The sequence below is a fragment of the Cyprinus carpio genome, chromosome B8 (assembly GCF_018340385.1).
Source record: "Cyprinus carpio isolate SPL01 chromosome B8, ASM1834038v1, whole genome shotgun sequence".
Taxonomy (NCBI): Eukaryota; Metazoa; Chordata; class Actinopteri; order Cypriniformes; family Cyprinidae; genus Cyprinus; species Cyprinus carpio.
In genome coordinates this window covers 24,383,276-24,444,223 of record NC_056604.1, presented here as the reverse complement: position 1 = coordinate 24,444,223, position 60,948 = coordinate 24,383,276, and the positions used below count along the sequence as shown (strand labels likewise).

Sequence of the window (60,948 nt, the reverse complement as noted above, 5' to 3'; positions counted from 1 at the left end):
AGTTGTATCTCGGTCAAACATTGTCCTATCCTAACAAACCCAAACTATAATATAATATAATATAATATAATATAATATAATATAATATAATATAATATAATAAATATAATATAATATAATATAATATAATAATGTTGTAGCTTTATTTAAAATGTAGAATGCCCCTTTTTTTTTAGGATTTTTAAGTGGGGCTCAGTGTGACAGAAACTACAATCCCAGGATGCACTGGGTGATCTGTTTGGTAGTCCTGAGGTGTTTTGTGATGGAGGGGGAGTCAGGTCTTTCTTCATCCATGAGTGCGGAATCTCGCTGTATCCTCTGAAGTCCTGGGGGAGGCCGACGACGCGGACTACCTTCAAACCAGTGAAAAGATACAAATGTAAACTTAGTTTCCGGAGGCTATAACAATTTACACAGAGGTCTGCGAGTCGCATTTGAACGTTTTGGTTAGTTTTGACTTTGAGAGGACTGCCGACCGAAGTAGAGATTGCGGTAAAAGTTTTTTCCCCCCCTCCAACATACCTTCTTTTCGCACGAGTGCAAACAAAAACCGCACGGGTGGGATTTTCAGAAGAAAAACAGACGAACTCGGTCGGAAATCGTTTTGTTGGCTCTGTGAGTGAGTCTTAAACGTTATGTTACTTAACGAAATCATCTGGACGCGATCTTGAGGACGAGCACGCGTCTCTGCAGAGTATTTTCACTCATTTCAAAGAGAAACTGAGTAACAGCCGAGTGATTCAGTGAAAACCCGAAAAGCTACGACAGAGGAAGAAATGTGGAGTTGCGTCCAGTGACTATTCGGGAGCCTGTATTTGGTAAACTTCTGAATCTGAACTGGATTGACTCTTTTCAGAGAGGATTTGTTCCAGAAAGAACAAGGTGAGTAACGCCTGTGAACGGACTGGCCGTCTGTAATAAAATACAAGTGCTTTGCTTTGTTATTTTAATAAAAGGCTACTACTAGTGTTTTTATAAAAACGCTTGTACACTATAAAAAATGCTTTTTGGGAAGAGTTAGATGACAGTTGAATTAAGTTTCCAGGAACTCGTATAGCCAAGCCTACCGTTTTATTTCATTTTTATTTATTTTGCACCGTGCCTTGAATAATTTTGATTTGTTAAATTTGTATCTTTTAGCCTACAAAGAGCAATTTGTCTCTGGTAATACATTAATAAATAGCCTACATTTATTGGAATCAATTTGAAATGTATGTAAAGTCATTTTGACTGGGCAGTTTGTTTTAAATGTTACATTTGGCTGACTAGATTTTTCTCTACGTTTTTCGTATGAGGACGCTGTGGGATCTCATTAGCTTTCATCATCAGATGGCTCCATATCTTATCTGTTATGAGAACAAGTTGATGCGCGTGCCTGTACTGTCATGCTCGCTCTCGAATAACATCTCATATTTGAAGCCATCCAGTTGGCTACTGCACAACAAAAAAATAATTTCTCAGCAACTTGAGCAAGAGTAGCATAAGACATTAAATCTCTCCTGTAGATACAGGTAAATAAAACCTTTCATGTTTCACTTAGTGGCTTCAGCTTGTGGAACAGCTTTGAGCTAATACATTTCTTTCTTTTTTTTTAGTAGTCTGAATTGGGACCTGACAGGTTCCTGTGATTTTGAGTAGAAATTGCCCCTGCACTATATATATATATATATTTAATTATTGTTATTGTGTACATGAAATATTGGCCCTCCATCTTGAGGTTTTGCAGATTCCCTTTGCCAAAAGAAATGCCTGAAGTTATCTTGATGTGAAAGGCAGGTTTGTTCTTGCAGTTGTTTATCTTCCCACAGTAAAGGACAAACAACACAACTATACCAAAGCATGAGTTTGGATGGCACTGTGGCAGAAGGGTTATTCATAAAAATCTTAAAAAGACGTGAGACACATTAAATCCTGGAAGCGTTTCAGTATTTTCAATGACAGAAAAAGACTCTTCAGCTGAAAGACACATTTATGTCCTTATTTGGGCAGCTTAAGAAATGTACCTTTCACAGAGATTAATAGATATTTATTATATTGTAGTGTGTGTGTGTGTGTGTGTGTGTGTGTGTGTGTATATATATATATATATATATATATATATATATATATATATATATATATATATATATATATATATATATATATTAGGGCTGTCAGTCATTACAATTTTTAATCAAATTGATTACAGGGTGCTGCAATTAATCTTATTGATCACAAATTAAATATGGTTGAGAAAATACACCCAAAAGATCATTTAAAGCTAGTATTGTTTTAAATGTTTAGGCTCCACTGGCTTAACATAAAGTAAATACTGATAAAGTGGGGTTATATATGCTTTTATCAGTCTTTAAAAAAAGCTTTTACTGTTATAAAAACGCAGATTTCTGAGCATTATTGGAATTGAATTGTTAGAATAAACACGCAACACACGTCGTTCTTGTCATCACAGAATCTGACCAATGAGAATAAAGTGTGTTGTCATCAAGGCTTTCGCAGCCAATTTTGAGCAACTGCAGCACCTGACCTAGGTGGCTGGTCTAACCAACAAATGTTCTAACCAGAATGCATTGCTTTTTGGTCAGGTGGCAGTCGATCTTTGCAGCGACGCATGAAGTCTATTTGTTCACACGGTTCGTTAAAACCGCGGATTCTTTCAGAAACTAAACACTGATGTGTTGCTCGGGGACACACAACAGTACTGCTGTGGCTTTATAGGTAATATTTTCGTTGGCAAAATTGAACAAAACACACAATATTCTGTTTAAATTTTGCACAATATTAACTTATTTACTGAACTGTTGTATGAAATCACATTTGCACTGGTGTTCTTCGTGACAGAAACAGCACTCCTGTGTTTTTTATTGTTGTTGCTGGTGTTGTATATCTTTTATTATGTTATATATATGTGAGAAAAAATCTTATGGGGACATTTTTTGCCCCAATATCTTGATTTTTAGGGTATAAATGCATTTATGGAGTTGTTGTCCTGCATCATATCTGTCAACAGTCAACTATATGAAACTATACGAACGTTTGCTGAAAATGTTTCCTAATGTAGAGACCCATATTGTAGCTTGAGGAGAGTTTCCCATTTGTTAAGATGTATTTCTGTAATTTCATTCGAATCTTAAAACTAATTTTCACAGGACATAAAGCTCATGGTAGATAATGATGTTTTCGAATCATATCTGGTTTCTTTATTCATAAAGTCTTTTTTGTGTTTTCCTTTGAAAGTTTTTTGCTAGTTCTAGTCAGCCACGGAAGTACTAAAGGACTGTAACTGACCTTGTGAAAATGTAGTTGTTAAAGTCCATAATTACATCAATTACTTAAATTAGAGGGGAAATCATTATGGCTGCTCGTCCCTTAGGATCTGACCAGTGATTTTACTGTTAGCCGCTCCAGAGAGGTCATCTGTTCGTCTGGTTTGCAGTGAAGTTAGAGTCTATTGCAAAGTATCAGTGGTATTTCCATATGAAATGCTCTGTTGTTTGAAAATGAAAGGAAGCAGATGGATGAAGGAGAAAAGACGTGCTGTGCCGTGGGTGTTCTTCCGGTGGAAGTTTGTGTTGAGAGTTTGGACAGAAGAGGAATTCTCTGCCCTCTAATTTACTGGGCTGGCAGGGCTGGGTTGGCACAGTAAACTATCGCCCAGCACTTTTAAAAAGAAAGTTACTATTACACAACTGTCTGAGAGCTTTAGCATGAAACTAGGTGGAGTCTCTCAAAGTGGAGAAAATCTGTTTACATCAAAACATCTGCAACTAAACAAAATGGCCTTAGCTGTCTGAAATCAGATTTTTGGGCTATGAAAGGTTAGGGTACAAGATGACACTAGATTAGGGCTGCCCTCAACTAAGGATTTTTCTGGTCGACTAGTAGTCATTCATTTTAAGCATTAGTCGACTAATCGCATGCTTATTAATAAACCATTTAAATCATAGTAATGAGCCTTTAATTGCCTACATAGCCTAATAAGCGCTCAAGTACATGCATAAAGCTTGCCACAGCGCACTGCAGAAGTAGCCTAATGATTATGAATGTGTAGGGAAAAACAATAAGGAGGCTGCATTAAAATCTTAATAATTTGATAAGCTTGTGCTTTCTTTGTTTTTGGTCGGTGACACTGACTTGTCTTCTCCGCAGTAGTGGATGTGCCTCTGTGCATGTTTCATACAGATTACATAATCTGAGAATATTTGTTTTCCATTTGAATTGGTTTATTAGAAAGTAGGGCTGTGCAAAAAATCGAATGTGATTTTCATGCTTATCTCGTCAGTAAAGGCGCTCCTGTGATTAGTAGTAAATCTCCAGCACTTGCATTCAGATAGAGCGGCATTTACTACACAGAGCCGTAGTTCACTGACAAGCTACACAAAATCGCGTTCATAAACGGCAATGAATCGCCTGCGATTTTGAACACGACAAATTCACACAAAAATTATGTCAAAAACCCCGTCTTGGTAAGTATCCTATAGCAGACATAGACGGCTGAATGTACTGTATCAGTTCATTCTTTTAAACTGACAGTCTTAATATTAATCGAACAGCAACAACAAATAAATCACTCACTGCTCTTGATGAATAGCTTTTGTTACTTTAATAAAGATTAATCTTTAATCTATACAGTCAAATATGCAATTCTGTATAACATTTGATTACTTTATTCAATTTCTGTACCTAAAAACTAATGCTAGACCTACCTAAAAACCCCTGAAAAATCACTGGTTATTTTATTTGTATCTTTACACTCTTGTATTTATTTGTGCTGTGGCTTGTAGTTAGATAGAATATTCTTTTTTTTTTTTTCTTTTTTTTTTATTGGAAAGTATAGTTTTTCCATAAACATAGCACATACTGAACATACCGAAACCGTGACTATAAAACCATTATACAAACTGTGAAAAAGTTGAACCGTTCCACTCCTAATACTTACATATTTCAGATGATAAGCCATATTTGTGGTGGATGAATGATAGGCGATGTTTGGATGTCCTGCCCGCTGTACTGTATTACAGTATTACCATAGCCAGCCGTTAACAATCTGTCCGTCACGGACTGCGTGACTTCGCCTGTGGATTTTTTTCTTTTATTTATTTCGGCGACTAATAAAATTGTGGTCGACCAAGCCTCTTCTGGTCAACTAACGATTAGTCGACTATTAGGGGGCAGCCCTACTCTAGATTCAGTTTTGGCTAGGGGTTCACCGGGATCTTGGTTTTTCAAGAGCACCCAGCCAGAGGCTGTGGGTGCGTTTCATTCAGCTCCCTTGTTCAGTAGTCAGGGCACTGGTCAGGGAGTCGGCCATTTTAAGAGTTGTGCACTGGAACATTCGCTCCATAAAAAATCCCATAATGCGGCACAAATCTAGGCAGCATCAGCGCTCACTATGCTCCCTTACCAGAAATAACGTCACATTTCTTAAGTGTGAAACATAAACCACACAAGTCAACTCTGACGCACAATAGAAGATTTGAGAAGACAGACCATTTTTAGTATATTTCAACATAAACACACATCGCTAGACAAGTAATGAACACATCTAATTATCATTTATAATTAATATTCGGTTGAAATGTTGTTAGAACAAGTAACAGAACAATGTGTTTAAAGAGAATAAAAAAATATAAAAATTAGGTTGATCCTGCCTACAATGTTGTCCGTTGACATAATCATGTCACTGGAATTTGAGAGATCACTGTCCCAATGTTTAGTGAGTCAGGGAACTTACCAGTGCCCGAATTTGTGTACACCATCTACTGATTCACGAGCTCGGGAGCTAGGGAGCTGATTGAGACGCACCCTGTGAGTTTAGAGTAGAATTAGAGATTTGGCAGAAAACAGATAAAGAAGCAGGAAAGAGTTTACCAGCCTGGCCCTAATAGCCTCCCCATGGAGTGGCAGTCTCTTGGTTTAGTGGGCCGGCTATTGCTCTGGCTCCCACCGGCGCTGGAATGAGTGAGGTCAGGCGTCCCGTCTTCGACACAAACCAATGCTGTTTTCTGGAATGTTCCGCTCCAGTAGTAGGCAGCGGTAATGAGCTGGGCCTGCTGTACGCTCTCCCCATGTTCCCCTCCAATGATCAGAGGGAGAGAAAAACACGCTGGGGTTCATTAATTAGGGTACTAGCTTCTCTTTCCACTTGACTTGGTCTATTTCTTTTTATTCCGTGCACACTCTCTGTCGTTTGTCTGCACCTCCTTTCCTTTTTCCCTCTCAAAGTGAACACTGCGGAAAGAATTTAAATATAATCAGCTGAATGTTCTGCTGTTTGTTTTACTTAGAAATAGTTCATGTAAACATGTTTTTTTTGTTTTAAAAAATGTTTAAACATTTGCATCCGTGTAATCTTAGCCAAGTAATTTGATCATAAACTAATTCTTCTGCCTTGTGTTTTTTCTCTTTCCAGATTAATTAAGTGGGTTAAGAGCTAAAACTAGTTTATGGTACATTTGTCTTTCAAGCCAAGTTACTGTAACTTGACCTGTTGAATCATTATAAAGGCTAGACTAAAGAAACCAGATATTAAAGAGATTAAATGAGCACAGATTTTCCAAAACGTATGCTTTTTATATTAGATGGGATAAAAAAAATGTGATGAAGACAAAGAATGAAATATCACAGATTCAAACATGTTTCTTGCATGAACAACTCATCTTTATATATTCGAGCATGTGCACTAGCTGTTCAACAGCTCCAAAAAAAAATTACCATGCTTCTTTTTTTTCTTTTTTTTTTTAAGTAATCAGCAAACTGAGATTTTGCTAACATGATTTAATGATAATTTTTGCAACTGTGTTTAGTTCCTCTTAGCTCACCTGCCCTGCGGGGAGTTTCCCAGACTGTGTTTGAATTTCTTAATACTTCATAAATTAATTTTGGATAAACTAGAGAAATTAAATGGATTTGAAATATATTAAATTTCCCTTTATTGTAATATAAACTATGAGTTTTGTTTGCAAGATGGTGCCTAAATCTCCTATTTACACCATGTTGCCTGGTTTATTATAATGTGTGTGTTCTGATTTTGTCATATGTATGGTTATTGTTACACTTCAGTACATTACTGGCATACAAAGCAGATTCATATTTAGGGCTTGGTGTTGTTTGAATTTTATCAATTCCTATTCCAATTCTGCTTTTCGATTCCCAGTATTAATTCCAATGTGATTAAAAGTCACATTTAGATATCAAACATATCTATTCTGTCTCTTTTTGCAAACCATTTAATTGAAGCTGAATACCTTGAACAAAAACTGGACTCGCTTAAGAGCTGTTTGTGTGCAAAATAGAGCTGCATGATTCTGGATAAATGTTTTTTTTTTAATAATGAAGATTGTGGTTTTATCACAATTCTTGAAGAAAAAACATTAGACAACTAAAAATCACATGTAGTTTATGAATGAATGATTAAATAACTCTTTGTCACTCAAGATTGACTTTTCATTTCTAGATGAATCAGCGTTTTTGAAGTAATTAATCTCTTGAATGATTCAAAGACAGATACATTTTAACAGCCCCTTTTTGCCACCTACTGGCATAACAATGTAATCGATAAATCTTTATTTGAAGTGTCAAAAGGTGATTTACTCTATTTGAATAGCTAGCGTACAGATTTAGTTTATATGCTAAATATAAACTATTGTCCAAGTACTTCTGTGATTATTTGAATGATTGTAACAGAAATAATGATACTGTGTGGTTGAAAAGAAGCTGTTCCATTCATATACATGACTGATGCACTCTTTAAGTCAGCGGCAGCACGAACGCAGATTTGATTGATCGTACGCTGCTGGGACGAACCAAAAGTGTTCACAGTGTTGTGATCGCACATGTCAAAGGTTGAGGAATGTTCAATCAGAAAACTATGATCACTTTTGGTTCGTCCCAGCAGCGTACAATCATGGTGAAACCTCTCTTGCAACATATTTAGCTTATCACAAGTATTAGCTTTTTTTTGGCTTCTGATCACAAGTGTAGCAAAACTTTGGAGTGCTTAGATTAGCGAGCAAGGTTTTTTGGTGTATGTTTTTAGCTTGGGGATGATTATTGGCATGCCGTAGATGTCTTTTGCAGTGTCTGGCAGGGGATTGGAGTTGGCACAAGCTTAGAGTATGTCACCCCTGTTTGACCGTTCGCTTGTCTCTCCATTCGTCTGTTCTGCTGGTTTGTACATGCTGCAGACATTGCAGACATTAGCTTTTTTCCTGTGTTAATGTTAAATAGGTGCACACAGTCAATTTTGTTTTCATTTAGTTAAGTTATTAAGTCTAGCTTCATATTAGCTTTAACCACATGAAGATTTATTTCAAGTTATTTACATTTTGGGCGGACGAGATCTCAATTACAAGCAAAGATGCTCAAATTACTACAGCTGAACATTCTGAAAGAAAAACATCTGGCGAATTGTGAAGGGCTGCTCTTTTTTTGACCGATCTGCTTGTAATGGAGTGTGTGATGAAATGTGTAAATGATGAGTTCCGATAGCTAACAGGACAAATGGCGTGTCGGGGTCATGCTGGGGTCTAAACCAGCACAGGGTTGACAGATATCTGTGAAGGGTTGGAGGAGTTTGGTTGTGTTACTGCGTGTGTTTGTAAGAGCAAACAGATGGAGTGACCCTGCACAGAACAGCACTATGAAAAACTTCTTTCCACTATAAAAGTGTGTACGTCAAGGTTTATGCAATCTGCATTCTTCAGTAGCTTTGCCTTGAAGAAGAACTACTTTGATATACTAATTATGAAAAAAGTGCCATGTTTACTTGTTGTTCAAAGACTCAGAATGTTCTCTCCTGTTGTAGTGAAAAGTCTGAGGTGAAAATCCTTGAGTTCTTAAAGAACGTGCTGTTCCACTATTGACCTTATACAGCAAAGTTATTTTTTTGTCGGCCTCATGGCTACATCTAAAATGGATGGATAGTTTTATCAGGCTATATATATATATTCATATTATATATATATATATATTATATAAAACATATAAACATTGATCTATGCAGCTTTTGCATTAGATGAGTGTTACGGGAATTTTTTTGTCAGGGATGCTTTTCTATTCTCAACTTTTGTCTACAATAAAAACATCAACTGTAAGATTTATATAGTTAGTAAATGTCCTTAGTGTGAATTTGCACAATTCCTCAGTGCAAGTTACTCTAAAGAGATAATTAGCAAATTTGTCAGTATGATTTATTATTCTGAGCAGAATGCTTGCATAGTAATGGTCGTGTGAGTGGAGGAAAATGTTAACCAGTAACATCACTGCCTTTGTTTAACAATCCAGTCAAATCCAGATGGTTGCATTCAAGTCTCGTCCAATGTTATTTCCAGCTGAATATACTGTTTCACTGAAATGTCACATTATGAAAGATTAATGTTGTCTTTAATCATTAGTTGTAAATATTCTTAATTGTTTTGCTTTCTGCTTTTCTCTCTCCATCTTACACCCAGTGCTGATGTCCTAGCTGTTTTTATGGAGAGCTGGGCTGGATGCAGAGTTCAGATGTAGAGAATCCTTGATGATAATGACGATGATGAAGACCATTTTGCTGCTGATCGCAGTACTTCTAACTCAGGCTCTTCAGTCCCAGGGCAGACCGGCCACCCAAGATGAGAGTAAGTCTTTTTTGTAGTACTGTTGTTGTATTGTGTCTCAGTTGAAGATGAATTAATAATAAACCATGTCTCAGACACTTTGCAATTAAGCAACCTGAAATAGTTCTTAAATTGGTCATATCCTACATTTCCATGGCAGTTTTTTTTTCTATTTTTCCCGCTTTAATCCACTTAATGTTGCTTAAGTTTAGTTTTACCAAAAACAAGTGTGATTGTTTTCCACCCTCTGTCTGAGCCTAAATTTAACAGACTGTATATTGCAACAGTATCATTAGGATTTCTTCATATAAATGTACATCAGTAAGGTTTCACAGTGACCTAATGTTAAGCTTATATGCAGGTATCTGTCTGCATAATACATCACTTTTCTTCTTCTTAATATTCACTATAAAAAATGTGATTTAACCAATTCCAAGTTCATTTTTAAGTTAAACGATATTCAACTCAGGTGTTTAAAACAATTCGAGTTGAAGTAATTTGTACATCCCATTTGATTATACTTAAAAATTGTAAAAAAATAAAATAAATTGTATACAGTGTTCTTATTCTTAAGAGCAAGTAAAATGCTGTCCCCATTAAAACGAGTTTGATTGTTGAAATTGTACAATACAATTGTATATGTTGTATGACTATATGCACATTCTCAAACCATATTCATATCTCTAATATGCTGTGTGTAAGTGGTGTGCCAAAAAGGGAAACACATTCTACACTGAGCTGTGGAAGTTTACACTTGGATACCATTCGTTCTTCATTTCCACCTCATATCCAAAATAGTCATTTAAAACCCTAAGGACTTTCATGCATTAAGTCAGAGACAGAGAGTGAAAAAGGGAAACAGGTTAAAAAAAAACACCAGCTGAAATAAAACCCTGAAAAATGTGTCCTTTGGCAACATTCCAGCTAAGCGAGTGTCTGTGGCTCTCACAGGCCCAAACGTGCTTCCGTAGCTTCATCATTGTCTTTTGGATTTCGGAAACAGTGTTCCCAGGAGACTTCTAAATGCCTTACATTACAGTTACCACTATTATAAAGCGAGTGGTCACTTCTGCTCTGGTCGTCTGTGGAGGCTTTAAATAAACACAGTAGTTTTGAATTTATCCCAGAGCTGGAGGTGTGAAATAGCTTCCATCTGTACCCTCCGGCTATGCAAAAATACCTCACTTTTCTCTTCCCCCACTATCTCTCTCTCTCCCTCCCCATTGTCTCACCATCCTCCTTTTGTAATGAAAAGGTATTTGTTGTCAAGAGTTGACTACCGGAGACGCTATAAATTACTGCTTTTAAAAGAAGACACAGAAAGTACTCCGCCCTGTGGTGCTATTCCACAGTGGAGATCGTGTTTCTGGGAAAACGAAGCATGTTTTCTTGTGGTTGAGTGCAGAGTTGTGAGACCTATGGGTAGAGAGCATAAACCTATGGGTAGTTCTCTTCATGAAAACTTGAATTGCATGAGAAAGCTGGTAAATATTACCAAGAACGCAGATTTATTCCTGTAGACTCATTGTGGGTTTAACAAATTGGGGACTCGTCCGGGATATATGTTGTTTTGTTGATTTCTGACTATTTTGGTAATATATTTCAGTTTCTGGCTATTTGTTTGAATACTTCCCTAAAAGATTTTGTTGTGACTATAATGTAAGGAGGAAAACCCAGCCCAACCAAAATTTGATGGAATACCTTTTAACCACTTAATGCTTGACAGACAAATGGCTAGGCATGCTGATACCCTCTACGCGTTTCCTCTACTCCTCCTCTCCCTTCTTCCTCCTGTCAGGACAGAGAGCGTTTTTCCCTCTCTCCCCTCAGGCCTCCTGTGGTGTAAATGATAGTTTCAGCTGTTGATGGGTGACTGACACTCCAGCATTTGGTTACATTTGTTTTTTCCCCTAGGTGGGAATACAACCTGCACAAACAACAGGATTTCCTTAAGTAGTGTTTCAAATTTGTCTAAACACTCTTTAATGGTTTGGGATCAGAAGACTTTCAAAAGCCCAAAATGTATTTAATTAAAAGTGGAAATAAAAATCTAACTCTAATATGAATGTCATTCAAAAATTTTCTTTTTGTACAAATTAATGTTACACCTTTTACAGTTTTACTAAATGTTTTTATAAGTTTGTTGTGTTTTATTTTTTTTAATTAAAAGTTGTATTTATTTCTTTAGCTTTAGTGCATTTAGTGCAAGTTTTTTTTTATCTTATATATATATATATATATAATATATATATATATATATATATATATATATATATATATATATATATATATATATATATATATATATATATATATATATATATATATTTATTATTATTATTATTATTTTTTTTTAACTTTGTTTCAATTTCTATCAAAAATATTTTAATAGTTTTAAAGTATTTTTAATAGTTTAACAATATCAACACTATTCTGTTAACCTCCAAGACTCAAGCTGATTGTCTTTGTTTTGGTAGGTGAGTAGTCTGTGGCAATATAACATGCTCCAACTAGTCATGGATGCTATGACAGATTTCAAACCAGACAGGTTTCAATAAACCAGTTTTAAATCAGTACATCAAAAATCATTTAATTAGTTGCCACTCAATAGTGTCCCCATTATACATAATATATTGCTTTAAGGATATAGAAAAGTATTGTTAATATGTGTGTTTCTATCTGTCTGATTCCTGTTGTTCATGGTTAATGTCCACTGATGCATTTTAATGACTCTTCTCTTATTCTTGCCACATCATTTACATCTATGTATAACAATCTGACTCTCTAGAAGGAGATGAATAAATACTTTGGGGAAACAATGGGTGTGATTCAGCAGAGCATGCTGATCTCATTCCGCCCCTCCTGCAGACCATGTGCGTGTGTACATGGCCACGTTTGCATGTAGGCAAGCAGTGATTATGTTTGTACAACCATGGTCATTGTGAACAAATGCCATTAGCATCCAAGTCCTGATGTGGGCTTTAATTGAGGCAGGCTAGCATAAGACAAATTAGGTTAATGTTAGAGGAGGAGGTGTGTGTTTCTTTTGGTGTCACACTGAGACAACACCTTCACTAATCAGTGACTGCTAGTCAGAATAATCAGATTTGGTCACAAAATAAACTTAACAGTCACATTCCAGTTTCTTTGCATTTAATTCTCTGTGACTGTCTGTTACTGAGACTAAACCTCTGATATCTCAGCCGCAGATCACTGGGATAAAGGAGTAAAGGAGTGATCATTTGTTGGGCTATTTCATTGAGTTTGCTCTGGCTCTCTCTTTTTACTTATGTATTTTCTTCTTCTTCTCTGTACTTGACCATCATTCTCTCTCGTGAAAGGAAATCCCTGTGGTCATTCTCTTCTTGTATTGCTTCCTCTCTTGTTTCCAGTCTCTCTCTGAAAGGCCCCTCTGCCCTTCCTGCACGTCGCCTAAGTCTCACTCGCTCACCTCATTTTGTCCATCGCCAAAAAACTTCCCTTTCATGATTTACTGTAATTAACTTGATTTTCAGGGATGTCAATCATTTTTTCCAAATGGCTTGAAGCAGGAAGAAAAAAATGCAATGGCTATTCCAGTTGGGTTGCTTTCCCCGAAAATATGGACTTTAATCCAGACTAACCTGGTCACAGAATCTGGAAGATCAACAGCTTTGAGATTCCATGAGGAGTGACTTGGCACAACAGAGAGCACCTTTTCTTGAAGGTAGTTGAATTAGAATTAGATTTGCCATATGAATTTTAATAAAAACAGCATTATTGTAAGGTGATTGCTACACAACACTCATGACTCACAGGTGGTTATTGCGGGGCGTTTTATAGTGTGTGTCCTATCTATCTATCAAGCATTGGTCTCCATAGTAGCATACATTTAAATTAATTATAAACTGTTAAAACCACACATAGCACCTCAATATCATGATAAAAACATAATTGTATGGTTTTTAGGTAGCCTGTTTGTATGAAAAACAGAAGTCAAAAACATTCAGTATAAATGCACACATGCTATAGCTTAATCAGAAATACACACTACAATTATATACCGTTACTGCTTTAATAAAATGTAGTGTGAATATCCCACATTTCTGTCACAATACTATGGTGCAGTGAGTGTTACTACAGTAAATCCATGGTAAATGATGGCGATTTGTAGATTGAAAAGCCTTCTGACTGTCTCGTTGCACACAGTGTTTCTCCTGTTTGGCTTTCAACTAGTTGAAATCACCGAGTCATTTGTGTTCATTGCTGAACTCAAGCGCTTCACACTGGATCTCACAGTGCTGCTCAATGCTCGCGTGACCAATTAAACACATCTGCTCTAGTGAGCTCGCTTCCCCCGGTAGTTTGAACTGTGATCTGAGTGGATAAACGGTCCGTGTGGCACAATTCAAATGAGTCGCGCTGTTTCGTTCCGCTTTTGCCGCATAAACAGTGTATCGAACATTTATCAAACTCTTCATATCATTTAATCAAGGAAAATTATATTGCGATAATTATCATTATCTTTCGACACGTTTTACCAAATACATGTTTTACCAAATAAAAAGGACAGCACTTTTAGAGTTCATCCCACTATTTGATGTGAGCATAAATATTGGAACAGCTGAATTTAAGGCAGATGTAAAAGATTAAAAGCTAATGTTTAGTTGCAGATCCCTTGCATGCAATCAGAGCAGTGAGTCTGCAACCCATGGACATCACCAGACTCTTGGTCTTATGCTTTGAAATCTTTTTCCCCAGCCTTTAATGCAGCCAATTCCAACTGTTGCTTGTTTTGGGGAGTTTCTGTCTTTAGTCTCCTCTTCAGCTGGTGAAATTAATGTTCAGTCGGATTTAAATCTGGAGATTGATTTGGGCAATCTAAGACTTTACTTTTCTTTGCCCTGATAAAGCCCTTGACCTAACTGGCAGGGTGTTTTGGGTCATTGTCCTGATCTAATATGAAGTGCTTCCTAAAGAGTTTGGTGGTATTTTCTTAAATACTGGTAGCCAAGATGATTTTGTACCCTTCCAAATTTATTCTGCTACTGCCATCATACATTAAGTCAACATTAAAATTAAGAGGTCCTGTTCTAGAGACAGCCATGCATGCCCATGCCATGACACCACCTCCACCGAGCTTTACAGATGAGGTTGTATGCTTAGGATCATTTGCAGTTCCCTTTTTTACACTTTTACTTTCCAATCACTTAGATCAGGGATAGGCAACTCCGGTCCTGGAGGGCCACTATCCTGCAGAGTTTAGCTTCAGCCCTCATAAAAACTCACCTGCCTGTAGTTTCCAAACTCTTGATTTCTCCATGCCCTTTGTTTTTCCTGTAGGTTCTAATTGACTTCCTCTTTAAGCATCCAAATTGCTTGCTTTTCTTTCAGAGTCGGCTTGCTCGTCTTCATCCTGGTTTGTGTGTATCATCATCGAATGCAAGTTTTTGGTGCTGATCAGAGGTTTGCATATTGATGTGTAGCTTTTGTTGTTTTTAATATCTGAAGAATTAATGCAACAGGACACAGCTGAACACCTAGAAAGACCTGTGAGGCAACTGTTCCAATACTTATGCTCACATCAGATTAGGAGATGAAACTCTAAAAGTGCTGATCTTTTTAGCTGGTAAAACATCTTTGTGTTGAATCACCCAATAATAAAATGTGACATTCTGTAGTTTTGTCTCATATTCATCTTTAAATCATATTTACAGATTTCTCGACTCCACAGCAAACAGAACAAATTTGTCTTTACTGTTCCAATACTTATGGAGGGCACTGTATATACCCCCCAAATGCAGTAGTTGTGCCAGACTACATCTGGATTCTATAGCTTGCACACCGGTGCATGACTTCAGCTTGTATTGCATGGTGTTTTGTTCTTTGAAGTGACTGATGGCTTGGTAACATGCCACTATTTAATATCCTGGAAGGAAGCATGTCGATTAATAACTATAAATCATGAAGCAGCTGTATAATTTTCTCCCTGTGTGATTATTGCAGAATACTCTCACTTGATACCTCACAGTAAACAGCTTCTCTGGTGACTGGTGCAAAATGTTTTCGGCATCTGCTCTGCTCAATCGAAAATGGCAAAAGGAAATTACAATCTTATTGTCATGACCTTACGATCAGTCAGTATGTCTGTAATACGAATTTCTCAGTTAGAATGTGAAACATTTCTGTCTCACTGACACTGAGGTCAAGTGAGGCTGTGCTGTTTTTAGTCTGTGAGTGTCTTTGAATGGACCCAGGTTAGTTGTACTAAGACTAGAGTTAGTAAAGTTATTTTTATGCTAGTATTCAAATGTGTTTTCTCTAGCAGTTTTTTAGATGTGGTTTCAAACATAGTTTAAAAACCCTCTTAAATTAGACTGTTTGTTAATCCACCCACCAATAATTCTGTGGGCGGAGTCACACAGACCAAAACAAAAACAGACATTCTGACATGAAATGCACATTTCAAAGCAGAATAACTGGCTGTAGCATTGTTTTTCAGAGAAACATGTATGTGAACTTATGTGAATTCTGCAAACATATTATATTTTTCTGCTTCAGTACAGTCAAAAATGACATACAGCACCTTTGAGTCTTTTTATTTATTTATTTATGTATTTATTTATTTTTTTCCTGAGCAGTAAGCTTTTCTGTAGTATTGATTTCAAGGTATATTAAAATTGACCTGCCAAAATTGAAAACAATCCAACCTTGAGAAGTATTCACTTATTTAAAGTAAACTTATTTACTTTTTTTGTGGCTAAATAAGTCTATGCTAGTTCATCATCTTTTCTCCTTCCTTCATTCTTTTCTGCAGTGTTTTGGTGCAGAAAGTTGATCCCTCCCTGGCCCCTGTTCCTGTCAGGATTAAGAGCCTGTTAGACACATGCGAAGCAGGAAATACCTTAACTAGACCCTACTGAGGTCACCATGGATACCAGCCTAAAAACCTGCTGCTACAGGCCTCTCACTCCCTCGCCTTTATTAGCAAAGTTAATGGTAGTGATGGGCGGAGTTACTACAGCAGAACTAGTCAAGAGGAAACCTGGCTTACGTTTGCCCTTTTGCGTTTTTAAAATGAATGCTTTTTCACAACCTTTGCCAGTCTTTTCAGAAAAAAAAATCTTTTGTAATTTCCTTTGCATTAACCTTTTTGTTTTTGGGTCTTTTTTTTTACCACAGTGACTCAGTAGGATGTAGGATTGTTTCTTTAGATTTACATTTCAAAACAATAGTGTAAATGTCGTCTTCAGCGGATGGCAGGATTTCATAGAAATTTGACCTTTATTTGAACAATCAATTGCTGATGCATCTTTTACAGGAAACCGAGCATTCATATCCTTTCAGCATGTCAAATCCATTGTTATTGAAAGGAAATTAATCCAATTACCATTTGAATGTAAAGCAGTCACCATTTGTTTTGTAAATGTGAAAATCTCACCTTGGCTTACTGTTAACAAATAGTCAGAATTAGCATATGGTGTCTATATGTTCTCGTCAGTCAATTCTTTTGAAGAGGAACCCCAACAGGGATAATTCTCCAGTGCACTACTCTAAGCAGCACAGCACCCTTTAAAGGAGTATGGGCAATTGCAGACGGGTGTCATAATGTTGATGGACAATGAATCAGTGTAATTATATTTAGACTTCCCACCCCCCAATCTTGCCCCCCCCCAATCTCTACTGGTTATCAGGAGCGATGGATGGGCTCAGGTGGTGGTGTCTGAGGCAATGCCCCTAACCTTGCATCCCATAATCACATTTCAGCTCTATCTCAGAATTGGCCTGACAATTGGCCCTTGACTAATTCAAACTCAGATTTGATTTAGCAGTGACTGAGGTGGGATCTTTGATAGATGCTTGAAGGTGTTGTCGCTCATCTATAGGATGCCAAACACTAATACTCTGGGGCTCGATTACACCTTTCTTTTCAAGAAAGAAGTTAAGATAAATTCTGAGATGTTCATAATAGGGATGTGCCATATTGTACCATCCATGGTAATACCAGTATACATCTTTACATGATAAAAAAGTGTCAATCGCAATATCAATGATATAGCGACACAATGACGTATTTACTAGGGATGCACCGAATGTTCGGCAGCTGAAATTATTTGGCCGAAAATAGCAACAAAATCTCTTTTGTTGTTTGGTCGAATAAGCAAAAAGACAGAATAAATTGTACTAAACAATGATGTAACGTGATCAAATAGAGACGCACACTAATGCAGCACACATGACGGCAGAGTGCAAGTATTTAAAACTGTAAGAGAAAGATGCAAAAATCATTACAAGCACCGACGGCGAGCTTTTGGTGCTGTCTCGTTAACCAAGGTTCAAAGTCCAAACCGCGAGGGAAATCTGCGCTGAAACTGTGTTACTCGTCAATTGCTCGGTAACATTTTTATGAATTGTTGATCGTGTTACTTACATTGCTGTCTATGGAGGGTCAGAGAGCTCTTAGATTCCTTCAAAAATATCTTAATTTGTGTTCCGAAGATGAACAGTGGTCTTGCAGGTTTGGAACGACATGAGGGTGTGTAATTAATGACAAAAGTTAGAAAATAAGAAAAAAAATAATGGTTAAGAAGAATTTCATTCTTAAAAATGTGTTGCAAATCTTACCCCTGAATTCAGTAACGGATAAAATAAATTAGATAAATAAAATACAAATGTTTACTGTATGGCAAGTGTGCATGGAGATTGAATGGAAACACTATATCAAATAGTATGTAGTAATTAATTTAATGAAGAATTGAGTTTATAGAAAGAGTTTTGATTAATTTGACTAGGACAGTTAATTTAGTGCAATTAATTATTGAAAAATGTATTTAAAAAATAGTGCACTAATTATACCCCCAATCTCTATTAAACATCCCTTATTAATTTTATTGACCCTAACTAATTTCTTACATCCTGTTCTTAGCGTTAGCCCTGATCGAGCCGATGCTGTACACTTTGTATCCGGGGGACAAACTGGAGCTAAACTGTAAAAGTATAGAGGAGCCACAGGAAGTGACCTGGACTAAGGACCACGTTCCCCTGGTTGACGGAGAGCACACTCGTCTGCGTAACCATCAGATGGAGATTGAAGCAGTAGAGCCGGCCGACTCTGGTCTGTATGCTTGTTTTGCTCAGGGACCCAACAGCAACCATACAGATTACTTCAGTGTCAACGTTACAGGTGAGAAATAAAACCGAATAAGATATTACTGATTTATTTTATTTTTATTTTTTTACGGGTTGATTTTTGTATTGTTTACAACAACAAAAATGTAACCTAAATTTTTATTCTTAATCAGATGGATTGGCTTCCTCAGAAGATGATGAAGAAGATGAGTCTTCCTCAGAGGAGACCAAGCTATCGAGTGACCAGAAACTGCTTCGTAAGATACCCTCCTCTCTTAGTCAAACTCTCTGTGCTCAAAATTCTGACTCAAAGATCTGCAAATGTCAATAACTTTATCTGTTTCTTATGAAATTGTTAGGATTTTCCTTTAAAGTAGGAACTATAACAGGAAATAGTGCACATTTTTGTCTTATAAACCACAGGCGTCTTGTGTGGAATGTGCCTTTGTTCATTAGACTGAAAGTCTTTATTATGTATGAGTCGAAAACGCTAGGCACATTAACTTTCACTGAAGCTGGCGAGCGATCTCAGCTTCAGCGCGGAAAGTAAGGAACTAACTGATCTCTGCTTCGTTACAGTTTGCACGTATTTTTTCATCACGAATGTTCATCTGCCTTCAAAACACGCTAAAAGAGTTGCGCGATAACGTGCGTCATCACTACGACATGGCATTAGTTCTGGCTTTTGTTCACACAGCGCTCATTCCGGGACTGAACCCAGCAATGTTACTAGGTCCCCAACCCGGGATCAATCCCGGGACGTGTTTGCTTTCACACAGAAGGCGACCCGGCAATGTTCCAGCAGTTTGCCGGGTCCGACGTGCAGTGTGAAAGGGGCTTTACTGTTCTAAAATAGTCATGGCCTAGGTATTTTTCACATTGTGTTTTTGAATCAGTGGTTTTGAATGACCAATTTAACTTTCTGTCTGTTCCTCAGCAATGGCACCCGTCTGGGCTCAACCTGATAAGATGGAGAAGAAGCTCCATGCGGTTCCAGCTAGCAAAACCGTCAAGTTCCGTTGCCAGGCCAATGGTAACCCTACACCAACGCTCAAGTGGCTCAAGAACGGCAAAGAGTTTAAGAAAGACCAGCGAATAGGAGGCTACAAGGTGAGGGAACTACACCACAATCCATTAAAATCATGAAACATCCAACATCTTGGCTAACTAACTCCATGTTTGCTAGCCAGCTACTTTGGTTTGGGGGTTAAAAGGGCACCTCGTCCTCAACAGATCTGTCTTCCAAACACCTCACTGTAGCATGACAGAGGCTGAATAGCCGTGCCTGGAAGGCAGACACTGGAGCCGTGGGTTTCTGGTGGAGGCAGCCTACACTTGCTTGGCTGTCCTCATTTTACTCAACTGGTTGTGCTCATACAGATAAGAATAAACTCTGGGAAAAAACAATTCTGTCCTTTTACTCATTTGACCATGTCGAATATCAACAGACCCAAAGTAACAAAACGTTTAATTTAATTTAATTCCATAGCAAAGCATCATTAGTAGAAGTGCTTTGTTTGAGTTTCAGCCTTAGTTCACTTGTTTCACACTTGTTAATTCGGACCACAGTTGTTCTAATTATGCATAGTAATGTTTTAATTTAAAATTAATCAAATTTGGAATTGATTTTTCCAGGTACTATGTTGTTATGGAACACAAAAAGAGAATTTTCTTTATGCATCTGTTGTTCATATAAAAACTATTTGGTAACACTTTAGAATAGGGAACACACATTCACTATTAATTAAGAGTTGTCCCTAAATAAATTCCTAATTTGCTGCTTATATTTAGGTATTAAAGGGATACTCTACCCCAAAATGAAAATTTTATCATTAATCACTTACCCCCATGTCTTCAGAACACAATTTTAAGATATTTTGGATGAAAACCGGGAGGCCTGTGACTGTACCATAGACTGCCAAGTAAAGAACAGTGTCAAGGTCCAGAAAAGGTATGAAAATCGTCGTCAGAATACTCCATCTGGGTTATATGAAGCGATGGGAACACTTTTTGTAAGCGAAGAAAACAAAAATAATGACTTTATTCAACAGTTCTGTTTTCTTTCAAATCAAAGCTAAATAAGAATCCTTGTGGCGCGGCTGATACAGAAGAGCATACACAGCATACGGTGATATGGAGAGACACAGAGGAGACGGTTGACAAAGGAATTGTTGAATAAAGTCATTATTTTTGTTTTCTTCGCTTACAAAAAGTGTTCCCATCGCTTCATATAACCCAGATTGCACGTTTCATACCTTTTATGGACCTAGACACTGTATTTGGCAGTCTATGGTACAATCACAGGCCTCCCGGTTTTCATCCAAAATATTTTAAATTGTGTTCCGAAGACGAACGAAGCTTTTACTGGTTTGGGACGACATGGGGGTAAGTGATTATTGACAAAATTTTCATTTTGGGGTGGAGTATCCCTTTAAGGGGTATGAAGTTTTTAGTGGTTTGGGTGATGTGACATACAGCCAAGTATGGTGACCCTTACTCAGAATTCGTGCTCTGAACACACCCGGAGCAGTGGGCAGTCATTTATGCTGCGGCGCCCGGGGAGCAGTTGGGGGTTCGGTGCCTTGCTCAAGGGCACCTCAGTCGTGGTATTGCCGGCCCGAGACTCGAACCAACAACCTAAGGGTTAGGAGTCAAACTCTCTAACTACTAGGCCACGACTTCCCCAACATTAACCACCCGGGATTCGAACCCACAACCTTAGAGGCTCAGAACCAGTGGCTTAGCAGAGTGTGCCACTCAGTTGATGCACATATGGTCATGCAGAATAAGGCATTAATATATGCTCTATAAGTACTAATAAATAGCCAATAATAATAGCATGCTAGTAATATGCATGCTAACAAGCAGCTAGTTAATAGTGAGAATTGGTCATTAAAATAAAGTGTCACCAACAATTTATAGTAATTACTTCTGCCAAGCTTTTAAAGGGACCAAAAACTAAATATCAAAGTTGTGCATAGAACTTAAATAGGTATTTTACTCATTTTCATCGTTTTCTCACCCTCATGTTACTCCAAAATCTTTTGCAGAGAGACGATCACATCATATGATTAACAGATTTAATTTAGGCTTTTATTCACTCAAAAATATTGATCAATGCACATACCTAGAGCACATCAAATTTAGTCAGTCGCAGCTCAAGAATAAACCTTATGTTTGACAGCCTTAAGGCCCATTCACACCGAGAACATAACGATAAAGATAACTATAATAATGATAACAATTTTACCACTACTGCACAATATCTGTATGATTATTATAAGCTTGTGCTGCACTTTAAATGCTTAAGTTCTTTAAAACAGGATGGATTCTGATTAGTTGTCAGTGTTCTTATCATTCTTCAGCTGGAAATTTTTTTTTGAAAGTGATTCCAACTTTATCATTACTCAGTGCAATTTTCATTATAGTTGTGATGTGGATTCTGCAATGATTTAATATTTTAAAGGATTTTTTAAAACAATGTAATAGTTATCATTCTTGGTGTTAACAAGCCTTTACAAGTACTTCATGATGGTGATTTTTTTTTTCTTTTGAGCTATAAAATAAACAGTGTAAATATTTTTGTGAAAATTAATAATATCTCTTAAAAATAACAGAATACTGGATTAGAAATTCAACATGAGTTAATGAGTTAATAATGACAGAAGCTTAATATTTGGGTTGAAATATTTCTTTAATTACATTTTTCTTTCTTCATTCTACTCCCTTTTACATGAACATTAAAGTGATATTTTCCGCTGTTTTCTGCTTGTGTCATTGCGGACCTGTAGCATCTGTGTTTCTCATCAAGGTGTTCTCCAGCTGGGAGACATTAGTCCTCTTCCGCTCCTCACCGCATACACACTTTACCATCTGGAGTGTGTTTGACGCCACTGCAATGCATACACAGTAACATGTCCATCGACATGGTTTATACAAACATTTGAGTATAACCAAGCACATTTTTATTTTTTTCCAACCAAACCATGTCGTAGGGATGAAGGTGCATTCATATGTTCAATTAAATGTGTCTTTGAGCTCCAGGAGTGTGAGGGGCTTCTGTTAAGGGGCCCTGCAGCTTTCCATAGTAACCTCCCCCAGCACTCTTCCCAGTCTCTCATGGTTTCTTTTGTTTAACAAGAGTCTGGCACAATTGTTCATTTACATTAAGTGATTGTGAAAAGGAAGTCAGGCAGACTGCGGGTGTAGCAGCTCACATCTGGGGTTCTGTAGGCCGAGAAGCCATAACCTCTTATTAATTTTACCCAGCCTAAATCTCATTTAATCAAGAAGAGCTGTTACTGCTGAGAACACTTGCTCTGTCTGCTGGATCTTTATAGGTTTAGTTCATGCGAAAATGGAAATCCTGTTGTCATAAGCTCACCCTCGTGTCATTCCAAACCTATCGTATACTCATATTTCTGTGAAACATAATGAGAAAGTGGTCAAGGACAAAAAAGGCAGTATAAAGTACCATAAAATTAATCTTCTGTGCTTCTGAAGCCACATTTAACACATTTAACGGCCTATTAATAATAATATTAAGAACGTATTCACAAATAACAAAAATGTTGCAAACATCTGCTATAGTTAATATACAAAAAAAAAAATAATGCATACATGTATTGTAAATATTTTAATAAAAATATACATTTATTTGAAAACTCTGCTGGTTTGTAGAGGTCCATGTTGCTTAGCAGACATATGTTTTGTAATAGACTGAAGTTTGGTGTTTTCTGGCAGTTCATAGAGTGTTTGGCTTGAGAAGAAGTCTGTATTAGTAGACATGGAGTGGCCCGTTTCCCACTCTCCACCATGAAACACACTGTTCTCCATGGCTCTGATCTCATGTCTGACTGATGTTAAACTGACCTGACGGGATTTGCTGCCAACCCACTTTGTTAAACTTCCTCAGCCTTTCACTGAAATGATCTTAAAAGACAGTCAGCCCTCTAATGCATCTAGCAGTTTTCTGCTTTTACATGTTGGGCTGAGTTTTACTTATGTGCACACTTTTTTTCTAAATAGTTTCCACAATATGTGATAACTTGAATTGCATTTAGGTCTACACAATTTTTTCACCTTTTTATTTTATTGCACAGGTTCGAGAGCACATGTGGACCATCATAATGGAGTCTGTGGTACCGTCAGACAAAGGCAACTACACCTGCCTGGTGGAAAACAAACACGGCAGCATCAATCACACCTACCAGCTGGACGTAGTCGGTTAGTCATGGTTCTTTCCTTGTCTGTCTTCAACATTTTGAAGTTTAGTTTTAATTAATTCTAACTTTTTTAGTTCTTTGTAAGGGAGCAAATTTGTGTTGGTCTCCCCTTCTCCACTAGCTCAGCTGCAATGATTTATTGCTAAACCTCTGATTAAATCGATTCACGTTTTTTTAAGCAAAGCACAAGAAATGGCAAATTATCCACAAGGGAAGGTCACAGAACCACTGCAATGTTTACTCGAGTCAATCAGATGCAAATGGGTGTTGTTCACCATGCAGCTAATGCTCTGACGCAGCCCCGCTAATGGTTACCATTACTTCTCTGAAATGAACCGAAGTAACGGGTGCTTTTACACTTTGCGTGCGAGTGTCTGTGTGCTTGTTAAGGACAGGCACGTGGACTCCATTGATGGTGTGTGTTAAATGATCCATTGCAAATACAAAGTGTTTACTTGATGCCGTGGATGAGTTAGAGACGCGGTTAGTGGCTCAAGATGAGATCAGAGTATTTGGAATAAAGGAATTTAAACACTGATTGGCTGGACTTGATTGATGCCTTCATTAAGTAGCAAATAAATCAGTGCTACACCCATCTAGACGGAGCCCACTGTGACATCATTTGCACCATACAAACACATTGATGAGAAGACACTGTTTGAATTTGGCACACAGAAGACATTCACACATTTGTGCCATCAGGTCCTCCTGGTAAGGTCCTAATTAGTTCAAAGGGTTGAAAGGGGTTATGATGTAATGTCATGTGCATGATTTTGATTTTGATGGAAAGTGAAAGTGTTTATTTTTTCCCATAGTACCACAAAATGAAGAACAAAAGAATGCATGTAAGGGGTGTAATTGATGGTTAATGTATTATTCTTGTGCAGCCACAGAGATTGAGTAATGTAGGTTTTTTTTAGTTCAAAATTGTAGTTTTTGAAAGTCAGTGTAGTAAAATTTTGGACACCTTTGGACTGTGACTTTTAGTCAGAAGGCCTAAGAGATGGGCTGTGGCCAAAATAACATTTCCACTAATTTCCACCAAATTACAGCAATTATAATAAACGTTTGCATGTTAAAGAGGCTGCTTCCTGCAGGCTTTATGACATTAGAGTTCATTGAACATCTGTGGAATATGTAGATTCCAATGTTGATTTCTTTAAAAGGAGAAAATGATTAAAAATCCTTTTTTATGTTAATGGCTCATTTCAACAACACTAACTGTGTACAGTGTGTTTGTGTGTTTTATTCAGAGCGTTCACCGCACAGGCCGATTCTTCAGGCGGGGTTGCCTGCTAACCGTACAGTAGTGGTGGGGAGTGACGTGGAGTTTGAGTGTAAAGTCTTCAGCGATCCTCAGCCACACATCCAGTGGCTGAAACACATTGAGGTTAATGGCAGTAGAGTCGGCCCTGATGGACTGCCATATGTTCGGATCTTAAAGGTAAAAACCATTTAACCAGTCAACCTAAATGTTTGATTAAAGTGCTTCCGTGTTGTCAATGTCAATTAATTCTTACCCTGCCATTAATGGAATTTTCCATCATTTATGAGATGACGCTTCCGTGCCATTGACCGAATATTCCAGCTTTCCATGTTTTATATAGTAGGAGGTGCTGTTACACATCTTGTTAAAGAGCACAGAATCTCTAGATCAAAACACAAGCAAAGAAGAATCAGAAATATCTAATAGCTTATGTAAGCAGATATAATTGAAATCGCATCATATGACCCCTGTAAAAAATATATATATATTTGCCAGCCCCTTCCTGGATCATCATTTCATTTGGTAGCATTGGGCAGTTTTGAGTAATATGCTTTTAATGTTTAATGATTGCATATATATATATATATATATATATATATATATATATATATATATATATATATATAATATATATATATATATATATATATATATATATATATATAGATAGATAGATATATACAAAATAATGTTATTTTAAGCAACATCATATGACCCCTTTAAATAAATGTTGACGGAAAGAGTTATTAATAACACAGTAACACCAGAGTTTGCCATATTTCATCATCTGCAATGATTCAACTAATTTCAACTCACCCTACATCAGTGTTATTGTACTGTTATTTATATACTATTATAGTAGTTATTAATATTTTGAATTAAATCTTGTTTTTATATTTTCAGTTTTTATTTTAACTTTGGTTAGATTTACAAATTTTGATGTGTAGTTATACATTTCTGTTTAGCTTTAATTTTTTTCAGTTTTAGTATTTTTAGTATGTAAAAACAAAATTTAGAAATGCTAACTTGGCAATAAACTGAAATAAGTTTAAGTTTTTTCCATCTTTTATTTCAGCTATATTTAAATTATTGAAAATATATTTTTAATAGTTTTAGTTTTGTTAGTTTTCCAATGGAAGTCTCTGAAGCAAACATAAACCAATTTCCAAGTGTGTATAAGCTTTTTTTTTTTTTTTGGTAATTGATGATGTAACAGATACTGCTGATATTGCTCTTGTTGTAACCTGGAACATCCTTTTAAATACAAATTTCAGAAATCTGTTTAGCTTTTCTGTTGCTGTTAAACATCTGTATCCAAAAAATATTGTCCATGTCTTCTTTAAAGTAACATTTTAACCAGATTTCTCCACCTCTATGGACGGAGCACCTGAGCAAATGGAGCAGGACTAACAGCTTTTGGGGAAATATGAGCCAAGTTCTTGGCAGACTCTCAGAATGTATTTCATAAGATCAGTAACGGCAGGTGTTGTCATTCAGTGACCGCTGGGATCACAGTGACCTCAATTTTTGACTTTGTGCTTGACCTCTGACATATGTTTGACCTCCGCAGCACTCTGGGGTCAACAGCTCGGACACACAGGTCTTGACGCTGTACAACGTGACAGAAGAAGAAAGTGGAGAGTATATATGTAAAGTGGCCAATTATATAGGCCAAGCCAACCAATCAGCATGGCTCACCGTCGTTAAACACTTGCAAGGTAACACACGACCCCTGCTACAGAGATTCATCAGTGCAGAAAGAGGCAGACATACACAGTTAGATGGAGGTAGAGACAGCGGTTATCAGGCTTTTAGAGGGCCGCGACACATCTTCCCACTTCGTCGCTCTTTTTTTTTTTTCTGTGATGCCTTAAATGACGCCATGGAAAATCCCAGCAGAGCAACTGGAAGTATTTTGGCTTTTGTTTACACTGGACGTTTCCTTCTCTCCATCTTTGTGCTACACTTTGCCCTCCTAATAAGGGTGTGTTTCATGCCCTCTGAAGATTACTTGCGCTCTCTTGCACTTCAAAAGCATTTCAGTGGCACCTTGGGAATGTGCCCATCTAAATTCCTTCAGCTCGCTCAAGGGCTTATTCTCTACCTGGCTACACTTTGCTATTGCTTTGCTTTCCTAATTAAATTCTACAATCTCTTTCTTCCTCATTGGGTTGTCGCAATTGCAAACATTGTATTAATGTATTAACACAAAACCAGTAAAAATTCACATAAAAATTAATGATGTTCAACACTGTCCTTTATTTTAAACTCCAAATATTAATATAAATCTCATAATTCTACGAAAAGCATATAGTCTGGATATATTTAACAAGCTTAAGAAAAAAATTTGCAATGTAAAGAAATGCTACAAATTAACATTTAAAGGTATATATTTTATTGCATTTGCATTACAAAAAAAATAAGAAGAAACTGCAAAAATAATAATTCCTGCTTTCCACACTTGCAGAAAAGTGAGGAGAAACCTTTTAAACAGTCCACATCAGTCGGAAAAAATCATGTTATTTTTCCTAGTCTTTGTTTTATATTATCTTGCCAATAGTACTCACTTGTAAAGATGGCGACAATTTTCAAAATAGAACATCCCAGTATTTTCTCCACTTGGATAGCAATTTCAATAGGTACTATAGTATTGTTTCAGTACCTTTGGCATCCTGACTCTTCTCTTTCCCTTTATTTGTCACACATTCTATAACTGGCCTTTCTAATCCCTTTTTGCTTCCTTTTCTGAATATGTGAGTATGTGAGAGCCTCTGCTGGGTAATGTTCCATGTGGCCCGTCTTGTGCATGTGGACTCTAGGGGGTGGACGTCACCCTCATCTTCAGGTGTTGGGTCTCTAGCAGGTGAAGCCATGTGCTCCGTTCTCATCTAACCATAAATCTGTCAGCAGGGTCATCGAAGGATCCAATCAGGGAGCAGTCCTGATATCTTTAATGGCTGCTGAAGGGTGTTTCTCCAATGCCTTTCTCTTCGTCGCTCTTTATCAAAAACCTCTCTCTTTCTCAACTCTGGTGGGTTTTCCCGGAGCTCTACGGCTTCATCCTGTGGTTCTTTTCTCTATAGATGGCAGGCGTCAACACCACGGATAAGGAGTTGGAGGTACTGCAGATCAGGAATGTGTCTTTAGAGGATGCTGGAGAGTACACCTGCTTGGCTGGGAACTCTATCGGCCACTCCCATCACACTGCATGGTTGACTGTCTATAAAGGTATCTTGTGGTGCTTCTTTCGGTTGCTGGTTTCTTCTCTCTGTTAAACAGCGGCAGTTCACACTGTGGGTTGAATTCGGTCACATCACTGCGTTGTTTCTTCATAAGATCAAACAATACTTTGTTCAAAGGTTTGACTTAATTGAAAGCAAAAAATGTTTTGTTTTTGACCCTCATGCTCTGTTTAAATTGACTTTACTGGAGTCCATTAGACCACAATATAACCGTACTCTGTTTTAGCACATAGACTCTCTTTTCATAAATGTGACTCACGTTCAATCAATTTGACAAAAATGCAATAAAGAAAGCAAACCATTATACTGAGCATGTAAGAGAATCCTAGCATGTGAATGTCATTAATTTTTTAAGCTATTAAATTGGCCTAAGAGCCAGTAAACATTTGTGTTTACTTTCATTACAAGTAATGCAGTGGTTTTGTAGCAAGTAACAATGCAAACGTATTCTTTGTGAACCGCACCATTCTTCAACCCCTTTGTGTCTGCTTTGTGGTTTTTTTTTTTTTTTTATTCATCTGGGTGTTGACTGACACTCGAAATGTCAGTCGAAGCATGTCAAAATGACATGAAAAATGGAATCGGAGCGAAGCCAAACCTCCCACAATCTCTAGAGTAAAACTGAACTTTTTAGAGGTGCACAAAGAAAATTCTTACTCAAAGACAGGAACAGTACTTTTGAAAAATCGTTAACGCTAAAGTGAGTTGATAACTGCAACAGTGGACTCATTAAAGCAGTTTCATTCTAATGGATTGCCTCAAAGTGGGTGCCTTGCTTTATATTGGTAACCCCATGTTATTTATTCACTTGAAGAATAAAATAATCATAGCCAGCTGGCATTGGTAAAGAGCGATTGCATTTTATTTTACAGTATGTGTACTTAAAAAGTATTACAGAAATACTAAAGTTCTCAGACTTCATATGAGTTAAGGTTAGGTTTGGTACCTAGTTGTAGTACAACAGGTTCTACTTATATGTAGAATCAAAGTACGTCAGAAACTGTAATTTAACTGCAAAATAAGTTATGTAAAGCATAGAAAATAACAACCGAGAACAGATGACACATTGTGGCTTGTGGTTTGGCAAAGCTTTGTTTCCATTATAAACTTTTATATTATAAAACACTTTTCCTAGTTTTTCAAGATTAACCTGTTTCCAATTAACATTTCTGTTTGCCTGAACACTGGACAAGCATCACAAAGAGCATGATTTTAAGCATAAAGGCTATGCTGACATCATTTCCTCTTTGGCTCAGGTTTGATAAATGCCTCACTCAGAGGGTGAATCTATTTAAATCTATTTAAGTAGATTCAATTTATCAAGATGCTTGTTGGTCTAAGTCTTAAATACATTCAGCACTTGTGAATGAAAATTCATTCTCACTGTTGAATGTTGGTTTTCTTGCATTTGCATGTTGCAGTCAGCAAATCGTGGGCTTAAGGCTTATTACAAAGCCCATTTTGTAAATACATTAACTTCAGCGTTTTAGCTTCATATTCACACTACAATATTCATATTTGATTGTTCATTTAGTTATTAAAAGAGAAGTCAAAGAGAAGTGATCTGTCAATGAGATGCATTTGCATGTGTATTGTTGTGTGCTGTGTGAAATGTATACATGACACAATAACATCTTTTGTGTGCATGAATTGTGTAAAAGAAACCCAGCGTTATGAACCAGAGCCTTGGGGCAGACAAACACCAACCGAATAGCGTAGGAAATATCTGTATCAGCCAGACTTCTCATGTAATTTTACCCTCATAACCTAGCTCTCCATTTATACAGAAATGCATACCCGCTCAGATTTTGTTTACCCTCCCCAGATAAGCCATTCCTCTCGATTTACATTTGTATTTGTGTTGCAAATTTAATGTCTCATATGAGTTTACATAAGGCCATTTTTTGGCCTAATCTCGAAGCGAGAGCTGCCAAGTATCATGAGCAGTGGTTTCCTTCTGCTGCTAGTCACATAAGCAGAAGAATGTGCCATGAAACCTGATCTATGAAAGAAGTAATTATCATGCTACAATAGGAGTTTGTGTCTGTTGCAATGCACCCCTCACGTGAACGACGCCATCTCCAGAATTGTTTTAAGAGGATTTTTGGTTTGTTTTGTGCATGTATGTGTGTGCATTACTGTGTCTGTGCTTTTACAAAGAATTGCCTATGTGTATTCAGGTTTATGAATAAAAGAGGTCTCCTGCTAATATGATATGCTTCAAACTTCTGAACCAGCAGATACTTATACCTCTTCATACCTGCTAGACAGGCTGACCATTAGGGTCACAGTTCAAGATATCCTTTCCAACTGACCTTTTGCTTAGCTCCATCCCACCTATGTTTGCTATACTTATTAACAAACATTTAATAAATACATAGTTTACTAGGAGTTACATAGTACATAGTATTCATCCATTTTAAGGTTCAATTCTCACTGTTAACTACAACTTTTGTCTCAAACTCCTAATTTGCTGCTTATTAATAGTTAGTAAGGTAGTGGTTGGGATTCAAAAAATGGTCATGTAGAATAAGACATTAATATGTGCATAAGTACTAATAAACAGCCAATTTGCTAGTATTATGCATGCTAGTTAATAGTGAGAATTGTTCCATAAAATAAAGTGTGACTGACCTATTTGTGTGTGTGTGTGTGTGTGTAGGTAAGAGATGAAATTGTATATAAAAATACATAGTAAATTTACCTATAAAAAAAATATATACAGGTAAAGAGCAAAAGGAGTTTTACTTTGCTTCTTGCATTAAATTGCAAGAAATTTTACCTTGCTTGCAAATGGAATATAAATTTGAATTTGTGCAAATTGCAAGAAATACTTTGTGCAAAAACATTAAGGCAGGACTTAGCAAAAGGTCAGTTGCAGTGATTGTCAAAGATTCGATCTCTGCTGGTACAGAATCTTGAGCTCTGTTTGCACCTGTATGGACTGAATTTCTAATTTTTAACACATAAAGGTAAATAAACACATCATTCAGCAAGCTCATTCCCTTCCCTTCTGCCACCTTGCATTGCTCCCTTCTTTCATAATCTAGCCATTCCTCCGACTCCACTGCCAAACCAGACCTACCTGGAGGTGCTGATCTACTGCGTGGGCTTCTTCCTCATCTGTGTGATGGTGGTGATCGCCGTCCTGGCCAAAATGCACAGCTCGGCCAAAAAAAGTGACTTCAACAGCCAGCTGGCTGTCCACAAGCTGGCCAAGAGCATCCCGCTGCGCAGACAGGTAACAGAAAGTAGATAGGGGGTTTGATCTCTTTACCACTAAACAAAAACATCACATTTCAACAGCTTCTTCTCATGTTAACGTTACTGTTGAACACGTGTTGTAGCATGCGATGGATACCAAAGAGTTTATCAAAAATAAAAAAAAATAATTTCAGGTCACCTTCAGAGGTTGTCTAGATCCACAATACTGTTTGAAGATGTTTAATTACAATGTTAAGCTATAAAAATTCTGTCAGAGGGTTTTCATTCAATAAAATCTTGGTCGCACTTTAGTTTAATGACCAATTCTCACTATGAACTAACTATTAGTAAAATGACTTTTGCCTCAGTAAACTCTTAATTTGCTGCTTATTAATAGTTAGTAAGGTAGTTGTTAAATTTAGGTATGGGGTAGAGATTAAGGGGTCTAAAATATGGCCATGCAGAATAAGCCATTAATATGTGCTTTAGAAGTACTAATAAACCATAAATATGCTAGTAATATGCATGCTATTAAGTAGCTAGTTAATAGTGAGAATTGGTCCGTAAACTTAGTGTTGCTCTGTTCCTTAAGTTATTTTCACATTTGCGAAATTTCATGAGCAAAAAAGGCGAAAGTCTATTTTTTGTTATGTACTGATGTCTGAAGCGTTTTCAAACCAAGCAGCACTGAATCTGCATGACCAGCTTGAACTCGTTGCGAAATTGCATCATCATGCGAAATTCACGTGGATTCCTACAGAAAAGACTTGATTTTAGGTGTGTGAAGTCACTTTCAAACCAGGCTGAGGTGAATCTACATGGTTAAATCTATTTTGAAATTTTTTTGGTGATGTTTTTTTGTGAATTTTTGGTTTATTGTTTCTTTATGAGATTTAGTTTTATTTTTGATTTAAAATCAAGGTTATTGTCAATAGTCTACTGATGTATAAATCACTTTCAAACCAGGCAGCAGTGAAAGTGCGTGACCAACTTGAACCAGTTATGAAACCTGCATGGGAAAATCGTCATGAAATTCCAGATCATTGTAGATTCCTCCTGAATTTATTGGACTTTGCCCACAGTGATGTATGAAGTCCCTTTCAAACCTAGCAGCTCTGAATCCTCTGTGACGATCTTGAATGTTTTGCGAAACATGCGTGAGGAAATCGTTCGCCATCATGAGAAAGTCCCATTCATGTGGATTCCTAAAGAAATGGTGGTTTCATTTGCAAAAATATCAGTAAATATGACCACATATTTTTTTTTAAAAGCTTTACATTTAAAAATATCAGAATTGTATTTTTTTGTAAAAAATCTCAACGTGTAAAGTTATTTTTGTAAATCGTATTTACATTGTAAATTGTACAAGGTTAGATTTTTGCCTAAAATGGCAAACTTTTACTTTTTTGTTGAGCTGATTGTTGAATTTTGGGTTTTGATTGCGTAGTTCTGTTTTCTTTGAGAACTGCTCATATATCTGCATCAGCATCTGTAGGTGCCTCTTGAGCTAGTAACTCACATACACACACGACTCTTCATATGTGCTTTTCTGTTGCTGTCTTGTATGGAGAGTAAGTTGTAAATGTTTCCGTGCAGGTGTCTGTGGACTCCAGCTCATCTATGCACTCTGGTGGGATGCTGGTCCGGCCCTCGCGTCTGTCCTCCAGCGGCTCCCCTATGCTCTCAGGGGTCTCCGAATATGAACTGCCCCAGGACCCTCGCTGGGAGGTGGCCAGAGACAGGTAACACACACATACACACACTGTACTCATCATTTGTTGACCAGCTGATGCATAAAATGCTAAAATGGCCATGTTGAAATGTCTCAGGCTGGTTCTTGGGAAGCCGCTTGGCGAGGGCTGTTTCGGGCAGGTGATGATGGCTGAGGCTGTCGGGATGGATAAAGACAAACCCAGTCGTGTCACCAAAGTTGCTGTCAAGATGCTCAAATGTAAGTGTTTTCTGCCACCGTTAGCTGACTGTTGTGTGTGTTGTAAAAATGGAAGTACGCCAGCAAACTCTGTCCGGATTTCAATGTCTCATGAGGAATCTGATGGTCTGCTGAGCTTTCGTCTGTATTTCACCTTGACCCTGAAGCATGTTAATCGAGCTCTTGTGTCACATACCATACCAGAGCAGCTGTTTATTCTGATTCAGATTCTGTCTGTTTCCCATCTACTCCTCAGCAAATGAATGCTTGCAAACACTCTGACACTCTGTGTGCTGTTTCCTGAACTAATACCATTCTACTATTATGTCTAGTAGTATTTTAGTATTGTTTAGTGTTAATAATATACTATAATAATAAAATATATAATTATAGTATAATTAATTAGAATTATATCAATATGATTGTATTAATTATATTATTATAGTAACATAATTATATTATATTATATTGTTGTTGCTATTGTTATTTATAAACATTTTAAATATCATACTTCGGCCTGTTCATATTTTGAATTGGCTTTTATTTTATATTTTCAGTTTTCATTTTATGTGCTTTTGGCATTTTTAATATTTTTTTACATATTTACAAAATGTATTTATTTTAATTTATTTATTTTGTACATAATAGACTAACTGTTTTCTAAAGATTCTGATAAATTTAATCTAACTATATATATATATATATATATATATATATATATATATATATATATAGTTATTATTATTATTATTCGTTTTTTATTTATTTATTTGTTTAGGTTTTTATTCTAATATTTACGTTTTATTTCAGCTTTATTTACAGCTTCATAATATTTCTAACAGTTTTAGTTTAATTAACGATAAAAACACTGCCCTGCATCACTGAATGTTTAGCACTACTACATAATTAATCATATCTGTCATATTTGTGTTGGCTGATTCACAAATAAATGACTCTTATGAATTGATTCTGTAGATAAATTGGCGAAACAAACTCAAACAAACTCCCAAACTCTTATTATCCATTTGATTCATTCACTTAATTAACATCTGACGCACTTACTATTCATCATACATAGACAGTATTTTTCTCAACACCATTATAAATTGTAGCAAACTGAATCACCCTGAACAAAAATAATAAATGCTCCTGGACTTGTTTTACTCAATTCAACAATGCACATTTCTTTATAAACATTCCCAGTAATAACATTTTTAAGTTTCCACTAAAATCAAGTGCAGCTCTTGTTTTTTTCATTTCAATAATGTACTTTTATTTGTATAAATGAATGCAAATTAATGTTGCAAACTGTTAAGTTGATTTCAAGTCGACATCAGAAATAAATGAAAAAGGAAAGCATAAATAAAATCACCCATCTGCACGCTGTGTGTGTGTCCCTCACAGCTTAGAGGCTGAAGGTTTCGTGACATGTCATACTCAAATATATGTGTGTTCGTGAATATTGCTTTTATAGCCGACGCCACAGAGAAGGACCTGTCAGACCTCATCTCCGAGATGGAAATGATGAAGATTATTGGCAAACACAAGAACATCATCAACTTGCTGGGGGCCTGCACACAAGATGGTGAGTAAAGGATGAATTAAGAAGGAGGGGGGGGAGACGGGTGGGCAGATGGAGACGTTTAGAGATACGGGCGTAAATCATTTCACATTTCAAAATCAATTTGTAAGGCATGCTGCTTTTTGACTTCAAAAGGACAGGATGTTGTCATCAGTCCAGCTATTGTGATTGTACATGCTAGATAAATTTAATCCAGCTTCCTTATTGAATCATTTTAAGTCCTAGATTAAAAACAGCGGCCTCTTCAAGGTTATTTAGATTTTTTTTTATTATTTATGTACTGTTATAGTATTTGTTAATATTTTGAAATAGCTTTTTTTAATATTTTCAGTTTAGTTTTAGTATTTTTAGTATGTTTGTTTTGTTTTATATTTCATTTTTTATTTCAGTTTTATTCATTTTTGTAACTGATTTTTTAACTGATTTTATTTCGGTAAGTTACCAAAGCAGCATTTTTGTTAAAACTTTAAAAAGATTTGTATATGTAATTTATTTTGCCTTTATTTACAGCTTTATAATGAAAAAGTTTCTAATAGTTTTAGTTAACAATAAAAACACTGTTCAAAACTTCCAAAATCCTGTTCAAAAATTTAACAGCAAATTTTTATTTATTTATTTATTTATTTATTTTTTGGAAGAAAATCTTTTTTTATTCAGCAAGGATGCATTAAATTTATCAAAAGTGACAGGAAAGGCTTATATTAAAAAAGAAGAAGAAGAAAAGAAAGGAGAAAAAAAGAAAGATTTCTTTTAAACATTTTATTCCTAGAATCCTGAAAAATAGCTGTCACATTTCCACATAAACATGAAGCCACACAACTGTTTTTTACATTGATAATAATAAGAAATGTTTTTTTTGAGCATCAAATCATCATATTGAATGATTTCTGAAGGATCATGTGACACTGAAGACTGGAGTAATGATGCTGAAAATTCAGCTTTGCATCACATGAATAAATTACATTTTTAAATATATTAATTAGAAAACCATTATTTTAAATTGTAATAATATTTCACAATATTACATTTTCTCTGCATTTTATATTGTATGAAAGAAATACTAACATTATAATGGCTTTCCAGTAAGCTGCTTTCTAGACAACTTAATTTTTATTAGTATTATATTTCTACATGAATTATGCGACTGAAATGTTTTCATATGTCTATTGTCAGGTCCTCTCTACGTCATTGTGGAGTTTGCAGCAAAGGGCAATCTGCGGGAGTATCTGCGTGTGCGTCGTCCTCCTGGGATGGAGTACTGCTACACCCCTGAGCAGGTGCCTGTGGAGAACATGTCAGTCAAAGACCTGGTGTCCTGCGCCTACCAGGTGGCACGGGGCATGGAATACCTCGCATCCAAGAAGGTGGGAGTCTCCAATGCTTCTGTTCTCATATCAGTCAAATTAACATATGACTTGGATCAATTATTTAATCGATTATTCTGCATGATTTTTCTCTGTTGTAGTGTATTCATAGAGACTTGGCTGCCCGTAATGTCCTGGTAACTGAGGATAGCGTTATGAAGATAGCAGACTTCGGCCTGGCCAGAGACATCCATCATATTGATTACTACAAGAAGACCACCAATGTAAGATTTTGGACTGAGACATAAGAGAAGTCACTTTATTAAAAATAAAATCATGTTCATTTGGTCTTTGATTGCTGTTTAAAGTACTGTGAACCTGTGCTAGCAGCTGCTGCTTGTCTGAATTATTATACTTTATAAGATATAAGATTCTTGTTGCAATTACCGGTGGGATTTTCTTTGAACATTGACTTTGAATTATAACTAGATACATTTTCTGATGTAAATGTGAGTGGTGCTTGCTGTGGCAAAAGCCGCCACTGTGCAGTTACTTGCTTGTTTTTTTTATCATGTTTTATCAGTTAGCTAGGATTTTTTAGCACATTTGAACACTAAGCTAATTAAATATTAGCAAGTAACTATTCAGTGCTAGCATGTGTGGCATCTTGGTAGTCCTGTTTGCTAGCATGAGTCGAAAGAAGCAACCCCCATGTCTACACAATGTTCTGATGCAGAGATGTAAGCCATGCTAAATGGTTGCTAGGATACTCGGGTTGGTTGTTAGGGAGTGGCTTGGCAGCTGCCAGTGATGATACTCCAAAGGCTGCTTGCCAGTATAAATGATATAAAGCAACCCCCATGCCTCTATGACGTTCAGATTTGAAGCTATGCCTCTTTAGGTTTGGGTTGCTAGGGTCCTGTGAATGGTTGCTAGGGCTTGGCTTGATAGCTTCATGATGATCCTGAGAGTCTGGATCCCCCATGTCCTGGATCCTGAGAGTCCCACCCCCGTGTCTAAATGACAATTTGATCCAGAATTATGTTCAATGTAAAATTTCTACGTAAGTTACCATTGTAGGAAAAACACGTGCTCACCATAGTATGTCTGTTGGACAATTTTGGAGGGCTCTTGCGCCCCAAGGGTACAACTTATACCTCACTGCGGGGTATATCCTCGCACAGCTTGCCAGACTCTTCAAATGCAGAGATCCACATGTTTCTATTAAATTCTCACTTGGCGCAATGACCCGTCAAATTTGGTTGCAATGTCTATGGGATTTTTTGCCCAATTTAATTTTTTGACTGCTGTGCGAACATTGTATGCCCAATCGATTATATAAGTCATAGCACACCTCTCCGCCAAATTGTGGGTCTGTGACAAATGGTGCAGGGCGAGTTATGCGCCAAAGTTTGTACAGAAGAAGAAGAATTATAGACAAGTGAGATGCTTCGCAAGCAAAACTACTTACAGTTTCTTCCCAGCAGGATTTGAAGGCAGCGGTCCTTGATTAAACAGGTGATGATTAAGTGAATGAAGTGCTTGTTTTCCACAGGGTCGTTTACCAGTGAAATGGATGGCGCCTGAAGCCCTGTTCGACCGCATTTACACCCATCAGAGTGACGTGTACGTCTCAATATATTTTCTCAGACTCACTCGCATACAAAATGCATTTGTCTGTTCATAATGGTCATCCTTTGCATGTAAGTGGTCTTTTGGGGTGCTGCTGTGGGAGATCTTTACTCTTGGCGGCTCACCGTACCCAGGTGTCCCTGTCGAGGAACTCTTCAAACTGCTAAAGGAGGGCCACCGCATGGACCGCCCCTCCACGTGTACCCACGAACTGTAAGAGTGTTTTAATGCAGTATCTTCTGTCATGATGGGAGAGGTTCCTTATTACAGTTTTTAAATCTGTGTTCCTCTCGCAGATATATGATGATGAGAGACTGCTGGCATGCCGTCCCATCTCAGAGACCCACGTTCAAACAGCTGGTGGAGGATCTAGACCGCACCCTCTCTATGACGTCCAATGAGGTGAGCCCTCGCTGAAGCTGCATCAGAACAGTTTTCAGTGCTTTACATGGCATTATAACTGTGCTTCAAAAAAGCTGTTTTCCCCCTAATAAAATGTAGTTGTGACCTTGCATAACAGCATATTAAATATTAAATAATAATGATACATGTTTTTATTATTATTATTCAGAAATGTATAATTATAATAATCAGTCATTAATAATGATAATAATAATAATTTAATCATCAATAATCATTATAAAGGATAATAAAAATGATCTAATAATAACAATTATTATTATTATTATTATTATTATTATTATTATAAAACTTATTATTATTATTCAGTAATTAATAATTACAATAATTGGTCAATAATGATAATAACAATTTGATCAATGATCATCATCAAAGATAATAAAAATAAATGATCTAATAATAATCATATTAATTATTATAATCATTATTATTGTGGTTGTTCGGGGAATAATAAGAAGTGAATATTAATACATGGTCAAATAATAATAACTTAATAGCAATATAATAACAAATAACAATAATAAATAATTTGTTGTTCTTCAGTAGTAGTAGTAGTATTAATAAAAATTATAATTAGTATTAGTAGTTGTATTGGAGTAATTCAATAATCATTAATAGTCAATAATAATAATTGAATGATCAAATAATAATTAAAAATAATATATAACAATAACAAATTATTCATTGTTATTGAGTAGTTAATAATAATAATAATAATAATAATAATAATGTTATTAAATAACTACTACTAATAATCCTCAATAATAATAATAATAATAATAATAATAATACAAATAAATGATCTAATAATAATAGTAATAGTTAATAATAATAAATTAGCATATAATATTAATAAAAAGGTAGCACTTTAGCACAGTGACCTATTCTCACTATTAACTAGTTGTTTAGCATGCTAACATGCCTATTATTAACATATTGACTGTTTATTAGTAATTATAAAGCACATATGACCATATTCTACATCCCTAATCCTACCTAATACTTAAACTTAACATCTACCTTACTATTAATAAGCAGCAAATTAGGAGCCTATTGAAAAGTATTTAGTGTATTTGGATATATGTTGTGTTTTGATTTTTTTTTGTGTTTATTTTTTTATTGTATTTATTATTATTCTTCTTCTTCTTCTTCTTCTTCTTCTTCTTCTTCTTCTCCAAAATGAATCGCATTTTTGAGGGCCTAAACATGCTCGAAAAGTCCTGAAATGCAAAACGCGTCAAACCTGGTGAAAATTTACGTCTGATATAGGTTTCAGAAGAGGGTGTGGCAAAATCGACAGCGCCACCTATCGTAAAAAAAATCAACAGCCCTCAAGCTGTGTTTACGTACATAACGAAAATTGGCACAATATGTAAAGCATCAGTACCTACAAAAAGGACTCTTGGAGCAATATCCGAAACCCAACAGGAAGTCGGTTATTTTAAATTTTATGAGCAAATTTTGTATCATTTTTGTCATTTGCATGCCTTGTATTTTAACGAACTCCTCATAGAGATTTATTCAGATCAACACCAAATTTGGTATGCCTAATCTAAAGGCCTTTGCGATGTTAAATTGCGAAGATCTTGAGTTTTCGTTGAAGGGCGTGTCCGTGGCGGCCTGACGAATTTTGATGATTTCGCCATGAAAAATTAAGTTGCTATAACCTCAGACATACAATGTCCAATCTGCCACAAACTTCACATGTTTGATAAGACTCCTGACCTGAACAGATTGATATGCCCATATTCAGTTATTGTCATAGCGCCACCTACTGGCAACAAGAAGTGGACAAACTACTCATAGAAATTTTATGACATCAATGTCTTTTTGTGGTCAGTCTAATCTAAAGGCCTGTGCAATGTTAAATTGTGAAAGTTTTCGTTAAAAGGCGTGTCCATGGCGCCGTGATGAAGTACGATGTCTCGCCATGGGAATAAAAGATGTATAACTCAGGCATAAAATGTCCGATCTTCCCCAAACTTCACATGTTTAATAAGATTCCTGGCCTCAACACATCTGAAGGCCAATACTCCATCAGGTGGGGAAAAATGGCTCGATAGCGCCACCTATACAGATTCAACGGAGTGCGCCTCGAGCTATGTTTCACGTACATGTACGAAAATCGGTACACACATGTAACACACCCAATACCTACAAAAAAGTCTCTTGGTACAAAATCCGAATCCCAACAGGAAGTCAGTTATTTTGAATTTTCCCTGCAAAAATTTTCAGGGGTTGTACTTTAACGAACTCCTCCTAGAGATTCATTCAGATCAACACCAAAATCAGTGTAATCTAAAGCCCTTTGCGATATTAAATTGCGAAGATCTTGAGGTTTCGTTAAACGGCGTGTCCATGGCGGCCTGACAAATTTCGATGTTTCGCCATGAAAAAGGAAAATGCTCTAACTCAGACATACAATGTCCAATCTGCCCCAAACTTCCATGTTAGATTGACTTCTGACCTGAAAAGATCTACGTGCCCCATATTCAGTTATAGTCATAGCGCCACCTTAGTGTCATGTTTTACGCTGTAACGAACTACTCCTAGAAATTTTATGACATCAATATTTTTTTCTGGTCAGTCTAGTCTAAAGGCCTTTGCAATAGTGAATTGTGGAGATCTTGAGTTTTTTGTTAAAGGGCGTGTCCATGGCGCTGTGACACAATTTTATGTCTCGCCAATGGAAGAGAAGTTGGGGTGTAACTCAGGCATAAAATGTTTGATCTTCCCCAAACTTCACATGTTCGATAAGAGTCCTGGCCTGAACAAATCTAAAGGCCAATATTCCATTATAATGATAACCTGCTGGCAACAGGAAAATTGTCACATATAAATGACTTTGACATATTCCACTTATATTTACGACTTTAAATGCATATTTCTCACCGGTCACCTTTTTACTAAAGCCACACGATGGCAGTGAGCCCGGGTGCGAGGGCCCGTTCATCGCTGCTTGCAGCTTTAATTGTTAATGTTTTGCTAATAGCGAGAATTGGATCTTAAAATAAAGTGTGACCTATAATAATATCAATGATTTGTTTTTTGTATTAACAACAATAATAAATGATCTGTGTATTTTACGTTTTCAGGAGTATCTGGACCTGTCTGTGTCTCTGGACCAGTTTTCTCCAAATTTCCCCGACACGCGCAGCTCGACGTGCTCTTCCGGTGAAGACTCTGTGTTCTCCCATGACCCCGGCGCTGATGAGCCCTGCCTGCCCAAATTCCCCCCTCATCCCAACCGCGGAGTGGCGTTTAAAAAGCGCTGAGCTCCCTCACCTTCAGTTCCTCTCCAGTGTGCTACCTGGCCGGACTCGGCTCATGAACTCTAGGAGACCATGCTTTGCCACATAGCACACTACAGAGCGGCCAAGAGCAGAAGAGCTCGGCACGGACGCTAGTTTCACAGCGGGAAGAGAACAAACTGGGCCTTCACTGACCATTTCCTGTTGTTCTATAAAGCTACAGCGCTCTTGAGCAGAAAGTGATACACGCGTGTTTCTCAAGACTCGTCAATATGAAATATCCTCCTGCCATCTATAATAAAGAAAACCTAGTTTTCATTTAAGGAACAGAATGGTGGATGTTGGGAGTGTTTATAACAACAAGGACTTTTCTTTTGACCAAATTCGTAAGAAAATGTATTCCACTAAATGCTCTGCCCAAATATATTTTAACAACGGGCACACAGATTATCTGACTGACGGCCTTTCCTGTAAATACATCTAGAAATGTATAAATATATATATTTACACTCTACCCTTATTTTTATTACACTATTTGTTGCTTTTTGTACCAGGATGAGTTTATGTAGATTTTTTTGAAGTGTAGCTTTTTTGAAAGGGACTGCGAAAAACGTCCACGAGAATTGTAGATGAAATTATATTATTAAGAGCTGATAGATGGCCAGTTTTGTTTCTTAATGTTGTTGTTGTCCTCTCTTGTTGATGCAGCTTGGCAGAAGTGGCTCAGAACTGCTGCTATCTTCCTGATGGTACTCAGTACAGCGTCAGACTTAAGCTATTATATAATATATGTATTGAAAAGGTTCTCTTCTTCACGTCTTAAGCAAGTGTGTAACAAGTCGATGCATTTTTGGAAAGATCATAGGAAAAAAATGAAATTCTTGACAAACACAAATAGATAAATCACCTAAAATGTACCTCAGAGAGAAGCTATAAATGTTTAGCTTCATGTAATAAGATGACTGTACATTAAAACAGTGGTCAAATATGGGTAAGATCAACAGATCGTTTGTGTTACTCTACAAAAATGACACGAATGTCACAAAACCTTTCATACCGCATAAAGAATCTTGTAAATATCACTCTTGCTGATGTTTACAACGCAAATGGTGTTTACAGTGAAATTGACTCTCTCATTTCCCGCAGGTTAGTAGGGATGATTAAATATTATAATGCATAGCTTACAGTGTAAAAGCCGAGCGTAGCCGTGAGCGCTTTATTTATAGCTGTGTGAATGACCCTTCCTAGCGAGGTGCTATGCTACAAATGCATCAGACGGTGGACACTGTTACCGTGGCGACTGGCTCCCTGCCAGCGGCTGATGCATCACATTGTACACTTGTGAACCCTGTTACCAGCTCACGCTCCTGCAGCCAAGACAAAAGTACCACCTTTGATTTATACGGCTGAAAATGTAGTTGAAGTATGCAGAAGTTTAAATTTAACACTGTTTGACATGTTTATGGGACTGCTGCAGTAAATTTTAATTTGTGGAACATTGTTTTGTTCTGAGAGACGCAGCGCGGGTCAGCGGATATGGACTTGTGAAACACTGGTTGTATGTCTGTTTTCTCCAAAGGCGTGCAATTATGATTGGGATTGTTGCGTTGCGGTTTAGACAACACCAGATTTATGGCTCAAATGCATCAATAAATGTATCAGCTTTTATTTTATATGCAACAGCTTGTGTGGGATTCTTATTCTGAGTTGAAAGTGGGTGACTCCAAGGAATTATTTGCCTAAAAATTCAAATTCTGTCGTTGTTTACTCAACCTCATATCATTTTGAAGTTTCTTTGAAGATAAATTTGTTAGACAATGTAGATGCTGCTCTTTTCTGTAGAGTGAAATTTACAGTAAAAAATATAAGCAGATGTGGTTGGTAGTTTACCATTAAAAAAAATATATAGTAGCACAAAATATGGTAACATTTTAGGTTCTGCAGATTGTAATAGTTCAAGAGTAAAATAACAAAATACAAACAAACTTCATAAACTGATAAAATGTCAATATACTAACCAGTTAAATTACTAAAATCTAGTTTTTTTTTTTCTAAACTTTGTAATATTTTATATAATATATTATCATAAGTAGCTTTTCCACAAGCTGATATAAATATAAAATACCATTGTAGTAACTCAGATGTCACTATAACAACAACCCTAATATACATAAATGATAACAAAAACTAAGAACAATCTAGATGTTTTAATCAGTTGTACAAACATTATGTTAAACAATAAAATCAGGAATGTCACAGAAGTCATGGTTGTTCACTTAATTTACTGAAACATTACATTAAATGTCCTGTAATTTCTCACAGTAAAAGAAATTACCATTAACCAGTTAACAGGTTTTTACCATGGCATTTTTACTATTTTATTTTATTGCATTACATTACATTGCAGATCCTCCAGAAAAAATAGTATCATAATAGTATTTGACGTGTGCACTACATGTGAAATCCTCTGAATCCATATGGAGGCTAGCAATAGCAAGCTAGCTTTGAAAGCATAAGATTCCACCCTCCTTGCAAATCACTCTCCAAAGCCACGCCTCCCTCAAAACACATGAACGCACTCCGGCAGACCAGAGGCTAAGCAGCCACATGATAAGAGATGCCGTTAGTGGAGGCTTGAATGCATCGCTGTCAGATTGCCTCATGTCTCATTCAGTGAGAAAACATTACCGTACAAAACGCATAGTATTAAAATAATAATGCCTTCCATTCTCGCTCAGTCTACAATAGCGCAATGAACGCGCGGATGACGTGTCAACGTCTACGCGAACGGGGTGTGTGGAGGTATGCAAATACATATGTTAACAGACAGGTAGGACAGCCTATCCAGGGTTGCCAGGTTTTCACAACAAAACCCGCCCAATTGCTACACAAAACTAGCCTAGAACTAGCTCAATCGTGTTTCAAGGGGGAAACGCCCAGTAAAAATCGCATTCCGGTTGGGTAAAATACACATTTTGGTGGGGTTCCCCTGGTAAAATTAGCATATTAGGGGATTAATATCACGTTATTGGGGTCGCTTAAACCTGCGGACATGAAAAACAAGAGTGTTAAAGTAGCCCAACACTGAGCCTATCGTACCCCTCGGACCGAGAAATGATTGGACCGACAGTTTATGGTCCTACGCCTTCCACAGATGACATAAATACATAGAAATACATTTAGACCACTTAACTAAGGGATTGCTATCGGGATGTGAAGAGACTTTCAACCAGCATAACAAAAAAAAAAAAAAAAAAAAAATGTTTTTGAACCAAATCCCCTTCCCAGTGAGGAACACCACATTATTGGTGCTTTTGGTCATGTTTGTAGCCTGACAGCTTTTGATTGCCATTCACTTTCACTGTATGAAAAAAAGAGCAGTGTGGACATTCTACTCAACAAGTTCTTTTGTGTTCCACAAAACAAGGAATGACAGAAATGACAACAAACATCTGTCTCTTACAACAAGAACACCTTAAAGCAGGGGTGTCCATTCCTGCTCCTAAAGGGCCAGTGTCCTGCAGAGTTCAGCTCCAACACACTTGCCTTGAAATTTCAATCTGGAGACCTTGATTACTTCGGTTCAGGTGTGTATAATTAGGGCTGGACCGTAACTCTGCAGGACAGTGACCCATCTGTCTTAAAGCATCTGTTCTTTGTGTGTGTGTGTGTGTGTGTGTGTGTGTGTGTGTTTGTTTTTTGGATGTTTTGGTGGGTTGTGTTTTTAAATTGGGTTGTTTTTTGGAATTGGGGAGATGGTGGGGAGTGGGGCAGTCAGCAGGAACAGGACAGCTGGGGCAGAATCTCAGCCTTCAGCACAGAAAGTTGAAGGGAATCCAATGTAAGCTGTGTACTTCCAAACATTAAGTGTCACAGAGAGGGCAAGTGCACAGTGTTGGGCCAAACTACTCTGAGCAGCCAAGAAAATCAGAGTATCCTAATAGTTTGTGTTTTACTGCAGCAATTGGAACATTAATTTTGTATTTGTTTTAAAATTAAATAAAAAATTAAATTTATGCATTTAGCAGACACTTTTATCCAAAGCGACTTACAGTGCATTCAGGCTATCAATTTTTACCTATCATGTGTTCCCGGGGAATCAAACCCCCAACCTTGCGCTTGTTAATGCAATGCTCTCCCACTTGAGCTACAGGAGCACTTTTAATATTAATAATATAATTTAATATTTGTTGGTTTATTCATGGTAAGGCTGTTTGTAAATACATTATTTGGTGATTATAAAGCCATTTGAAACCCTGAGGGAATGGCATTTTCCTTGAATAAAGTAAAAACAAACATTGCTTTTTGTTTTTTTTCAATGAAGGGTCAGTGAAAGGAGATTTTCTATTAATTTTATATGAGATGTGATGTTTTTGTAACCCTTAAAGGGGTCATCGAATGCTACGTGAACTTTTACAAGCTGTTTGAACTGAAATGTGTGTTGGCAGTGTGTGTACACAACCACCATATAATGATAAAAATCCACCCAGTGCTTTTTTTTTTTTTTTTTTTTTTTTTTTTTTTTTTTTTTTTTTTTTTTTTTTTTTTAATTTTGTCAGATCAAGCCGATCTCAGATGCCTGTCTTTGTGATGTCACACAGACAGGCCCCTCCCACGATAGTTTGATTGACAGTGGCGTTTCCACACAGACTGGACTGGCGTCTTACCTTAGACCCGCCCTGAGTGAGCTGTCATTAGTCCGCCATTGTTTCACCGCCAGAGCAGATGTAGACAAGAATGTCTCCTAAGCGATTGAGGTGTTCTGTTGTTGGATGTAATAATGAATATAGAAGTCGTCATTTACTCCCAACATCTGAGTCGCTGAAGACGCAGTGGATTACATTTGTTTCTGAAGGGAATGCACCCCCAATCTACCTAAATGTGCCTATCTTCACGCGAATCATTCATGATCCAGCTTCAACAAAAGAAGAAGTGAGTATAAGGTTTTTTAATGAATATTTGCAAATCGCCTTTCCTAATTACAGGTACATCTCAATAAATTAGAATGTCGTGGAAAAGTTCATTTATTTCAGTAATTCAACTCAAATTGTGAAACTCATGTATAAAATAAATTCAGTGAATGAAGTAGTTTAAGTCTTTGGTTCTTTTAATTGTCATGATTTTGGCTCACATTTAACAAAAAAACACCAATTCACTATATATACACGACATTCTAATTTATTGAGATGCACCTGTATGTGCTAATTAGCAAGTTTCAAGATGAATGCGGCTAAAGTAAACCGTCCCTCAGAAATCAGCTGAGAAGACAGGGGCGGGGTCAGCAGAGCTCATTAACATTTAAAGGCAAATGCAACAAAACGGTTTGCTCTGAAAAGAGCTGTTTTTGTCAGGGTAAAAAGGTGTTTTTTACACTACCATTGAGAAATTTTAACCAAACAATTTTCAACACTTATAATAATAAGAAATGTTTCTTGAGCATCAATTCAAATTAACAAATTAGAATGATTTCTGAAGGATCATATGACTCTAAAGACTGGAGTAATGATGCTGAAAATTTAGCTTTGAATTATAGGAATAAATTAAGTTTTAAAATCTATCCAAATAGAAAATAAATTAAGTTTTAAAATCTATCCAAATAATATATATTTATTGTTATTAGTTATTTTAAATTTTTGTAATATTTTGTATATACATCAATTTGAACATCAGTGTGATGAAAAGACACAAGGTGTTGTGCTGAGCAGAAGCAACAGAAATAAATAAGCCGATCTCCTCCTCTATTGAGGCCATCCAAGCCCCTGTGCATGGAGAATCTGATATCTCTGACTGAAGCAGAGCATCTTTATTGGGTGGAGTGCAGGGGCTTTATCGCAGTCTCTGATATCTTTACTCTCTGAAAAGGAAAATGAAGGGTTGGGACATCTCTAATCTTCAAAGAGCCCCAGATTGCTCTCTAAATGAAGGCCTCATGAAAGAGAGATGTTTTGTTTATTCACTGAATACTTCAGATGAGGACAAACCCACACATATTTACTGTTTCTGCATGAGTTGTGAATGTACACAAAGTGTTAATACTTACTCAGTGTTTATGGTCTGTGGTGGTAGATTTACTTTAGTTGTTTCTTTGTGAAAAAGAAGTTTACACTTTAGCATACTTGTTAGAGAAACAAAATACTTTAAAAGAATATACTTAAAGGGGTCATATGATGTGATTTCAAATTTTTCTTTCTCTGTGGAGTGTTACAAGCTCTTGGTGAATAAAGAAAATCTGTGAAGGTGCAAAGACTAAAGTCTCAAACTCAAAGAGATATTCTTTATAAAATGCCCTCCTGAAACGGCTCGTTCTAACACATGCCCACATCTCTACGTCAGTATGTGGGAAGATTTGCATAACGCCGACCAGATGTTCACGCAAAGAAAGAAGGCGTACCTTTTATTCTCGTTGTAGTATTGTTGTTGTATCCGCCATGTCGTATAGACACTGTGTGTTTCACTGTGAAAGCAAAACTACTTTGTTTGTCCTTCCAAAAGAGGACGATATCCGCTTCTTCATGCCTGGAGCTGATCCGTGCTGGTCGCTGAGGAAATACATCAACTTTGCACTCTGGATCCCCGAATGGGCTTTCACCGTGGACGAAGCGGAGTCCAGCCCGGGGCGTCACATGTGGTTGCTGCAAGACCAAGGTACGCTCCTTCATAGAATCCGCTGGCTGCTCCATTCTCAAACCGTCTGCCTATGCTCACTCAAGCCGGCCGTGGCTCACTCTAGGCCTCTGGTCTCTGCTCACTCAAGGCGGCAGTGTGTGACGTTGTTTCATTGAGAAAACGAAACTACTTTGTTTTTGCCTTCCTAAAGAAGACACGACTAGAAATCATGTTTATATCATGTTTATAATGGTTTTTATGTTTATGTCTCGTCGCTCTGGCCGGACAAGGCTTCACAATATGTTAAGAGGTGTAACATTTCCGTGTCACACTTGAGGCATTCGACCAATCATAACGCACTGGATAGCTGGCCAATCACAGCACACCTCGCTTTTCAGAGAGATGAGCTTTGTGAAAATCGGCGTGTTTCAGAAGGCGGAGCATAGAGGAGAAACAATAATGTACAGTATGTGGAAAATAATGTGGTTATTTAACCTTAAACCGCATAAACACATTTTATTACAACAAATACACAAAATAATGTTCTTTTTAGCAACATCATATGACCCCTTTAAGTGGAAATTGAATGTATGAATGTTTTGGACACATAGTTGCATAACATTTGCCATTAAAATGAAAATGTATTTACGCCATTGAATTTAAAATAAAAAGGTCATTGTGACTTTTTATCTCACTATTCTGACTTTGCCTCTCGATTGTGAGTTTATATTTCACAGTTCTGACTGTAAAACTCAATTGTGAGTTGCGTGTTTATATCATGCAATTGTGAGAAAAAGTCAGAATTGTGTGAAATAAAATGTCACAATCACATTCTTTTGTTTTTGTTTTATTCAGTGGTGGAAATGGGCTTCCATAAACTTGGTTCTTTTTTGTCCCACTTCAGTAGGGCTTAATTACATCTTTATAAGTCATTTCATAATTACTTCTATTGTCTTCAAAATATGGTTAAAGTGAATGTACTGACAAGCATTTACATTACAGATCAAATTATTTACAGATTTACAAATGATTTACTTTTTAAAAGTGCTTTTCATGTGCTTTAGTATATTAGTCAACACGTCAAAATAAATGTACTTATTTAAAGCATGACAATGGGACGGTTTATTTAACACATGATAAACTTTTGTGACAATGGGTCCCAGCAGGAGACTGCACTTTAGTACACTATATGGGGTAAGTTGTCAAAGCCTTCAGTGGTCAATTGTCCACTATATTTCTAATTGAGAAAGTCTTGTTGTGGCACTCTGGCAGATGCAGGGCTTTTTGACCTTTACCCATAGGTGGGCCCTATTTTGGGCCAGTGACCCCTTGACTAAGTAGTGTGTGTGTGTGTGTACTGCTGACTGGAGTCCATGTGGAGCTGAATCACTGGTGCAGAAAGGACAGAAAGGCCAAACAGGGCGCTCAACCTGTCAATCAATCTGAAATCCTGTATTGTTTGTTATTTCCTGTTTATTCAGAATAATGGTGAGTGGAAAAAGAACCAACAGAAATCTGACAAAGAAATCAACAAAAGATTTAAAGAAACCATTGTGACAATTTAAATTATACCAAATCGTAAAAGTCACTTCTGGCTAAAATGCGAGTTGAAAAGTGAAAAAGTCAATTTCCTGTTGTCCTCTCACATCATTTTCACTTTTCACCATGCTTGACTTGTGCATATTTCTCTTCTGATTCAGACAAGATGACTTTTTCACCAAAGAGACCAATATTATGCATTGAGGACTCAATATTTTAGCCAAAAGCAATGGTTTAACGTAAAAAAAAAAAAAAATATTTCTCTCCTGATTCAGACAAGATGACTTTTCATTTCACAAGACATTAACTGATGGACTTCAGTTGTGTGGATTGCTTGTGGATTATTGTGATGTTTTTATCAGCTGATTGGACTCTCATTCTGACGGTACCCATTCACTGCAGAGAATCCACTGGTCAGAAAGTGATGTAGTGCTAAATTTACCATGAAAAAAAAAAACAAACTCATCTACATCTTGGATGACCTGAGGGTGAGTTGTTTTTGTTTGTTTTAGCAAGGAGCTACTTGTCTAGAAATTGTCTTTTGCAATGGTCTCTTTTTTTCCTACATTTTAATTGCCATACTTTGGGGGGAAAGGAGTAATAAATTACTCTAGACATGTCTTCTCCCATAATACACCTGTTCCCCTGAGGCCGTGCTTTGCCCGCTCAAACTGGATCGGATTTCCTCCGGAGGTTGGTAATAAACTCACATGCATTAGGTGGGGCTATAAGATCTTGACTTGTCAGCTTGTTATACAGCATTAGCCCTTTGACTAAACTTATTTTTCTTGTCTGAACAGACAAAACAATACCTGGGAGAGAAAAACACACTGTATCACTTTACAGTTAGAAATGTCTGGCTTGAGGCTCGTTCTACATTTAGAATTTCTGAATCTTAAATAGATTAATAATGTAGGTCATGACTATGATGACGTGGCAATGTTGAAAGATCCCTCAGAATGAATCAATCTGCGATTCCTAAAATTATTCCACAAATGATGGTCAAAACAATTAATTCAAAAAAAAAAAAAAGATTAAAGTAACTAAATGACAATTTTTAATCCTTTTGCTGCTATACAGTACTTTGCATTGTACAAAATATTGACACACCTAATTATTAATAATTGTAGTCCCCTTACTTATCATTTGCTTCAATCATAAGATTGAAGATCAGACTAAACGACGGCAGCTTTGATAGGTTACTTGAATCTGGGCCTCATGTTTTGTGTAATGAAGGGAGAAATGACTCAGTCGACTGATGTCTGCCTCAATCTCTCTAATCATATCACTGAACCTTGAAGCTTATGTCTTTGTGTCCTCTGTAATTGAATTGGGCCTAGATTAAATTGCATGACAGCACTCCTATTGTTTAGCTTCAAAATAGGACACAATTCTTCCTCGGTAAGACTGTAGGGCTGAACCCACTGTCAATGAAAAGCATAAATCAGTTCAGAAATGTTCTCTCTCCTCATTCTGTTCAAAATAAAGAGAATGTGGTGTGGAAAGTATCTACACAGCTGATTTAAGTTATTATTATTATTATTATTTGGTATGCAAATCTTTCAAGGTTTGTGCAGGTTATATGGAGGTAAATTTAAGACTTCATGCTTCAAAACCAAAACTTATGGAAACTTTCAGGAGATTTACAGGAAATGTTCCACCCCTTTGCAACCCCAATGGCAAGCCATTTGCCAATTTATGATACTTTGATTTGATTTACAGGAAATGTTCCACCCCTTTGCAACCCCCCTTTGCAACCCCAATGGCAAGCCATTTGCCAATTTAGCAGACCGTTCCAACCATTCAATTTATTGTATTTTTTTGATTTTGGTGGCTCACCAGAACATTTAGAAGTTGTGAAGAGTTTGAACTAATCTGTTTTGATCTTCAAGCCATGTGCTCTTAGTTATTGGTGAAGTTTTTGAGTTGTTATGTTTTTGTATTCATGTGTTGTGTTCTTTGTTATTTTGCTTATTTATGATCTTTTCAGTTTTTTGATTGTATTTATGTGTTATTTCAATTTTTCTATTTTTTCATTTATTTTTTTTTAATTTTGGAAATTCACACAAAATTTGCTCATCTGAACTTATTGTTTTGAGAAAAAACAAACTCTCGTTTGAGAACTGAGCCAAAGCGATTGAGAAAAAATTTAATTTGTGGAAAAACAATTTAATTTGAGATTCATGTTTCAGTCACCACAAAGATTTGATTTCCAGTGATTTCCATTCAGATTTCCATCACACAAATTTTCTTTTGGTGCCAAATTAACTGAAGCAGGCCTATCGTTTTCCCCTGTGGAGATAACCATAAAGACAATTTGAGCTATATGAGTATCTGAAGGTAGGCTACATCGACAAAATCATTTTATTATAGCTTCACCTATCACAAATACACTGGCCATTGTGGCCTGAGACACCGGGATAGGATAGGCTCCAACACCCCCATGACCCTGCAGAGGATAAGCGGTATGGAAAATGGATGGATGAAAAAAAATCTCATTTTGCAATGCGGAAGTAAGCTACTTTCTTTGAATGTGTGAGACTTCAAATACATTAAACGCTATTGGTAAATAACTAGAATAGAATAACAAAGGGCACTAAATGTTAAAACTATTTGTAAACCCTAAACTACAAATCAGTGTGTTTGTTAATAATGTAAAACATGATTAAAAAAAAAAAAAACAGTTTTGAATATCCAGCAGCATGAAGTACTCTTGACAGCATGAAGGAAAATAAATTGAAACAAATGACACCAGAAGCCCCACAAGTTACAAATGGGTGCGCCCGCTTTAGCTTAAAGAATAAGTCAGATGTCTGACAATTAGTTCATTGTAAAGTGATGTTCAACAGACAGTGTACTGAAACTTATTTCCAGATATTTCTTTTGAAAAGTTAGTCCAAGAGTTGTTAAAACACACTTGTAGTGTAAAAGGGCTGTGTAAGGTACCAGGAAACTTATAAGGTAACGTCCACTTACTATATGTCTGCACTTTTTTAAGCCCATTTGTTCAGTCCAGAACATATAAACAAATGATTCATAGCTGCATTTGAGAGCATATTCAAGAGAAGCCAAAAACTACTGCATGGACTTTCCTGCTCAAGTCTTACACATCGGCCAAACTTTAAATACAGAGAAACTCCAACAGATGTGCAAGAGAAACACACAGAGACTCCTTCAAGGAGCCTGGCAAAATAATCGAATCAGGAAGTGGGATTGGGATATAAACTCAATAGTGTGTTTATCTGCTGTTTTTCTGGTTTAAATCAACATGGCAGTGATTCACGGCATAAATTCCAAACAGGATAAAGCCAAGACAGGTTACTGCTCCATAGAACGGAAGTCATGACTCATGTCACATGACTGATGAAAACATATACAAAGCAGGCCTAAATGAAAAGATTTAGATTACCTGAGATAGATAGATAGATAGATAGATAGATAGATAGATAGATAGATAGATAGATAGATAGATAGATAGATAGATAGATAGATAGATAGATAGATAGATAGACACTCAGACAGACAGACAGACACACACTCAGACAGACAGACAGACAGACGATAGATAGATAGATAGATAGATAGATAGATAGATAGATAGATAGATAGATAGATAGATAGATAGATAGATAGATAGATAGATAGATAGATAGATAGATAGATAGATAGATAGATAGATAGAAATAAAGAATCTGGCATTATCCTGTACTGTTTTGAAATTTGAAAAGAAGACCATAAAATCTTTGGCTCTAGAATGATTGCGGAAGAGCAGATAAAGTGAAAGCCCTGCTCCAGAAGCACAGCTGGTAATGCTATGCCTGTGGGAAAACTGCTGACGGTGCAGTGTGAGAAAGAGAGGACCATAAAACATGTGTTTGATTCCAACTCTCTGCCCAAGGGCCACATAATGACCTGGTATCTCCACACCTCATCCTGGGCTTCTCAGAAGTGAGAGCTTGACTCAAAGAAGGCCTGTGGTCTGTGTACCTGTGACGTGGACTGGCTGAGTGGTGTCAGCTGGTGACAGCCGTGCCTGCCGCTGCAGTGCCACCCTGCCAAGAACACTGTGACCACCAGAGCAGGAAGTGGAGGGGGAAAAGAAAAATAAGCCAGTTCTTCATTCAGAGGAACCTTTAACTGTTGAAGGTAATGCTCTAGTGCCCTCTTGTGTTCACCTATCATTATAATCACTTACGATCACTCAAGCTTATGTTTGATTTAATATCTTGAAAAGAGTGTCACTTTATAATAGTCTGATTTAAATGTATTAAAGATGCTCATATACTTAAACAATGATATTTGAAAAAATGTATATGTGTATTTAGTTTTGTTTACTAAGGCAAGCTTCCCTATTATTATTGTTCATACTCTTCAAAGATACATTAGAATGCATGCAGAAATTGGATATTTTCTACAGATGTGACTGGATTGCAGATGTGAACTGCAGGTTTTGCTGTTCAAAGTTGCATTTGAAATGAGGTCAGTAGCTTTACTCAGTTTCTGCAGTATTGCATGTTCTGATGTAACCTCTTCTCTTCTCTTCTCTTCTCTTCTCTTCTCTTCTCTTCTCTTCTCTTCTCTTCTCTTCTCTTCTCTTCTCTTCTCTTCTCTTCTCTTCTCTTCTCTAAAAGCCATAGCTATTAAATATTTACAGTAGACAATACATTTTGAATATATTATATTATTATATTAAATGAACAATATTTATATTAAGATATTGTGTGTGTGTGTGTGTTAAAAATAAAAAAATAATTTTTTGTTTATAATTAATAATAAGATTTAAAAATGTGATGTCTGATGCTGCTTCTCCACATAAACTGCAGTCTCATTCATGTCTGTAGAACAAAATGTACAGAATGAGTTACATATCAAAGGAGTAAAAATTCATAGGAATATTGTGATTGTGATGCCTCTTTTTCTTAAAAGAATAGTTCCCCCTAAAATGAAATTCTGTCAACAGTTACTTAATGAACGCGATTGGCCTTAAGTAAATCGGTTGATGTTTATAAGTGAATAAAAGACTTAAAAATAAATATGTTCATTAAGCGACCATTGATAAAACTGCTGTATTAAATACTTTTTTTCCTTTTATTTCACAGTGTCTTTATAAACCGTTTTAGGAGAATGGACTTTATTCATGTTTTCATAATGTTAATCTTAAAAATCTTAAATTGTGTTTCAAAAATGAACTGCAGTCTTATGGGTTTGGAATAACATGAGAGTGATTAAATGATGACAGAATTTTAATTTTTGTGTGAACTATCCCTTTAACAACCTATGTGTCTGTAACAGTGGGTCCAAACTCTAGCACACTGCACTTTTCAATCCATTCAGCTTCATTCATATGGGATCCATATTATGGATGCACATGCTGGAGACAGCAATGCCAGCTCATGCAATGATGTTTTGCTTTCCGCTGCATTCCAAAGATCAAGTGTGAGCTAATGTGAAAACGTGTGACTGATACGTCACAGTGCAACCTCATATCTGAAACACAAACTTTAAAGCCACTTTTTTTGTAGGAAAGTGGAGTTGATTATATACTTTTACATTTTGGATTTGTTTTATGTTGAATTAATGTTTTTAAATAAGGCGCTAAAGAGCTGACATCATAAAATATCATAAAAGTCTAGAATGACCGCCCTCTAACACTGTAAATGTTGTTATATTTTAAACACACCTGATTCAAACCATAAGCTCAGTCCAAGACCTGATAAAAGTGTCCGATAAGGGAACAAAAATCCAAAATGTGTAGCCTATTGTTGGTGGGCCCAGAACTGTTTTGTCAGCTGTACCCCTTAGATGCAAAACATTTACCCCATCCCACTACCTTTTCTGCTGTGTTCCCTGCCGCAGTTTAAATGTTAGCCCATGCAATTGTTAATAATTCAGTGTCAGCGCTGCTGCATTCTGGTCTGAGGCTGAGCGTGTGCAGAGCAGCGCTGGCTGATACGCTCCTGCAGTCTGTGCACAGAGAGAGAGAGAGAGAGAGAGACTGCAGAGAATACTGAGAAAATCAAACACACACTCATACATGCACCCAGGGAACACCAGTCACTGCCCACTCTCTCTGTGACCGTCTCTTCTGAGCATAATTCACTCTCTGGATCTTCTTCTCTTGCAGTTTTCTTGATAGGTACGGATAGAAACCAGGATCATCCAGACGTCAGTGTTTCTTGACTGAAACAACTCCAGCTGGAGAAGAGAAGGTGGAAGATGGTGGAAGCAAGGCCCAGATGGACCCCACGATGGCCAGATTGGCGGCTGTCTGTTTGTGTGCTGCTTTTCTGTATGTTTGGGACGGCGGTGGGCCGCAGGGCTCCCAAGACCCCTCGATGTCCAGCCACCTGCTCCTGTACTAAAGACAGTGCCTTCTGCGTGGACACCAAAACCATTCCCAAGAGTTTCCCGCCAGGAATCATCTCCCTGTGAGTACTGGAAAGATCACGTGTGACTATTTCTTCTCTCAATTTTTTCTTTATATTCAAATAGGGGAAAGTTGCTCATATAATGCTCATTACTTGCCATAAACCATTTTCTCAGCAGCTTAACATGGATTGTCTGGTCACCTGTCAAGTGACGTGTGACATAAGGGTTTATGTGATTATAATACAATCATAAACCTAAAAAAAGGTCAACAAAACATTAGAAAGTAGTTGTATTGCCATACATATTCCAACCTGATATGTGTTAGTCACTGACATTTATTTTTCACCTTTGTTGTTGAAGCTGCAGTGGAAGGGAATTATTAGTGAACAATGGCTTTGCTCAGCTTACGTCTGCTGTAGAGACTCAACCACAGAAACCTCACCACATACACGGTTCTTATCCTCTGGGAGAACGTAACCGCAGATAGCATTTATTTCATCAGCTGTCTCAAGGTTTTTCCTCTCTCTGTGTTTTATATACAGTATTAACTTCACTGAAGTTATCACACAATTACACTGTATTTGATTAGATACTATTTGCAGACAAGTCATTCATTTATAAAGACTCATGTAACCAGGTTCATTCAGGCTTATTCATATATATTCTGAAAAAAGTATTATTAAAGGCGTAATATAGAGAGTTTTGCACGCTGATGGTGCCCTTATTTTCAGACTGAGAATATAAGAAGGAAGGAAGATCTGTGTCCTACTTTCTAATAATTAATTTCTTAGATCCTTTAAAGTGTGCGGAGCAACTGAAAAAGGCCAAACACAACTGCTCAGAATTAGACTAAAATGACTTTTAACTATGTAAATGATATAAACATTGGGAAAAAGTGGTGCTTCTCCTAAATTATTCATCATAATGCTAGTGGTATACTTAGAGTTAAAACCCCTAAATCTATTATATGTGTGTGTGTATGTGTGTGTGTGTTTGTAGAAATTTATAAAATGTAAATGAAATGTAAAAAATCTACACTTGAAATGAAAGTTTCAGATGCTATGAAGACATTTTTCTGAACTCATGTGTTTTTACTTTAAGATGACTGTAACAGCAACTATATTTGTGATGTCGATGATGATGATAATGATAATGATTATGATGGTGGTTTATTCTATCAGGACTATGGTGAACGCCGCTTTCACAGAGATTCCTGAAGGAGCTTTTTCCCACATGCACCTATTGCAGTTCCTGTAAGTACCAAATGCACAATGATCCTCCTCTGCATTTTCTTATTATGGCCTGTGTGTGAAAAAAAAAGTGTGAGGATTGTAGTGTATGTCAGCTGCGTGTCTGAGCAGTGTGTAGTGTGATGTGTATCAGTGACAGACCCTCTATTTACAGACTGCCTACACTCACACAACAACAGTGTTTCTGTCCTCCCATTGTGTGTGTGTGTGTGTGTGTGTGTGTGTGTGTGTGTGTGTGTGTGTGTGTGTGTGTGTGTGTGTGTGTGTGTGTGTGTGTGTGTGTGTGTGTGTGAAAGACACAAGAGAGAAGTTTGTTTTCCAATGACAGCATGCCAGTTCTTCAGGCACTGAATCAGTAAACAAATTAAAAATCTCCTGCAATATCAGATATTGTAAAATATATTAGTATAATACATATAAAATTTTAGATGTAACATTTAAACTATATGTTTCTGTATGAAAATATGGTGTTGTTTGTGTACAGACACTAATCCATTCTGTTCCTTGCTGAAGTAATTTGCATATAGCAGTCAGATGTCATGAAGACGGTGTGCTTTGCAGTGTGTCTGATATCTGAGACCAATAGGCAAGATGTGCTTTCAGCCACAGGAATTTATTGTGGATTCATAAACTCCAAAGGCAGTGATAATGGATTTACTGGGTGATCTTTCAGGCAATGCAGCCTTTCAGTGTTTCTGATCTATTAGAAACGGTTCCTAAACAACACAATTTAGATTTTTGCACATAAATATTTATATTACATGCAATTTGAAATGTTGTATGACTGTAATTGGCAATAATTGTGACATGTTGTTGATTGCCACAGAAAATAATTCCCCTCAGTTTATGAAAACATCTGAAAATCATGTTTATGGTAAAGCACTTACATTTGAAGTACAGGGTAAGACATTGCACTAATTAAAATACACAGTTTCAAACATATTTTAACTCCTGTCACATTTTAACACAATGTGTTGTCTCAGACGATTATTGCAAGTGCATGCCTTTTGTAAAAAAAAAAAAAAAAAAAAAAAAAAAAAGTACACTTTAGCATACTTAAAAGAGTACTTATTATTATTATTATTAAGAACTCAAGTGTGCTTTTCTTATCCACTTAAGTAGGACTTCTTTATGTGTAATTTCACAATTACTTATGTAGTATTTAAAATTTGGTTAAAGTGCACTGCTAAATACTGACAAGATTTTATGATAAACTAAATACTTTAATGTAATTTCTATTGAAACTTCTATGTTGTGTATGTAAATTTAGTTTGTAATTACACATTTGAAAGGATGAAGTTGTAATTTAGTATATTTAAAATATATTATCTTTAAATACGATATTAAATAACATGCTATTTATACATTTATAATCAAGTACTATACATGTGCTTTAGTTTGTTTGTCAACACATCAAAATAAATGTTCTTCTTTAGAGCAGTAAAACAGTACTGGCCATAAGAAAGTCTAAACCTGTCTAAAATGGATGAGAAATGCTCAGCTCATTGAAAGTGCAAGCTCTTATCTTTGTCTCTTTCTCTTTGTTCTGCACAGGCTGTTGAACTCGAACACATTCTCACTGATTTCTGATAATGCTTTTGCCGGTCTTGGACATCTGCAGTACCTGTGAGTATGTTTCCATGTTGCTTGCTTGATGGATGGATGGATGGATGGATGGCCTGAATGATAGAGGAGGAGTGTTTGATGAGTGGGAGGATTGAGCACTTGCCCAACAGATGGACAGATTAGATGTTTCAGAATGTCTTCTGTTGCATTTTAAGTGTGATTTATTCTGATATTTTTTAGACACTGGCTTTTGCTCACATAAATGAAAGAATGAGCTAAAAATATGCAGCTTCTTTTCGTTTTACAAAGAAATATAAATTAAGAGAGAGCTTCCAGAGGGATCTCCTATGTGGTTTAAAGTGTTTGTCATCACAACAGGACATGTAAGGTTTATACTATTTTTTTTTCTTATAAAATCAAGCTTGAAATTAAATATTTAAAACAGGTCAGAGATCATTTGCACAGCCATTGGCAATGATTATCCGTCAGAACATTTATTGATATGAAACAATGTGGCACAATAGCTTTCCCAACAACACCAAAGTCTTCCTATCCATCTCTCATTCTTTCTACTTTCCTTTTACTGTCAGTTGTAGAAGTTGATTACCCTTTTGGGTTTTACATTTTAGAGTGATGAATCAACAGATGAGCCTCCTGTTGGAGGATGTGCCAAATTCATATTGATTCACCAAAGAGTTTGTGTTAATAAACTAAGCAAGCCTAGCCCATGTGACAAAAAAATAACGTAACAAAAGTAACGCAACACATTACTTTCCATAAAGAGTAACTAAGTGATATAATTAGTGGAGTAATTCAATATTGTAATGTATTACTTTTAAAAAGTAACTTTTCCCAATACCGCATTTTCTAATAACAGATGTGACACCTCTTAAAAAAGGAAAAATTAAAGGGATACTCCACCCCAAAATGAAAATTTTGTCATTAAAGTTTTTTTTTACGATTGTTTACACACTAAAATAAAAATTTCCACACAATTTGCAAAGTTCTACTCCAATGAGCAATACACCTACACAGATTTGCACAACATTACACACAATGTCTGCTTCACCCTTTTTGCAAAACAAACACACAGTGATTTGTAAAACTCTACACACATTTTCACACCTTAGACACAGATAAGGATTGTGAGCTTACTTCCTTGTCATTACAAAGCCCTGGATTGCCAATGTCCACACTAATGAACAAATTGGATAATCACATCCAACAGGTGTGGAAGCACACACGTGCTAATTTGAAAACGCAGCACTCAGGTGTGCTATAAAAGGCAGCAGGTGAGTTCACCTGTCTTCAACAAAAATGGAAGGAGCTTGAAGAAGAAGAAGAAGAAGAGTGAGAATGAGAGGGGGAGCTCAAAGAGGAGATGAAGGAGGTATAGAGGAAGAGGAGAAGGAGGTAGAGGAGGAGGCCCAAGTAGAGGAAGAGGAGAAGAAGGAGATAGAGGAAGAAGGAGATAGAGGAAGAGGCCTTCAAGGTCCAGAAAAGTATGAAAGACATCGTCAGAATAGTCAGAATCTGCCATCAGTGGTTCAACCCTAAAGTTATGAAGTGACGCAGCATACGGTAATATGGAGAGACACAGGGGAGACTGTTGACAAAGAAATTATTGAATAAAGTCGTTATTTTAGTTTTCTTTGTTTACAAAAAGTGTTCCCGTCGCTTCATATAACCCAGATTGCACATCTGATGGCAGATGGAGTATTCTGAAGATGACTTTCATACCTTTTATGGACCTTGACAGTGTAACTTACTTGGCAGTCTATGGGGCAGTCTCAAGCCTCCCGGTTTTCATCCAAAATATCTTAAATTGTGTTCCAAAGAACAAAGTTTTTACGGGTTTGG

The 60,948-nt window shown here is 36.7% G+C and overlaps 2 protein-coding genes across 5 annotated transcripts in view; both read left to right on the top strand.

The window, feature by feature from the left end:
• The first annotated feature begins 215 nt into the window (after nt 1–215).
• LOC109108459 (fibroblast growth factor receptor 1-A-like) lies at nt 216–43,438 on the top strand. 4 transcript variants are annotated; one of them, XM_042730205.1, is made up of 18 exons: nt 216–882; nt 9,450–9,614; nt 18,499–18,756; nt 18,875–18,958; nt 19,639–19,811; nt 23,804–23,927; nt 25,180–25,370; nt 26,764–26,911; nt 31,486–31,676; nt 33,236–33,381; nt 33,469–33,590; nt 35,044–35,154; nt 36,325–36,515; nt 36,617–36,739; nt 38,011–38,081; nt 38,163–38,300; nt 38,384–38,489; nt 41,603–43,438. In XM_042730205.1, exons 2-18 carry the CDS (start codon nt 9,518–9,520, stop codon nt 41,780–41,782), a joined length of 2,454 nt encoding a protein of 817 aa, XP_042586139.1. In that variant the 5' UTR covers nt 216–882; nt 9,450–9,517; the 3' UTR covers nt 41,783–43,438. The 4 variants fall into 4 exon arrangements, with proteins under 4 accessions (XP_042586139.1, XP_042586137.1, XP_042586138.1 ...); XM_042730203.1 differs by having other exon boundaries at nt 31,486–31,682; XM_042730204.1 differs by lacking the exon at nt 26,764–26,911 and adding an exon at nt 28,277–28,421 and having other exon boundaries at nt 217–882; nt 31,486–31,682.
• A 12,391-nt stretch (nt 43,439–55,829) lies between these two features.
• The window catches only part of LOC109057911 (leucine-rich repeat LGI family member 3-like), a 10,333-nt gene continuing 5,214 nt past the window's right edge, over nt 55,830–60,948 (top strand). Inside the window, exons 1-3 of the mRNA XM_042730202.1 lie at nt 55,830–56,331; nt 57,454–57,525; nt 59,077–59,148. Of these exons, the coding sequence (XP_042586136.1) occupies nt 56,120–56,331; nt 57,454–57,525; nt 59,077–59,148 (356 nt within the window). The 5' untranslated portion in view covers nt 55,830–56,119. The remainder of the gene's footprint in view (nt 56,332–57,453; nt 57,526–59,076; nt 59,149–60,948) is intronic.

Excerpts from the sequence above, each read along its gene's own strand:
- LOC109108459 (XM_042730203.1), top strand. The coding sequence starts at position 9,518 with ATGATAATGACGATGATGAAGACCATTTTGCTGCTGATCGCAGTACTT. Across the intron at positions 33,382-33,468 it reads TGGGAGGTGGCCAGAGACAG|GCTGGTTCTTGGGAAGCCGC; the intron begins GTAACACACACA and ends GAAATGTCTCAG. Across the intron at positions 35,155-36,324 it reads GGGGGCCTGCACACAAGATG|GTCCTCTCTACGTCATTGTG; the intron begins GTGAGTAAAGGA and ends GTCTATTGTCAG.